We start from the raw sequence: 72,089 nt of genomic DNA on the forward strand, positions 1-72,089 counted from the left end.
GGGAAATACTAAATATAACCACAGATTTATAGACAAGATTATCTTCTATCTACACATCACTATACGAGGATCAGGACACTTTATCCCTTTGAATTAAATCACCACATTAATTATCTATATATTAAATCACTGTAATTCCTACAATACTAATTAAAATGATCGTTAATTAAGTCATTTCATGCTTCAATCAGATCCTAGGCTAAGCCCTAAACTAGAACACTTAAATTATCACGTAATAACACGTGTTGGAATTACATCATTACCTCAATGAAGCCCAGATACGGAGAAAGGAAACACCGGTTCATTACATATTATTTTTTTGTTTGGTCCAAAATAAAAGTTTATTTTGTTTAAAATTATTTTTTTAATGGTATTATATTTTTTTTAATATATTGATATTAAAAATAAATCTTAAATAATAATAATAAAATATTATTTTAATATATTTTCAAATAACAAATACTTCAAAAATAATTACATCAGTAAAAGCCGAAGGAAACAAACTGCAAGGGTGAGTACAGGGAAGAGCCCACATCCGAGGCATGCAATGGTCATATACAAGCAGGAATAATATTTTGTATGGGAGTTTAGCCACGACGTATATAATATAACTGCATGCTTCCAATCATGACCGTGCACCAACGGAGAAAATAACGGATGCCCCTTGTCCTGTATATAAAACGGCAACTGCACTGCCTATATTCTCTGCTCGTGGAAAGCTGGGAACTGAATGGAATGGGACAGCCCACGTGAGATATTCCATCTGAGTCTCTGATTCGTCCGTCTAGTATGTATACGTGACCACGATCATATATATGTATGTATATGTTGTAAACCATGCAAAATCCATTGACCCCGTGTGCCACTACATTATCACCTAAGATATTTACGAATGAATATAGACAATTTTTTGTTTTCCTTTCTTAAGCGTTTTATTTTATATTATTAGCACGGTAGTTTGGGTTAATTTTCATTGATTAATTTTATGAATTATAAAATTAATGACAATACAAACCTTTAATAATTTTAAAGTTTGTAAAATTTAAATTAGTGACCTGTAAAGAGTAAATCTAGAATTTGATCGGTTGAGCTATGTCTTTCAGAATTTGTTAAACCATTTTAATTATGAGTGTGAATAAATTCTATCTCGGATAAATTACGCTTGACCCATCTTTTTAGAAGCTTTTGATCAAGTTGAGATACTAACTAATTATTTAACTCGTGTTTTGTTGTAAATCTAGTAATTTTGTTAGAAAAAAAATATAACCTCTTTAAATGTGTTTTTTTTTATTCTTATTATAAATTAAAAGGCCTATTCATGCATTTAATTAGATACACCATGAATTATATGTGTCAATAAATATAAAAAATAAATTGTTAAGGTGTTTATTCAATTTACCTCGAACCACGTCGTTTTCTAACACAAAAGAGTTAACTTATAGGTGTTATTACTATTTTTTTAATATCGAGTAAAGAATATTACCGTAAATTAAAAAATTAGAGTTTATATATAATCAAATATAGTAAATATAATGTGCATTAATAAAAATATGTTAGGTCTCAAGTTTATTTTTACGGCAGCATAAGAATAGAATATGATAAAGATAATTTCTATAGTATCTATAGAGTATATGTATAGTGATTTTTCAAAAAAACATATAAAGAAAAAAATAAAAAATTATAAAAGAACAAAGATACAAATAAAAAAATATAAATAATTCAAGTATAGAATAATAAATATTCAAAGTATCAAAAAAATAATATAAGAAAATATTTTTTAAAAAACAAACTCAAAATTAGAATTTCTCTGCCATTACATCAAATTTTTTAGATAAAATTTACAATTATATCATTTCTACAAAAAAATCATTTACTCTAATTATTAATCTCTCCATTAACAATGTATTGACATTTTTTATTGCTTGTGAACTATATTAACTACGAGGGTGGATGCAAAACGAGACATGTATTGTCAATTTGATTTATCATTTTACACGCAAGTATTATCTATCAGTTTGATTTTACTATATTAGTATTAATTATGAAAACTTCCTCTTAAAAAAAATATTTTCTTGTGTTTTTATTCAAAAAATTTCGTGTGTCCTCATGAAAATTCAATTTATTTTAAAAAAACTTCAAATTTTTTTAAAGTACAAAATTATTTTTAATTTCTAAAAAATAAAAACTCCACAAAATATAAAAAATATAAAATAAACCAGAATTATATTAACTCGTTTAGAAGTCATAAATAAGGAAGTTATATGAATATACATGGATAATCTTAGTTTGATTCTCAAAACTTTTGCATATGTGATTCCTAAAATCAATCTATTCTTAGGTAGGTGTCATGCATTCAACCATTAAAGTATTCTAAGAATCATATGAAGACTGAGCATATAAATTTATATGATTTTTTTTAGGGTCTTCACTAAAATTCGAGATCATTCTAAATTATTTATAATTTTATTAATATTTATTTTTCTTTTTTAAAAATAAGAATGCTTCTTGACCTCAGAAGTTTTCGAAATTACTTCTTACAGTAGACTGGATTTTTACGAGCACGTATGAAGATTCTCAACTTAAAATACTGAAAAATTAATATTTCTGTAAGGGTCGTTGGTCAATGATAGCGATCAAATTAAATGAAAGTATGATACGGAAAGTACAGCTCCAATAGTTAACGGCCAAAAGATTGCCGTTAAACCGTTAGCAACCCAATTAATGAAGCGGTGGCTAGATGGTTCGTTGGTCCACTTCAATTTAAACCAAACACTCCCCATCCCCACAGATCACCTCCTTTACGTATAGTCATGATCCATGACCTTTTCTTTCTCCATGACACATGCCCTCATTGAGTGTCGGTGACGACGGTGAGTTACCGTCGTCGTCCCCTTTTGTCTGGTGCACGCTCAAATTTTTTTACTGATGGAAACATCATTTATCACTTCATACACGATGCGTGATTTCAAAAATATCCCTGTCTGCACTTGAGGTAAAAGTTTAGTAATAAAAGGAATTTGTTTTTGTTTTTTTGAATTTAAATTTGATTTTTTTTATATATATTTGTTATTATTATTGTATTTTATTTATTTATTAAATTTATAAAATATTTAATTAATTCAAAAATTAATTATAGCGCATGTAACCTAGTATGAACACCCCGAGTTATATATATATATATATATATTAAAAAATTATTGAATATTTTTTAAATACATCATATGTGAGAAATATATGATGTATTTAAATATATTAAAAAAATATTAAATATTTTTTAAATACATCATAAGAAATATTTTTTAAATACATCATATTAAAAAATTAATATTGAATAACTTGTATGTGGTTCTAAAAATACTCTAGTCAAAATGGTTAACAAAACAGACATGAACTGTTAGGATCTCAATTTACATGATATTAATTTGATTAATTAATTAAATCATCTGAAGTTTGAATCTTAACACTTCATTTATTTAATGTTTAAATTGAAAAGGCAGCATTCTCTTGAATTTAAACCCACAATCTGCAATCTTTAATGGACACAGTGAAATCAGAGATGAAAAGGATGCACGAGTCCAATCGTTGCGACAAAATTTGAAATGTACATGCAATGTTTTCTTCGTGGCACAGTTAATTTAGTCAGGAAATAATTTTGCTGTCTGTATGGAGGTGTGGTAAATGGGGAGCGGGGACAAGAAAGGGAGAGGCCATGTGCCCTCACCCCATCTTACTTCTATTTTTTTTGGGGACTGAATTAACCCTTGCTACTAATTTTATGGCTGAATCTTTGCACAACCATCAACAAAACAACACTTTTATTAAGCTATATTTGTAACGGGGTGCAAATCAATGTTTTTATATATATTAAAAATAATTTTTTAAAATAAAAATAATTTTTTAAATTAAAATAAAAATTAAAATAAAAATAATTTTTTAAAATAAAAATAATTTATTTTCATAATTTTTTAGATAAAAAATACTTTAAACTATTATTATTATTACAATCTCAAATACATCCTAAAAATAGTTGTATTTATCAGTTAATTAAATAATTTTTCATCCTGAATTTTTAATTCTGGTGATAAGAAAATCAAGCTAAAATCAATTTAATTTAACTTTATCAGTACATCAATTTATAATAAAGTTGTGTGTGTGTGTGTGTATATTAAAAAAATTAGATTCGAGTGACTCAAATTAACTAGAATTGAATCTTCAACCCATATCTTGCATTAAATCCTTGTGAGACAATACTGAAAGATATTATATTATGGATTTGAATGTATAGGTGTATGCATTTAATGAATGGGGCGGGGGTCCGATAGGATGTAGAGCTAATAGCATACCAAGTACGGGTAAAAAAAAAAAAATCCGTTGATAGAAACGTTTGTTTTTATATTTTAAAAGTATTTTTAAAAAAATTTAAATTAATTTTTTTATTTTAAGTTTTTTTTAATATGTTAATATAAAAAATAATTTAAAAATCCTAAAAAATATTATTTTAAGAAGTATTTAAATAAAAATACTTTTTAAAAGATAAACACTATTATATTTCCAATTGCAAAATAAAAGGTACAGAAGACAACAATACTTGTTGATTAGTTTAGGGGTTGCGGTAGGTGTTAGTAGGGGTGGTGTTTTTTTTTTTGTCCTCACACCGTCTTTTTGTCTGTTAGAAACTTGAAATCCCCACTCCCACGCTCTCGTACTAATCACGCCTGAGATGACCTCCTGTTCCATGTCTCTAACATGCGCCCCTTGCGTACCTCACCCCGAGAATTGTACTATTTTGCTAGCTAGTGTCCAAAAATGTTTTATTTGTTTTTCTTTTAAATCATATTCGCACTTCATTTTCTCAAATTAAAAAATAAATAAAAATCGGAGCACTATATATCCCCAGGTCAAAATAACCTAAAACCCTTCCATACCTTGAAGCACTGATGTTTTTCCCCTTGTCTGAAAACTTTGCACTGAATTTTAAAAGCATTCAAGTTTTTTTTTTTTTCATATTTCATTTATCATTTTCAAATTAATTCAAAAAATAAATATTTTCTTATCTTAATTCAATATCAAATAACTATTTTAGAAATAGTGGTATGATAAGTTCGCTAGTGGATTTTTTATAAAAAAATTATTTATTTTTAATTTCACTATTAAATCTTAATTTATCAAAAATTATATTTTAATTTGGTATTGAGTTTTTAAATTTTTATTTTTTTATCTTGTTATTTTTATAAAAATTTTATTAACTTTTAATTTCACCATTCAATTGAATTTGTAGGTATTATGTTTTTCAATTTTTCAATTTTTAATTTTTAATTTCTTTTTGGTTTTTTGTAAGAGTTATATTCTTTTAAATTTACCATTTAATTAAAAATATATGATTTTTATTTTTTAATATAATATCAACTTTGATCCTTATTTTTTTCTTTTATTGAATTGATTTTTTTTTAAATTTCACCCTTTGATTAATATATAATTTTATTTTTTATTTTTTAAATTTTATTTTAAAATCTTTTTACATAATTAAATTTTTTTAATTTTATCATTTAATATATTATTAATTAAAATTTAAACTTTATAATTTTTCTAGATTTGATGTTTTTAGGTCTCATGACTTGAAAAATTAACACAAGTGTTTTTTTTAAATGCTTTATAATTTTTTTTATATTTTTACAGAGTTATTTCAATTATATAATCTGAATCACAAGATGAGATATTCAAGATTAACTCATGATTATAAATTTATTATAAATAATTTTTTATGTTATTTTTATGACTCATTTTAAAATCTAAACATTATTTTTTATATAAAAAATAATCCAGTCCATTATGCACCACTTTGATCAAGTTCTATCTCAAGAAAAAAAAAAAACATCGCGTGCAGTGATCATGAACATATGAAAAGTAATAAGATCACAGTCGGATACAATATATGGAAACAGCATACGTGTATATAAATGTATACGTACAGATTCCATTACATGGATGCAAAATTGGTGGAGTGAAGAGCGTAGCTGGCCTAGATTTCAGATAGAAATCCAGTCTCTCTACAACCACCTAAAGTCAGCAATGGAAATGCCCAGGCAAATTCCTACCCTAGAAACGATTACCAAAAAAAAAAACATGGAGATAAATTCCTAAGTAAGCATTCCATGCAATTGCTAAGCCTTGCTTGCTAGCTATACTGATTGGTTTAATACCATGACCAACTTTAGTACCATAGCATTCCAGATATATTATTCCAGATAGTTTATGAACCCTTTTTTTCTGGGTCCAATTTAAGAGAGAGGAGCCCTGTGAGGAGATCCCTTTCGCCTGCTGCTCAAGGAGAAGAAATTCCCCTGAAGGAAGCCACTTTTTTCCTTCTTTTTCAGGACCTCGGGTTCATGTGCTGTTCCTGAACTGCCCATGATGTCACCGGAGCACGATGATCCTCTGTATTGTAACGGGTTCTCAAGAATGGAGCTCGGGGTGATTTGGCCTTCATCATCGATAATCTCGGAGCTGTCCATCCTCAATCCCTCAAATTGGGAAAATGCAAAATCAGATTCATCAATCCTGTAGAGAATAGCAGAGAGAGCCTCCCCCTGATCCACCAGGTGATTAACCTGCATTTTGTGTACCTTTTCTAAGTCGATGAGCATGAAGGTCAAAAGAGAGAAGCAAAAACAAACATAAAAATGGAAACGCGACATAAATGAACGTACGTACGTATACTATATAGGTAGTAAAATTTACTTGCTGCAACTCCCAAGAAACAAAGTGCTATAATCTGGATGATTCAACAAGAGACAGCTAAAACCCACAAACCTAACAAGGAAGCTAAAAGCACATCCACTTTGGGGGGTGGGGCGTGGGGGAGTTTAGTTAAGATCACCCCAACTACGCCCTTTTTGGCATTCCTAGTGCAACCAAATCAAAGTAGTAATTACTCCCTTTTCAAAAAAAAAAAAAAATCCTGTCATAGAAAAAAGACCTTTATAGTGTATGTACATTTACAAACTTGGGAAAACCCGCAAGATTAAAACTAACCAATCAAGGAAATTAAAATGGACCTTGCACGAGAGAGAACAGAAGTGGAATGGGTCTTGGAGTATCCTGTCACAAGTGAAGCAATTGTTGGCTGAACCCTTACAAGACCTTGACTGTGGTCTCTGATTCAGAAATATCACCTTGGCACTGTTTATTGTATAGGGCTGTCAAACAAATAAGAACAGCTGATATCATAATCTCTCTCTTCTCTTTTTCAACCTAATTAAAGATCGCTGGATTATCTTCAAAATTTATAATTACCTGAATATAAGAACAGTCAATGAGCTTCTCAAGATCCCCCAAGCGAACCACATCATGGTAAACGTATCTCCGTACCTGTTACATGCATGGTATCTAATTACGCCAATAATTAGTTCCATCTAAAGCTTATTAATAGGTAGGAATCGATTTGCCACTATATTGTCATCCAATTAAGCCATATATATTGAATTCTACGCATGGAGTCAAAGATCATTAACAACGAGTGCCTAAACGAACTATAATTGATGATGCACAGGATAATGTTGGGAAGGCAATGGGCATCTTGGGGTAGATAACTGTAAGTCTGTAATTATTTCATGGAAGTGATGTAAGCTTTTACCCCACCCACCATTACCAACTTAAATTCTAGGTGAAACCTCTTTCCTCATAAGAAAAAACGAATAGCTAAGTAAAATAGTAAATGAGTTGAGCAGAGAATAAATTATGAACTTGGATTTTTTATTCTAGAAATATATATAAATAATATAACGAACAAGAAAATGAACAGTGAAAAATATGGTCAAACTTTCGCTTTCTTGAAAGCAACAGGTGAGGAAGCTTTGCAGAGGAAATGGATAGAAAAGAAATCTTCCACATATGGGAAACAAACCAAATCAAAAAGGTGGGAATCAAGGGAGACAAGATAATCCATTTATGGAACACCATCTAAACTAAAATAAATAAGGTAAAGTTTAATTACATAATCAATCTTAGGAAAATCTTGATAGAAAGGAAATACGCTTAAGAGGATCTTGGATTCATGGACGACATCCATTGGTGGAATCATACAAAAGAAAGAAAATTTCCGAAAAGAAATTAAAATAAATGTTCAATTTGCTCAATGTGCTAAACCCACAAATAGGAAATTGACCTTGAAATATTAGCTAGCTTGTTTGTATTCTAAAACTTTTAGCTGTTGGTTTCAGAAGATTTTTATATGTACATGTATGGTGGGGGGTTGGGGGGGGGGGGGGGGGGGGGGGGGGGGGGGGGGGGGTGAGAGAGAGAGATGAACTACATACATGGGAATATGAACAATAATTAAATAATGAGAAATAGAAAATAGAAAGACATGCCAATAATATTCGAAGGAAAATCTATGAAGTTCTTTGAAAAAAAAATAGTAGATAAAGAAAAGTCCACAATTGTACGTATACAATACAAAACTTCAAACCCAGATTTCATGTAAGGGAGATGACACCTAAAAGGAATTTTAAGATTTCTGAACTGCTTTCAAAAAATTATCAAGAACCCATCAAATAATCCAGGGAGAGTATGGTTCAAAAGAAGACTCAAGTAATTCAAGGTGGCAAGTCAAGAAAAACTGTGCAAAAGTTAGAAAAAATACAACTGGTAAAAAGGATTGAAAATTGTATGTGAATCACATGGGTGTAATTGACTGTGTAAGGAAATTATAAACACAGAGAAGATTCCACTTTCACATGAGAAAAATCAGGACCAAAAAAAAAAAGTGAAGAGAAATAACAGAAGAAATTTTAAATACCCACCGAGGAATCAAGGATGTTTTTTCTCCAAAGGAAAACAAAGCCCTAAAAAAGTTCAGATTTAGAGTAAAAGGTACAATTATATGTGTAAGAAAGACATGCATATAGATATATACAAGGAATTCTGATAGCTAGCTATGGAGAAGAAGTAATAAATTGTGTACCTGGAGGAGGGGATGAGAGCGATGAGAGGGAAGGCAGTGAGGGCAGATACTAAGGCAACAGAGCAAGCAAAAGACGTTCTTCTCATTCTTTCTGCGATTCTCGTGGACCCCACAACCTCCAAAGAATGTCTCTGCCATCAATCCTTCAAGCCATGCAGGCTTCATACTATTACTCATCATCATCATTTCATCACCACCTCCATTTCTACTTCTTGATGATGTATTATGATTATGATTATTATAATAGTACTTGTTCTCCTCACCACCCCCAGCTCTACCTTTTTTGGAACTTGTAATTCAACATGGAGACTGATGATCTTGATAAAAACAAAACAACAAAAAAAATAAAAATGAGTAGAGAAATCTTAATTAAAATACATAGAGAGCTCCCTTCAAATTCTTGGAGAAAACCCTACACATGATTCTAATAACACTCTGTGAAATGAAATGTAAGTGGTATAGGTGTGTGCATATCCTCTCCGCTACTTAAATTCAGCAGCTTCCAGAATGATTGTCGTTTCTAGCTAGAGCGAGTGAGAGAAGGGAGATAAAATGAGGGGAATTCACAAAAGTTAAAAACTTTTTGAAAGATGTGTTTGGGTATTGTGCATAGGAGAGAGAGTGTGTGAGTGCTTGTGCGTTTCTGAGAGAGGGAGGATGTGTCCTTTTAGGGCTGAGTCACTAGTCAAGAGAAAATTGGCTACAGAGAGATCAGATGCCCCAATTACAGTAGAAGATTTGATGTCTTCTGAAAGCTAGAAAGAGAATCAAAATAACTAAAAAGAAAAATTGAGAAAATTGGAGGATGATGAGGTGTGTGGTGGGGAGCGGTGTAGATGGCGGGAAGACGGCCCACCAATCTGTACCTTGTCTTCCTTTCTTCTGCCTAGTGCATTAAAGGTGAGGAAAAAACTTAAAAAATAAGAAAATTAAAAAAATTAAAACATTAAAGTTAGAATATTTTAAAAAATATATGATATAATTCAGTTTTGGTTTTATAAATATAAAATAAAAAATTAAACTGAACTGAATATTTTAAAAAAACTAAATAAAAAAACTAAAATCAAACTCATTAAAAAGTTAAAATATCCTAAAAAATAATATAGTTTCTGGTTTTTCATATAAAATAACTAAGTCAAAATCAAATCAAATAGAATCAAAACAGGTTAGTTTAATTTTGATTTTTAATATAAAATAACCAAACCGAATTAAAATTGACCGGTTTGAATTGGTTTTAGTTTTATTTTTTATATTTTATAAAATTTTAGTTTGTTTGTTTTTATAATTAAAAACTAAACCGAACCGAAAATGTTCATCCTTATAATACTTACAATAAAACTTGTATTCAAATGCTCTAATCATGTGCAGAGCACCCAACCCAATGACACCATTCTTACCCACATGATCATAATTTTATAAGACTTGATTTAGTTGGGTTAATTCATAAATAGATAAATAAATTTTTTTATATTAAAATAAAATTACTTTGGGTTTTTTCAGTTAAAATAAAAAAATTATCTTAGTAAAAATGTTGTTGGGTCACCAGCCTAATAAGGTTTTATAAGTATGCACATTTAGTATGATAATTTAATCTTAATCTAACGGATATTGATCCGACTTGAATAGATAATTAATTTTTTAGAATTGTTGGATAATAAATAAGGTATATATATTATCAAACCCGATTTAAAACCTGCCCAAAACTAACTCTACACACACACACACACAATATGACATATGTATAAGACACACACACACACACACACAATATGATATATGCATATCTTGTTATCGATATAAGACACACACACACACATATAATATGAATAATATCTATCATTTAATATACATATTCAAACTTCAAATATATAAATTAACTATTAATAAACAATAATAAATAATATATATTAATTAGATACTCGAAACCCAATGGATAATTTATGAATATCTAAATTTTTTAAAAATAACAAAAAATAACACATAGATTTCTGGATATATATCTAATTATGAAATCTAATTATAAGATCACGATGACCTCATAGAAAATAAATTAAAATAACCAATAAAACTCAATTCCTAATTAATCCAATGGTGAATGATGAAATTAAAAAATAAAATAATAAAAAAAATAAAAAAAAATCATGTGTCAACCCTAGTTAACTCGTCAAACCCATAAACTATGTTATAAGATCGAGATAACCTCAAAAAAAAAAAAAAGACCTCTGTCAACTTGAGTTAAACTACCAAACTCACAACTTAAGTTAACCTGGGTTAAATTACAAAACTCATGACCAAGATCATGAGGGTAAAATAACCCTATAAAAATCAAATAAAAAAATTACAAAACATAATTTTCAATCAACTCAAAGTTAAAGAACGAGATTTAAAAATTAATTTAAAAAAACTAAAAAAATAACTTGAGTTAAATTGTCAAAACCATGTCTCGGTTCATAATATCACGATAACTTCATATACAACAAACCAAATAAATTAATAAATCTAATTTTTAATTAATAAAATATTTAAGGATGAAATTGAAAAAAATATAAATTAAAAAAAAACTGAATAAACCAGGTTAACCCACCAAACTCATGATACAGTTCATGAGGCTCGAATAATATCATTAAAACCATGTCGGAACAAATCATGTAGTCTAATTCCTAAAAAATTAAATGTTGATTTATGAAATTAAAAACACACAAAAGTTAAAAACATAAGGCACTATTAAATGAATAGTATTTTTGTGAGGTAGTGCATAGTAAAAATACCATTTCTTTTAGTGCTTTACTAGATTTGTGGACCACGCTTCACTATGGGTAGGTAAAGAATTTCTTTGGCATGAAAAAAATGACAAGAAAAAATATTTAAGACCTAAGTCATCAAACCAACCGGTAATTTAAATAATATAAAAAATATACCAAAAATAAATAAAATGACAAAAAAAATGATAACAAAAAAGGTAAAAAAATCCTTGACATGAGCTTATTTGGAGTATAAAAAACCTAATTTTTAAGGGTGAAAAAGAAAACTAGAAAAAAAACCTTGTTAAAATGGGTTAGCTCACAAATTTCTTGATAATTGACATAAGATTAAGATAATTTTGTAGAAAGAAAAACATTAAAAAAAAAGAACCACTTGAAAGGAAAGGGAAAAAAAGCATGAAAATGAATTTTCAATTTACCAAATGAAAAAAAAATATCAATTTTAAAAAGTAATAAAAAAATAAGAATTAAATTTGATAGAAAAAAACTCATGGAGGATGAAATTATAAAAGATCTGAAAAATCACCCAACACAAAAAAAATAGCAATAAAAAAAAATAGAGAGTGGATTTGAAAGATAAAAAAAAAATGAAGATGGCAAAATTGAAAAATATTTGTATTTTTATGACGCAAACATGTTTTAATTTTTTTAAAATGTGACTTGAGACATGAACATGATTGAGGAAAACAAGCTGATATATAGACAAAAAAGGAAAACAACAAAAAATACATAGTTAAAAAAATCATATGGAAGGTAAATATGCAAAAAAGAAGAAGCTTAATCAGTAATAATATAAATATTAAATGATAAAACTAAAAAAATATTAGTTTTAAAAAAGAGAAAAAACCTCAAGAAAATTTAGGTGAACTTTTTAAACCTAGACAAAGGTTTCAAATTTACAATCCAGTAAATCATAAACTTAAACTGAATTAAAAACCTCAATTCCTAACCAATTTAATTTGGATTAACTAAAGTAAATCCAACAAAGAACAATAGTTAAAAAAACCTAAGAAAACCTAGTTTATTTTCAAAATAAGTGAAAAAAACTAAAAAAAGAATTTTTTTTTAATTTCAAATAAAAAAATAGTAATAAAAAAATGAGAACTAAATTAATAAAGGGGGATGAAACAAGAATAGAATTCTAATCTTATAATTTATTTTAAAAAATTATTTTAAATAACTAAGGAAGGGATAAAAAAATAATTTTAAAGAATTAGGCAAAAAACACCCAAAAAATGACAATAAACAAAAAAAATTCAAGAAAACTGGGTCATTTTCAAGATAAATAAAAAATTTCATAAAAAGAAAGCTAAAACAAAAGGAACAATTTTTAGTTGAATAAAGATTAAAGGATGAAACATTAAAAAATAATTTAGTTAGGTAAAGGAAAAAAAATGTTGTATGCCCGGGCAAATGTCCTAAACTTAGTCAAATCCTAAAAACTCACAACTCATAAAACCTTGGATCTAGGTTCAATAAAAAATTATGAACCAATTTAAAAATATCAATTCAAAAAAATTATCAAGGCAAAAAAATTAGCAATCAAATGAATAAGAATTAAATTTGATGGAAAAAAAAATCAAAAGAGAGTGATATCATAAAACAAAATCAATTTAAAACCAAAAAATTACAATAAAAAGAATTGGGAACAAATTTAAAGATGATTTTTTTTAAGAAGGATGAAATTGGAAAGACATACAAATTTTATAAATTAATCAAGATACAAAAAATCATAATAAAAAGAAAATGGAACAAATTTGAAGAACCAATAAATCAAAGGACTGTTCTTGAATTTTTAAGATGCTAGCGCGAAAATCTTAGTGAAGAAAGAGAGAGAGAAGGGGGGAAGAAATGGTCACCAGCGCCAAACCATCATAAATTTTGAAACATGTATTTTCTCATCAGGCCAGGGGCATCGAGACCTTTTAAATGCCATCTCTAAAGGCGGTATTTGGTTGCTAAACATCCCAACACATAGTAGGGGTTCTCCACGCACTAATATGTGCCACACAGACGTTAACAATTTTTTTTAATTATATTAATATATTTTAATTAGAAAAAAAGAGCTAAATAACCTTTAAATCTACAATAAAATCAATGTAAAATGATAAAAAAAAAAACTAATTGTGAGAGAGTTAAGTTGATTTTATCTTTAAGAGCATCAAAGTAATTATATTATTTTAAAAAAATTAAAAAACAAAAACATCCATGAGTAATAGGCATTATCTTTATTATTATTATTATTATTATTATTATTATTTTAGGGTTAAATTCATATTTTTACCATGCAAAAAAGTGAAATGACCAATTTAACCTCATACAATTTGTATAAAATAATTTTATTATGGTAAAAAGACTATCTTACCCTAATATTTTGTTGAAAGTTTTTTCTTGAGCCACAATCAATTTTATCAAATTATTATTTCAATGAATAATAATATAAATCTTGGACTACAATAATACCTCCTTCACCCTTAGTTTTTTTAATTAATTAATTAATAATTATTATATTTATTGGGCTGAGTTCTATTCCTCTTGCAAGCCTATTGACTCAATTAACATAACCAAGCAAAAAATGTCAGTAGCTGACATGTGAATTATTTGTTTATTTTTAGCTTATTTAATATTGTGGTAATGATTATTTTTTAAAGTGTTTTTTATTTAAAAATATATTAAAATAATATATATTTTAAATTTTTTTTTTGATATTATCATATTAAGATGATTTGACGATATCAAAAAAATTAATTTAAAAAAAAATAAAATAATTTTTTTTTAACTATACTTTCAAAACACAAAAACAAATATATTATAAAGATTTTTTCCATTAAACTTTGGGAAACTTTCTTGAAAATTAGGAGATGATTGGTTTTTATGATAACACTAACATGTAATGATTATTTTGAAGGGACAAAACTAATAAAATAAAATTTGAAAAAGAATTTGGAACAAAACCCATATATGTTATCTCCGCAGGTAATGTCCTAAAAAAATGAAGGCTAAAACTTAAATGATTATATAATATACTAAAAGAGATTAAATTTTTTTGTTTACATTCTCACAAAACATTGTGAACTAGAGTAGTATTTTTTTTAAAATATTTAATTTGATTTTTAAATTTTTATTTTACATCATTTAGCCCTTTTGAACCCAAATTAGTCCCCGATTACATATTATTTTAAGAAAAAAGAGTTTAATTGAAAAATAAAGGATTAAATAAAAAAAGCAGGAAGAATAAGGGGTGTGTTTAAAGTTTGTTGTGGAAGTTCATTTTCATTCCTTATCTTTTTGAGATATTAGGTTATCGGTCTCTCTGCAATTTTCATACATTAAGGGTGAGATACAAAAAAGTTCTCATAGAGAGAGAGGGAGATAAAAATTTTTGATACTGAACTTTATTTTTATTATTTTTCGATCCTTCTTTGATCAGAGAAGAGAAAGGAGTCGCCAAATTATGGTGTAGATAGAGAAAATGTTGATTTCAGCCACCAAAACGATCATTCTTTATGTCAAATAGTTCTATAAGATGGAGGGGGTTACAATTATGTTTTTTTTCTTTTTATTTTTTTTTAACCATGAAAACACCTAAAAAACAAATTTAGACTTGGGAGGATTTTTAGGTTTTGGGTTGATTTTGGGTTTTGGACAGGTTTTTCGTGTTTTTAAAGGCCATATATTGGTTTAATAAGGTCCTTGGGGTGTTTCATAGGTATTTTGAGTAAAAAATAAGTTGAGAATAAGTTTGTGGATCAACAAAAGAACCCTGTTAGTCCTAACACATCAGTGGCTGAATTTTGAGCCTAGCAAATAACATGTTATTTTTTATGCAAATGGTTGGGGCGAATGACGAGGTTAAAAAAAATAAAAGACCAGTGTGTGAGCCGTAGCTTCATGGGCCAAGCACTACGACTTGTTTTTATTTTATTCATGAAATTTAAAAAGTTAACATGGATTAAAATCTTTTTTTCATTTTATTTTCTTTTTTGAATTTCATTGTTTAACATTGTTTTTTATGAATTTTTTTGTTGCCTAATATTTTTATAATATTATTAAATTAATTAAGATTTAACCCAGTTATCAAATTTTTTTTACTTCTTTAAAAACATAAGTGTTTCCTAAATTTTTTTTTTTAGTTTAAAAAAATTAGAGATTAGATATTTTATGAATAATATATAAATAAAATCATTAAGATATTTTATGAATATCGTATAAATATATTTTTACAATATTGAAAATTGTTCATCTTTTACATTGAATCGTCATTGTCTTTTTTTCTCTTTATTTTTTCTTAATTTTTAATTTTGTAATTATATTATTAAATTAACAGGGTTTATTAACATTATTCAATCCAATGACTATAATCTTAATTTTTTTTTAAATATTTATATTATTTTAATATTTTTTTACCATGAAAAAGATAAATAAACCTAAGCATAACACGAAACACCTAGCTAGCTAACAGTGTATTATTAAAAAAAAACAATGTTAGAGGGTAGATACTATAGATGCTATTACTATGAATATATTTTTCTGTGGCATCAAGGAAACATTAATTATCCACAATTTAGTTTATAAAAACTGACCTCACGTTTTTTCTTTTTCTTTTTATATTCAATTTATATCCATTGAAGAAAGATATTTGATATAATTAAACAGTTGAATTGGTTAGCATGTAACGGAATTTGATTTTCGTGATGATATTGTAAATCCATCAAATTATTATTTATTTTTAAAGTACATTTTGGAGATAGTCATTCATTTTGAGGCTACAATTCAATATCAAGAAAATAAGCCTATTATAAAAATTATAGAAATATAAAATTGTTTTAAATGCTTTCGATTATGTTTAATGTTAATTTAACTGTCACATCAAATTTTTTTGATGGGATCTTATAAAAATTCTTGATAAAAAATTTAAAAATTCTCACATTCAAATAGTAAAATAACAATAGAAAAACCCAAATAGAAAAAAAATCAAAAAGTTTATATCCGAAATATGTAATAATCTTTTTTAGAATTTAATTTTTTGTAATTCAAAAACACCATAAGAAGTTCTTTTATTTTTTGTTGGTTTAATGGCCAGTGATTTTCCCGGACTAGCGTGCATATTTAGATCATCAAAAATAAAAAAATAAAAAATAAAGCACAGTAATGCTTTTAGATTTGAATTCAGTAAACTTTTATATTAATTAATTAGTTACCAATGCATCTTGTTACTTTCGAAGCATATAAACGCCGTGGGGATAATGAATTTATTTATTTATTTTTTGAGAGTTCCAATATTCGGATGTAAAAGGCATCTGTTTTGTTCCCCATCAAATTCCAATAACTTGTATTGAATTTTTTCAAAGAACGAAGACAGCCACTAGAATATCCAAAGCAGAAGCTTGCTGGCTTCTACTGATCTATCCTAGTGAAGATCCTACTGAGAATCAGTCTTGTCTACTTTTTCCAAGACTTGTTGTGTGCTGCAACTTGCTGACAGTAACCAATAGGAATTGGGCAAAATCTCTGTGAGGGAGAGATGCCTTTTCTTTCTGGGAAAGCGCATTTACAAAAAGCAAGGAAGACAGTGGATTATCAAGTAAGCATAACCCAAGTCCACAGTTCACCAGTCAACTCAACACAGCCATCCACTGAGGCCTCTTGTTCCATTGGTGTGTTATGTACCGCATACTGGGTGCCCTTCTCCTCCCTACCTTCTCCCTTTCTTCTCCCTTTCCATCCCCCATACTTGCCTTTCAATTTCCCTATCTTCTCATTCCCTTCTTCATGGCTCAAATTTCACCATCTCCCACACTCAGTCCCACCATGAGCACCCCTCCATGTCAAGATCAATCCCAGGAACCAACCATGGATTTCAATGTAATGGTCATTGTTGCTGCAATGACATGTGCCTTGGTTTGTGCTTTGGGCCTCAATTCCATGTTACAATGTGTATTTCAGTGCACAAGACGAGCAGTAACTGAACCAGCAGAGTGGATATCTTCTCGTAGACGGAACTCTGGCTTAAAGAAGAAAGAAATGGTAGCTTTGCCAACTTCAACTTATGCCCATCAAGGTTCACCATCATCAGCTTCAGGTTGTGCCATTTGCCTAGCAGACTTCACCGACGGTGATAAAATAAGGGTCTTGCCTCAATGCAACCACAGGTTTCATGCCGATTGCATTGACAAGTGGCTGCTCTCTCACTCTTCATGCCCTACTTGTCGTCATAGGCTCAAGTCCAATGAAGCAGTGCCTTCTCTAGAGCAGATAGTCACTGCCTAATCAAATAAGAAATGAGCGCCTAATCAAATAAGAAATGAGCAAGTGTTTTTATTTGATATATATGTTTCTCCTCTTCCCTAGTCTAGTTTCTTGGATCATTCTTTTTTTGCAGCGAGTATATTAAATCAAGCAAGAAATTAGCAAGTGTTGTTGCTTTGATGTTCGCTTATCAACCTTGAGGCCTCATAACAACACTCCTTTTCAATGAAAAGAAATCTAGTCTTGATAGAGATGTGAGCCGTATAAACAAAAAAACTGAAAAAAAAATCTTGATTTTTATTTATTTATTTTTAAGAATATATAAATGATGGCCATCAAACAAGGATGGAACTAATTAAAAGGTGAATAATTTGTTTAACTTTATTAGATGTTTATCCGCTATATCCCATCCTTTCAATTTCATAACATATATATATATATATGATTATCCTTTTCTATTAGAAAACCAGGTGCATCATTTCCCAAATGAGTCAAATTTGAAACTCATTGTTTTAAGAAGGAAAATGCAATCTCGAAGTTGGGTTGGACACCTTGTTGCAGAAAGAGATACCATGAAAACTACGTCCACCTTCTATGTGTGAAGGAAGTGCAATTGCGATGCCTTTCGATATTATGATACCAACGCCAATAGAACAATATAAAGCAAGCAATAATAGCAGCAGAGGGCAAGAAGGACCAGATTGTTTTTCTTCTGTTTGTCTAGTGGAGTGTTGATGCAGTATCATTTTGTTGTTGCACATGTAAGGAATCCATCTCCACCACCTACTTTGCTCGCGTTCAGTTCCAATTGCTAATTTGAATGAAAGGATTCTGTGGAAGTGGTGGAAATGCAAATCAATTGAAACATTGAGGTAGGCTACCACTGGCACTGCCTTCCTTGGCTTCAATTGACCAACAGTGCAATTCATGTTGATGATTTCTTAATGCTTAGACATTCCAAGAAAGTAAGTCTGTTCGAGGTGTGGCTAGAGCAGCCGCGGCTGCGGCAGCTACGGTCACGGTTCCCCCATGGTCTGTTGATAGATGGGTATTCATAACATAAAAAATTAAACATCATTTTAGTTTCAAAACCATGTTTTTTATCATTTAGATGCAAAATCAAGTTCGAGATTTTGATGCTTTGGAAAAATAAAAAGGAAGACAAGGGTGTCGTGCTTAAAGAGAGAACTATAAACCACAATGATATTAAATGCACCCTTGTTTAAACACGGAGGGTCCAGCTCAAATTATGGTCTGCACGCATTTTGCAAACAATGTTCCATCTCCCAAGCTGAAATCGTCTACCTACTTCTTCTAAAACACCAAAACTCAGTATCAATGCCCAACAATAGTAATTAAATAAACAAAGAAGCTCTTTGTTTGTCCTAGTCACTGTATTCTTCTCCAGAGTCATCATCGTAGTAGTACTCATCACTATCACCATCGTATCTATCATACATAAGACCTATCAACTGCTGCTTTGTCAGTTTCTCTTGAATTCGCTCTCTGATAGCTGTTCCCTGATAGAAATGCACACCAAACGTGGCATAAGCATAGAAAGAGAGATTATACATGCACATACAGACTACCACCTAGTTCAGGCCAGGAAGGAAGACTGACCATTTTATGACAACGTTCTTCAAACATTTCAAGAAATCCAGCAACCAATCTATCAGCATTCTCCACCCACTCATTCCGATGCACACGGGCAGTTTTTGCAACTACTTGTATCTGCAGCATCAGAGCAGAATATATCAATCCAATTATAATGGGACATCTGCCAAGTGGTAGTAATGCATATAATTGATTTCGGGTTATCGTCTATTGAATAAGAAGGAGAGCACAAACTTAATGGTAGCATCTCGCTTGAATACCAATTGGCTAGGCCTACTCATCTTTAAGTTAAACCACCACTGGCAAAGCTAGGGTGTGTTTCCTCGGAGAAGCAAAACTTAAAAGAGGGACAGGGGGCAGGTGAGGGGTGAGTGAGTCTGGCTCCCAGGGACGAAGTTGCTGACCAACTGGCATCATTTACAATAATAAAATTGCATCATGTGTTTCCAAGAGGTATGCCAGCGTAATAAACAGATGGTTCAGTATGACAGGATTTTGCTTACAAAACACTTCTAATACTGATCTTAATAGCAATATGTACATGCTTAATAAAGTAACTGGCTACTACATGGTCTAATCTTAATCCAAATTACCAAACTGCTTCAACAGTTAATTTTGAACATCAGACCTCAGCGGGATGGAAAGTGAGCAAAGATTGAAGTCAGATGCTTTTGGACTAAAACATTAGTTCTATATGGTGAAGCAACTTAATGTTAGGAACCCTTGGGCACAGGTGAAGCAAAAAAAAATCTGTTTTGGAGAGAGCAATCAGACTACTTCTAATTACCCTCCATAATTAATTTGATAAAATTCATACTTATTACTTGACTACAGAAGTCCGAAAAGTCAGGAAGAAAATGAATTATAAGAATCCACAAGGCATCTTAATTCCCAAGATGCTATACTATATTCGCAACACCATTTGATTATGCAACTAATCAAAATAAAAGGAGGAGAAATTTCTGCGTTTCAATATAGGATGCATGAAAAGGAAAATTTTAAAGTTTTATGTTCACATAACCATTCTGTCTATACAGAAGCACTTAAATCAATTCTTACAACAGAATTATTGCAAATTTAATTAAGAGATGCTGCAATGTAAAACATCGTGAATTTAATGGCTGGTGTCCGGTTCTATGCTAGAGAGTCAACTGCTAAAATTCATGTTACTGTTTGTAAGCCAGACTAGATTTTGGTTTTCTTTCTAAAATTATTTTGTCTTATACTGTTTCTACTCTTCAGCACATGTGCTAAACAATATTTATATTTTCTTTCTTGTTCTGCACACATTTACATCTATCCTAAACAAGGGAAGGGAAAACAACATGGCATCGTGCATTCATGGCATGAAAAATAGTCATAGTTTATCAAGGTTGTACCTATCCTTCCAACAGAGAAGCACAAAATCTCACATGCTACAAATTGTTAACACACATGCCATGCAAGCTCACAACTTAGTATTAGCAACTTTGAAAGCAATTTACGTACCTTTTCCCCGACTATCTCTTGCTGTTTCTTCACTTTCTCACGGAACCTTTTAAGCCCCATGTTAACTCTCAGTCGCTTCTCCTAGTGGGAAGAGGATAGGGAATGAAACAGATCAATTCTTGGCAAGAACACAATGGCCATAACTCAGAAAAGAGAATTGCAAATAGAGTGAACCTTCACATAACTGACACCCAAATCTTTTCTTGTATATCCACGTGCCAAATTACGCATCACATACTCATTATAATCTTTAACAATCCTCATTATAATATCAGAAGTGGAGATCCCATCAGTCCGTTTTGTTTCCTTAAATCTCCCAACAGACTTGACCTGAACATTTTTGCAGAAATGGATTCTAGTGAAACCAGTCGTACTTTGTATGATAGTGATGAGTCTATTAAGTAATCACGATTTTCCAGATCCAAAAAAATTATGTCAATCATTAGAGTATGTCATGTTTTGTCTATTGAGTTCGCTGCACATGAAAAGTCATCAAAACCATGAGAAGCTATGGTAGCAATGAACAGAAAATTAGCAAATTATTTGGTCATGAACATTCAAGAAAAGCCCTGTAATGGTGACTTAGGAAATTGAAAGAGGATACAGGTCAAGAAGCAATGGTTTAAGTGAGATAAAAGGTACCCCCCTGTTAGCAACATTTTCACAGGTAGGGATAGATTTTGGAGAATAATGGAATTTTTTTTCCCAATGCCATGTGTGAAAAGGTTTCATATGTATGAGACAGTTAAATCAAGAAAACTAAGAAAAAACAATGGACTGGCCTTTACCGAGGCAAGTAATGCCAAAGTTTATGAAACTAATAATCATATGCCGCTCAACAATCAATCAACCAACAAATTTAGGTATATTTCCCTGTTATGTGAGAGGATATGAGAGCAAAGAGGATCATCATGGGTGTGGGAAAATACAGATAGCAGTGGTCATATGGTAGCACGAGCTTAAAAAATATTAGGTCTAGCACATAAAAGAATCAGTCATGGTGATGGAAGAGAAGATATAAGCTATAAAGTAACAGAGCGAGCCAGATAGGAATGAAAAGCCGCATAGAATAGAATTGCAGATTTTTATTCTCATCACCATTTATTGAAAGGTTTTATCAAGTCAAGGTGAGCTAGTGCTTGAGAAAAAACAAAATTCAGTTATCACCAAACTTACAAATTCATAAACATCCTTTCCGGCCCCACTTGCATCAGCATAACTACAATTTTAGGGCAAACAGAAAACAATTAACATATTAAAAAGCGTGGGGAACTTCAAAATTCAAGGAAGAGCAATAGGGAGGCAAAAACACATAGGTGATGAGATTTTAATTCATCTACACATGAAAGCTTATATTATGGCGCAGGATGCCAAATTGAAGTACTGTCAATAACAAGATGTCAAATGAGCAAAAACAAGAAAAAAATTAAGTAGCAAAGAACATAATGAAGTTAAATGGACAACAATTTGTTGTAACAGAATCAACAATATACTTATTGTAACTTAGATGGTAAATGGAAGGAAGATAAGATAGCAACCACTGCAAATATGGCCAGTAATTTAATTAGAAGCAGGTCTTGAACATGTTTTGCACCAAAAAAAAACAAGAAGAAGTAGAAAGGCATCAAACACAGCACTTGCTCATACAAAAGACAAATACAGAAGATTATTTTAGCTTCCATGCAGTTTCACAAATCATTCAACTAAAAGCAATGATTTTTTTATTCTTCAAATAGCTGAAGTGGAAGACCCAAAAAACACAAGCATGCAGTTTCCATGAATCTTTTTTAATTGTTGGAATGACAAGCAGATGGGTCCATTTGGACTGATTAACCTTACGGAAGAGAGTCATGAGCCACATAGTCGATCCTATGCTTGTCGAGAAACTCTTGGGTGATAACCCATGGTGCATCAGGGATAACTTCGTCAACCCACCTGCAAAATTTATCGTCAATCAATGCTACATGCACCGTAATCCCTAGATAGAATTTACTTGTTCAAATTTAATATCTAAGATAAAAAAAAAAAAAAACTAAGTTTTGCCAACAGACAGGCTCCCAGTATGAAACAAGTGCAGCAAATTAAAACCGTGAAAATAAAATGTGTGCAGAAGTAACCTGATCACTTAGGTTTTATTATTATTATTATTAATTATCCAATCTGCTACCAGAAACACCAAACAGATAAAACCCCGCATGCGAAGAATTTTTCGACGTGTATGTTATCTTGTGTGCAGTCTATGCAATTCGGTTTGAGGGAAAATAATTGATGCCAGCAATCCACGCTCATGGCTTAAATTTTATAGGAGGCAGTTAAAGTTCTTCACAGTTTTATCATTCTAATTCCTAGACCTCATCAGATAGGGAAAGCTTTTTTGGACATTTCATTTCTTTTGATATTTAAATAAGAGAATAGATGTTATTGGTTCTTTTTATTTAGAAAAAAGAAAGAAAAAAGATCTTAATTAAAATATTTGATTCAGTACGATTTCCTTGAAAGGAAAGGTAAGGGTTCGGATTGTTATATTGGCTCCTACCCTGTAAGGTGAAGGCCTTTGTTTAAGCTGCAGTATTTAAGAAGATAAGACTGACAATATATTGGAGGAGCAAACACAGAACAAGGTCTTATCAAAGCCATGTGTATGTGTTACGCATTTAGTAGTGGTGAAAGGCCGGGACACCCTTTCTCACTGCATTTACTTGCATGAGTTTGTGGAGTAAATCTTTTCAATGTTTGGTCAGTAAAAGATTTGTCCAAGAACCAAAAGAAAAGGGCCTCTAATTGACGCAATTCACCCATGGTTGTAGGAAGGCAAGAAGCTCTGGAAGCATGCAATGTTTGTTAGGATTTGATGGGTTTGAATGGGAAGACATTCAACAATCCTTAAAACACTGGTTTCTACCTTTCCAATCACTTGGCACTGCCTCTGGTGCATTGCAAGCATGTCTACTACAGCGAAGTGATCATCCTTGATGGTTGTTATTCAAAACCCAAAAATCAGATTCTTTAATTATAAACCTACCCTTTAAAAAAATTATGGTGATTTGTTATGCATCGGAATTTTAATCCTGTTTGAAATCAAAGAAATAGAGAATAAAAATTGAAAAGATGGATAAAAAGCTAAGGTACCTGCAATGGCGAAGAGACTCGTACCGTTCTTGATCAGTCATCACAGTTTTACCCTTATATCTGTGAGTCATCTCATCATTGCAGCATCCAACCACCAAATACGTATTTGGAAACCTATCCAATTATTTCTATTACTATTATTTTGAGGGGGGGAAACCTATATAGTTAAATTGAAACAGAAAATAATAAATGAATTCAATTAAAACAGAAGAGATAGATTGTGAGAGTGATAATAGTTAATTAATTAATTCAGATACAGTTTCTTGGCTTGCTCGAGAGAACGGGCATGGCCAAAGTGGAAGAGATCGTAGATGCCGTCTGCATATACTCGAACTGGCCTCTCCTTCTCCTCCTCTGCTGCTGCCTCTACTGTCCTCGAGCTCTTCTTTGCCTTTTCTTCCTCCATTCTTCTTCTTCTGCTTCTTCTTCTTTAAACGGGGGTTATCCTTGCCTCCTCTCTCGTAAAGGAAAGAAGGAAAGAACTTATTTTTTAGCGGTGCTTAGAACAGAAATTAAGCGCAGCGCACAAAGAATCTCGCGCTTTAACTTCTTCTTCCTTAGCACAATTATTTTATTTTTATTCGATTGGTTAACGACTTTTTGAGACGCTCGGGGGATTCGCGAAAGAATATTCCTTTCCTCAAATTAAAAAAAAAAAAAGAAGAAAAAAGAAGAAGGAGAAGCAGCATGATTTTAAAGGGTTAGCTATCACTTTTTCGGTAGGAATAAAGTTGTCTCTCGGCCACTGGTACCCGCTACCGCCCTGCTTCGCTTTCGAGGCTTTTCTATTGTTCTCTTTATCATATAGTTTAATGAGCATTTATTAGGCAAATACGACGGTCCATTTTCATGCACGGTGGAAAATAATCACGCAACCTCTTCTTCTTCATTTAATCAGATAACAACAAACCATCTAGGTGGTGGCCAAGTGGTAAAGACTTGGGATCAAGGGGTTTGCTCCTTCTGTGGTCTTAAGTTCGAATTCTTGGTTGCTCATATGATGGCCACTGGAGACTTACATGGTCGTTAACTTCAGGGCCCGTGAGATTAGTCGTGGTGCGCGCAAGCTGGCCCGGACACCCACGTTAATCTAAAAAAAATCAGAGAACAACATCAACAATATAATAAGTGTCTGATTGTTGATCGGTAAGGAATATTTCTTAAAATATTATTTATTTAAAAATATATTAAAAAATAAATTTATTTTTACCATCAGTATATTAAAATAATTTAAAAATACTAAAAAGATAATTTCAATAAACAAATTCAAAGTTTTTGAAAACATTGTTTCTTCTGCCATAAAAACAAATACGCATTACATTCCGGATTGTTCCATGTACCATGAGTATATGACTCCTCTGATTCCAGGATTATCCTCTAAACCCGTCCTTCCCAGGTTTGGAAAGATCAAGAAAAATCAACCTAGTGTATGATGACAAGGAATGACAACAGCATGAGCTTCCCAGCTTGAAGGTTCCTAAGAAGGCAAGTGCAATGTGTTGGGCCCAAACCCTCTGGTCCATGTTTTCCAGGTCAAGGAAGGCATCATCTTGAGAAGCGTATCGAATAAATGCATATGGTCCATGTTTTCCACAAAGCCGAGTCTTTCTCGTTAGCTTTAACATGAGGAACATGATCTTGAGATTTTGCAGACTTACCTCCCAAGGACACTTGCCCAAAGACTGTCCTTATCATGGATGATACCCCATGTTATTTTCATCATAAAAGCCTTATTAATCAAACTCATCTTTTTGATCACCAGACCATCTTCATCTCTTGAGTGACACAAAGTCTTCCAATTAATAAAATGAATTTTATCCCCACCCTCATTCATTCCTCAAATAAATCTCTTGCATATCCTCTCAATTTCCTGGTAAATACTACTTGGGAGCATGGTAGCCTACAGTGGATACAGAGGAATAGAAGAGAGGACTAACTTGTAGTGTTATCCCACCAGCTAATGAGAGGTTGTTTGACTTTCAGTTTGCTAACCTCTTCTGTATGGCTTCAATCAAGTAATTATGTGTTTGTTTTGTGATCCTTTGATGAAGCATACGAACCCTCAAATATTTACCCAGGTTCTCATTGACATTAAATCCATTTCTTCTGCTGATGACTCTAGCCAACGAGGGAGTTACATTCCTGCTGAAGAATATATTAGTTTTGTTCACATTCATCTTCTACCTGATACCTCACAAAACTTATTTAATCATGTTATAATTCTTTCTATCTGATCTTCACTAGCTTCTGCAAATTAAATGTCATCTGCAAAACATAAATGAGAAATACTTTAACCCTTTTGCTCACTCTGAAAGGCTTCCAAGAACCCATCTCCACCACTCCACTTATCATTTAAGAAAGCTTTTCCAGGTATAAAACAAAAATATACAGGGATAACAAATCTCCTTGTCTAGTTCTTCTTGAAGGAAGAAACTTAGACTAAGGAATATCATTCCATAAAATACTCAGTGAAGCTCTTTTAATACATTTCATGATAATCTCTACTATCATTTTAGGTAATCTTGCCTTTGTTATCGTTTCTTGAATGAAGTCCCACTTTAACCTATCATATGCCTTCTCAAGATCAACCTTAATAGTCATGACTCCTCTCCTCCCTTTTATCTTGTGCATGGAGTAATTAACCTCCAGGACAGTCATAATGTTATTCGTAATTTGCCTACCCGGCACACAACTGCTCTGAAATTTATTAATTAATTAAGGCATCAAGTGTTTGAGCCGAATCACCAGCAATTTAGTCAAAATTTTGCAATTATCATTGCATAAACAATTGGTCTAAATTGGTGAATATTCTAGAGTGAGAACTTTTGAAATCAAAACTACATAAGATTGATATCTGTTATCTATGAAGTCCCCTTGAAAATATCCTTGATAAACTTACACTTTATCGGCCCAACCATATATCATTGAGACTTATTTTTAAGGTTGATATCCATCCGAACTTGGAGCCTTAAAAGATTTCATATCAAACAAGGTCTTATTGATCTCCTTATCTGTTACTAGCTCCAATAAAATATCTAATTGAATTAAATATGCTTTAGAAAAATCACTTTATGAGTTATCTCACTAAACTACTTCATCCTTCTATATAAATAGTTCCTGGTGAAATTGCAACACTATATCTTACAAGGTGACCTCATCTCATACCCATAGATTAGTCTCATTTTTTAGAGCCCTAATCTTTTTTTTTCTCCTAATCAGAGTCTTCGTATGAGAAAAATGAAGTGTTCCTATCCTCAAAAGAAATCCATTGGCATCTTGAGTTTTGGTACTAACAAATCTCCTCTTGGTTAAGAGTTTGATTATATTCACTCCTCGTGCACACAACAATTTTAATCTTATAAACATTTCTTTTTTTATTACTAACAAAAACAACTTTATCATTTTTAAGGATTAAGCAACATATATGCTCAAACATAATTTTATAGTTATTATCATATGATTAACTAATACTTAACAAATTATATTTTAGACTATTTACAAGAAATATTTTTTTATGGAGAAAAATGACTTATCTCTAGTACCATTAACTTCAATGATCTTTCCTTTTATGTTGTCTTCAAAGATAAATTTTCCACAATTGATCTTGGTAATGCTTAAGAACATAATGAATCATCTTTGATCATGTATTTTGAGCAAGCACTATCTAAGAACCACTTTCTATATTCCTTTTATTCCTATACACAAATTCAAGATGAGATTTTTAGTACCTATACCTTTATAGGTCTTTTGTGATTAGTGGTGGTTTTTTTTTGGAGCCCAAGTCATATTACTAACCTTGTTTTTTTTTCATATGATATACATAAATCAAGTGACTTATGCTTCTACAATAATTACATGTTTCGCTTTAATAAAGTAATTTTTTAAATATTTTTTATTTTTTTTAGTTGATAGCCTAAACCTTTTTTTTATAAGAACACATCTTTAACTATCAAATATGATTTCTAAGAACTTAGAATCTTAAGTGAATTTAACTAGGTAATGTTCAACTTATTAACCTTTTCCTTCAAAGCCTTGTTTTTCTCTTCAAGTTGGTTCATCTTATTGCAACCATCAACTACAATGCATGCTTTTCATGCTCTTCACATCACTTGAGCTAGAGTACGAGGCATTGCTTTTATTGCTCATTTGTTATAGAGGTTCTTCTTTTAATTTTGAAGGAGAGGGTAATCAACCTTTATATGTCCTGTCTTGTTGCACTTATAGCATCTAAATGCTTCCTTATTATATATATATTTTTTTTATTTTCATTATTTTTAAAGTTTAAGAACTTTTTGTTCCCTTAATTCTTTCTTAGAAAATTTTAGAATTGTCTTATTATAAATGCAATGTCCTTCTCCACTTTATCATCATTATCACTATCAATATGATGCATGATTTTAAATGTTAAATTCTTCTTTGGCTTCTCTTTTAGTTCTTTTTTTTTTTATGGTGATTTCATGAGTTATAAGTGATATGATGAGTTCTTTCAATGAAAGTTTGATGAGGTCCTTAGCTTTTCAGATTGCTATTACCTTTGCTTCTTAAGTCTTTAGCAAAGACTTAGGAATTTTTCTCATGATATTAAAATCAGTATAAGTCCTACCAAGATCATCTAAATTATTAGTAATAATTGTCATTTTAGTAAACATATTAATTATGGATTCATTTGAAAGTATTTTAAATAACTTACATTGATGCACTAACATGTCAATTTTTTATTCCTTTACCGATTCGTTATTTTATTTTATGTGTTATTTTTAATGTATGTTATAAATCTCTAGTATTCATGTATGATGTGATCCTATTGAATTCACCTCTACTCAATGTATAATATAAAGTATTTATAATTTTAGCATCTTCAAATAATTTTTTTTATCACCATTGATATAATCACTTATAACTTTAGGAACTGTTATATCCTTTTTAATTTTAGTAGGTTGTGGGGTTCATTTTCAATAGATAGTTATAAATCATAATCAATAAATTGAATATATAAAATAATCCTAACTTTCCAATAGATATAGTCATTACCATTAAATAAATGTGACCTAAAAGTTGACAATCCTTCAATTTGAACATTAAAACTAGTGGTTGTCATTATATTCAAAGTCTAAGCAAACTTATATAAATGAAAACTACGCTCTAGTATCAACTGTTCTCTATGATTAAAGCAACAATAACACCTACAAGGGTGAATTAGATTTTTCACTAATAATATTAAATATTATAATTAACTCAATTAAACATAAACAATACAATTAAAGTACTTAAAATAAAAAATATAGGGATATAAATTGCAAACTTGGTTTTTAACATGATTCAATAAGCCTACACCTACACCTGAAGCATCAAATTAATCTTGAGTATTATATTTTTTACTAATCCAAACTAAATACTACAATATCTTTAATAAATTCTCACCAAACTCTTTTCACCACTTGAATAAATATTTTTTTCAAGATTTTTCACTTTGATAAAGTATATCACTACTGATAAAGAGTTTTTCACTTAAACTTTTAAAGGATTATAATTGTTTGAAATGTAACAATACTCTTTTAAAGAGTAAATAATATAATTAAAACTTATATCTCTATAGTTCACTCAATAACACTTAGAATATATAAAGATATTTAAGTATAATGAATGTGAGAATTTATACTTTTGTGCAAAACGATGAAGGTTTTAATGCATAAATATAAGTATGATTTAATATTAATTATTTGAAGTTGTTTTTGCTCTTAAAATAGCTTGTTTATAATATTCAAATTATGTTTTTAATTCTTCAAAAAGATATATTCTAGCAAAAAAAAAATAGTCATTATTAAAATGGTTAACCAGTTCAGATCGATCGGCGTGTTCTTACATATTTTCATGTGTTCATCCTTGATAAATAAGTGGTTGATCGATTCACTTGACATGACCAACCAATCGACCAGTTCAACTTAAAATCTAGTTTAAATAGTTTTAAGTATGATAAATCTTGAATTGATTATATGTATATCAATCTTATAATGCATGCAATATGAAATGTGTGAATTTATTTTAATTTATGTTATCTAGTAAGATATAAAGATTTACATAATAAGCACTAAAATGAATTCTTAAAAACTAAAGCACCATTTGGGAACGCAATGCAAACCACGTTCTCAAAAAATTCAATTTTTTTTGGCTAAAATTTAATATGTTTTTGATCATTTTGATGTGTTGATATCAAAAATAATTTTTAAAAAATAAAAAAAATATTATTGGCATGCATTTCGGCACGAAAAGTTATTTAAAAAGCTACCGCAACAACTAATGTCAAAAATAATTTTTTTTTAAAAAAAATTATTAGCGTATATTTCAGCACGAAAAAGTTATCTAAAAAACAACCGCAATCACACTGTCAAACAAGCTCTAAGTCTTTCCTTACTTTGTAATTTGAACTTATTGATTTTTTTATTTAATTCTTTATACTTGTTGATGATGTTCATATAAACCTATATAAATTTAATCTAAACTAAGCATAGTATTAGTTAATTTTTATTTAATTATTATTATAAAATATATAAATATTAATACGTGACCTAAAGTGTTAAAACTTGTATATATATGTTGTGTGTGTGTGTGTGTGTGTGTGTGTGTGTGAAATATGAGAGTTGGGTTAGTATAAAATAGACAGAAAAATAGAAAAATAAAAAAATTAATAAGAGAAATCTCTAGTAAGTTTTAGATAAAAATAAGAGGAAAAAAAATAAGCGTATTAGTTAAGAAACGAGTAAAAAAAAAAAAACTAGAAGTTGAAACAAACTACGACAACGTACTTTCTACCGTGAATGTTCATTTTATTTTAATTTCTTTGTTAATTGTGTCAAGTAAAGATATAAAAATAGATAGAATATTAATCTTATAAGCTTAGCCATTTCTCCAAATTTCTATCAAGAGATTTAATTTTGTCAAAAAAATGAAAAAAAAAAAAAAAAAAAGGAAGAAGAAGCGACTGACGCCCACTCGTGAGTCGTGACCCGGACTTGTTACTTAGACTGAGTGAAGCGCTGAGTTTATGCAGAGAGAGAGAGAGAGAGAGATGGAAAGAACAGGGAAGGTAGTGGTGGAAATGGTAGGAGGGAAATCAACAGTGACAAGATGCTTCTCTAAGTATCCTCTCAAATTCATCGTTCCCTCTAAGGTAACCTGCTAACCTCCTCTCTTCTCGTTTGCTACTCTTATTTGTCATGATCATGGCAGCAATCTAAGACTATCCTCCTGAATGTTATTGCTTTTCTTGATAGGCGGGTCCTTGTAAAACTGATTCCGTTTGGATTTACTCCCTCACTTATGGCGGTGGCATCGTCTCTGTATGCTAATGCTCCTCCATCTCTTCTTCTTCGATCTTTGCTTGATTATTGCTGTTGCCCTTATCCTGTTTTCGATATATATATATATGTTTTTTTGGCATTTTAATTTGTTAATTTATGTACTCCCTTTTGGGTGCAGGGGGACTCTATATCATGTGGATTTGAAATTGGAGATGGATGCACCACTGTCTTCACAACTCAAGCTTCCACTAAGGTTAATTGATTTTATTGATTTCCTTAGGGTTTTTTTGCTATTGATAAATGTGACTTTTCTTTTAATCCTTGATATTGTATCTCAAAATTTTGCTTAATCCAATACATTAATGTTTATTCCTTTTGAACTTTTTTGAATAATAGGTCTACAAGTCTGTGGGATCCAAATGTTCTGCACAATTCCTGGAGGTAACGATCTTTCAAAAGCTGAATTAATTATCTTGACCAAGATGCATTGTTATCTTCAAAGCTTCTGGTAATTACAACATCCAATAGAAAATCTTATGATATTCACATTATGCTCTCAGCGATGCTTTGTTGATTATACTGTGTTTTTTTCACTTGAATAATTATTTTTCTTTTGAACCTCTAGTTGTTCGTCTAATAAATTGGCCGCAAGTTAGTAATTTTTTTTTAATCTAAGCACAAGAAATGTTTGTTGAGTCAAGCGAGAAAGTTCATAAGAAACTCCACTATTTATTTATATTGATGGTCTTTTCAAGTGATAGTGGCTATTTCATGCCATGCAGTAGGTAACAGTTGGCAGCGATGCTCTTTTGGCTATCCTTCCAGATCCAGTGACCTGTTTTTCAACTGCAAGATACTCTCAAAAACAAGTTTTCAGAGTGCTTCTGGACTCCAATTTGGTAATTGTTGATTGGTTTACCAGTGGGCGTCATGAAAGCGGAGAGAAATGGGATTTTGATCTCTATAAGAGCACCAACAACATATTCTTGGATGATAATCAGCCCTTATTTCTAGATACTGTAATGTTCTTTCTGCATCACTATAGTACACATTGGGATTGTCCTTGTTCATCAATAGAAATACTGTTTTTTTAGATGCTATTGTTTTTTTCCCAATATTTATCTTTTTGCATGGTCACTTTATTTCTGTTTTACTTTAAATGTGCAAGGCTGCTCCAAATTTTTAATGTGTCATATTTTATTAGTTAGTTTATTTCTTTTAGCTTTCTTCCTTACCAATTTATTTTTTTTTTGTCAAAAAACCATCTCACCTAATAGCTTAAGTTGTTAGGTGAGCTTCAAAATATGATTTGCCCACACTACCTAGTTCTATTAATTAATTTCAATTAGGAGAGAGAATAGGGGTGATGAAATTTAAACTTGTGATCTTTTGGTCAACAAGATTCTGATATCATCTCATTTAAAAACGTAAGTTATTAGATGAAATCACAAGATATAATTTGTATTATTCTCAAACACTTTTGATGCTTGATAGTAATGCACTTCATTTCTTTTCCATAGTCTATATGATCTTTTTGTATGCATATTTTGTTGGACCTATCCTTTCACATTCATTTGAGAGAAGCCTACATTCTAACTTTGTGATTGTCTTTTCCTTCTTTTCTTTTGTTGTATGTTTTTTTGTTTTTCTACTTTTTTTCTCCAGTTCTTCCAACAAATAGCAGGAATTGTCTTGTTGTTTAGCATAATTCAAAAGATATCCTCCATTCATTAGTTTTTGGTATCATTTTTCACCTTTGTTGTGGTCACATTTCATACTCAATCATGTGAGTTATTGCTTGAAATGGTTTGCCATTCTATTACAGGTATTGTTGGAGCAACAAAGCATTTCTCCTATCACTGAACGCATGAGGGACTACCAAGTTATTGCAATGATCATACTCTTGGGGTAGATACTTCATGATGTGGTGTAACATGTCTGTAGTTTGGTGATTGATGAGCTGATGGTTTGTGACCTAGTTATTTCTTTCTTGTAGGCCAAAGCTGAAGCATATTCAAAGTGAAGTTCAAGAAAATGTGAAAAGGATGATGTCTGAGCAATTGCACGTTCCTTTCACTGGCTTAAGTGGCTGCGCACAATCAAATTCTAGGCATTTCACCAAACCATCATTTATTGCATCTTGCAGTGTCTTTGGTCCAAAGGTATGTTATTTTTTTCTTTCTGCCATGATGCAATTGATATGGTGATATAACAGTCATTCTTGTCTCATTCTCTTTGACATTGAAAGAGTGCTGCAAATTGACCTTCTGAACTAGCTTGCTGATCTTTACCGTTGCTTGTTATGCCCTGTAGATATGAATGTAACAAACTAGCCTCGGGTTTTCTGTTGCTGTAGGGAATAGGTGTTATTGTTAGAGTAGCTGCCATGACAACTGAATCTGTATACAAATTCTTACAGCATCAATTGGTTGGCATGGAGCCTCTGATTGGGGTGTTGCCCTATCATTGAAATGCCTGGCAATCCTTTGCTCCGTGCAAATTGTTATTGCAGCTTCGTCACTAATGCATGGAATCATTTCTTTCAGCCATGATGCTATCTGTAGCTTCCTTCAAAGCGATAATTCATAGATTCCTTCAAGCATAGCCTTTTCTAGGACATGTTTCCTCAGATAAGAAGTGCATACCACGTAACATGTCAGATGACTTGTGTTAATAAATGTTCAAGGCAATTTTCTTCTTAATCAAGTGATTCTTAGGTCCAATCTCTGCTTATTCTGTATACTATATAAACTCGTGGATGGACTTGCAAACCCTGGTTTTTTGCAAGCCTTCTGGCTGCTTGGAGAGAGAATCATCTTTCTTTGAAATTTTTTTTGATGTCTAACATCCATGTTGGGTTGCATGTATGGGAGAAAAAAGTCGGTCCATGGAACTGCTGTCCTAACAAGAATCTGTTGTTGAGACCGATGGTCTAATTGCACAAGGCATTCTAGTAATCTCATGTTCAGAATTTCATTTGGAGCTTGACAGAATCTAAAGAAACTATGATTGGTGTCCGCTCATGAGGTTTTCGGCAGAAGCAGTGGTAGAGCTCGAAGGTCCCTCTCTCTTTTAGAACCTGGCCTGCTCTGCTTCATATTCCAAGTCATTTTGTGATGCTAGCAGGGAGCAACTCCGGTATAAGATGCACCCTGTACTCTCTAGATCTAGGCTGCGTAAAATGCGGGTAGAATTTCTTCAATCCTGAGAGTTAGGCAGGATTGGCCCTGAGTAGATGAGTGCCTTATCAATTGCTGTTATGCATGCTTGCTCTGACCTTGATTCCAGGCTGCCGTGGCCTGCAGGCGACTCTATTCTATATTAGAATTAAAAAAAGAGGGGAATGCTTAATTTCTCTGATGTCTACGTTTTTTAATTGACGGGGAAGGGGCACAGAAGCTGCAGGCATCAAAGCATCCATTATTTTGGCCGTGAAAAACAGAACAACAGTATATAACGAAAAGCTCGATATATGCTGGCAGATACAGGTAATAACCAGTGGTCAAACTTCAAAAGGGATCATTGCTCACACAAAAAAAACCATTGCTCAGACAATGATGTGGATGATATACATAAATAAAATTGCACCATTCCAATGATGTAACAAATTAATGACATAATAATGCCCAAATGATATAACAAAACCTGGAAACTCGCACAACTTTATCTCTCACGCTAATCTATCATAACACATGCATGGGATGCATAACCTCATTCCAAAGGGAGCCGCACAAATTAAGAATACTTGGATTAAATTCAACTAGAATGTAATCTCACAAGGTGCATGAAATGTTCTTCCCCGGCATATGGCTTCTAGATTTTCTCCAGCGTAAGAGCAAAGTGGTGATACCTCCACACCTGTACACCAAGTAGGCAGAGAAATTGACAATTAATTATACTTTGGGAATGCTTCTTAGAAGCTAGAACTGTGATTTAAACCAAGTCATAACCTCTCAAACCACAGCTCTTTCCCACTTATCCCGCTGATCTTAGTTCTCAAAACTACAAAGCACAACTTACACAGGGCAGGACCAATCTTGAGCTAAATGCTACAGAGCAGACTTAATGAACCCGTACAAGGTGGACAACTTGGCATGAGTCTAAACTTTAAATTATTAAATTGAAAAGGCATACTTAAATTCACAATCCATCTTTTACTAGGCAATGATTAGGATACGTAATGGGAGAGGTCTCCCTTTCTCTTAGATAAAAGCCCCTCTGCTACTGGCAAAAAAACAGAGGAAACCCAAATGATTGAGCAGGAATCAATCTTGTCTCTAGCGCAAACAAAAGAAGATAATACCAAGCTAGTCGGAGCCTTTGTTCCTGGTTAGCCGCCATTACCACTAAAAAAATAAGTGATCTACGGGTCTTCTATGATCTATCCAGAATAACAAACAAGTTCAGTTTAAACTCCTAAAGTACCACCCCTCTCCCTTCTTTCCCTTTTCCTCTATTATATTCCTATTGGTTTATTATAGGCATTCACTTATTTTCCATGATATTACTATGATTAAGCAAGCAAAATAAAGCATAAATTACCAGTTGCATATAAAGGCACTGAATGTGTTACAAAGCCGCCTGCAGCAACTACCCAGCGAGTATGTAGTCGAAGCACAAGCAGCCGAGCACTCTCGGGGGTGTCAAAATTTGACCCATTGGCATTTTTTACAGGTGCAAACTCTTCTTCCCGTGGTACCTGCACTTTGGTTATAGCAATTTTAAAGTGTAGAGAGAAAAAGGAACAAGGGTTGATGAAGCAAGAGTTGTAAATAAAATCACCTCAAAAAGAGCAGTTGAAGGAGCATATGGGAATGCATCAAATATGAATTGCTCTAGTTTCAATCCCATTGTACCACCATGAATAGAAGGAATTTTTTTCTCAGCTAGATGGTAACTGTATTCACAATGCATGTGCACATTAAAATCCTCAAACTAATTAATAAATAGGTATTATTTCAAAATTTTAAAGCAAAGTTCAATTGGAAACCTAGACCTCAGTTCTGCAGCATCATCATCAAATGTATTATTCTAACATGAAAAATCATATACAGCATATAGATTGCATGCATTGACCAAACAGGTGTAGGTAGGATATAATATCACCGCAAAGGAGCTGAAACAATTTCCATTTTGGACAAAATATACATAGAAATTAGAAAGTACGTCAATGATACAGCAAATATGAACTGCAGATGCAAACCACGTGGACCCGCTTGCTATTATGTGGTCCCAAAATGAGCATTAATCAACAAAATCATGCTAGAGGAGTGGTGTTCAGCCCAAAACATGTAACTAAATTGCAGGAAAGAATAGATATATTAGATAGTAATAGTTAAACTTTATTTAATCAAGAGTGACTAACATGCTGTCTTTCTCGAGGCCATTTGCCACTTGATTTAGAAAATCCAAAGTAAACATGTGCAAGCACACCTGAAAACCAAAAGCCACAATAGTTCAGCTTCAGGAAGACAACATTCGGAGAATGTGATAACAAGATAGCACATAGTTTGATGCAAAAGAATGGAAGAATGTGATAACAAGAAAGCACATAGTTTGATGCACAAGAATAGAACTTCATTCCTGCTCTCTCTCCTCTCTCAGCCTTTTTGGAACTACATTCAATAGTTCACCTTAACAGAAGTCTATGACACTGCAATTTTCAAAGTAAATACACGACAAGTCTCGCCTAGTGTATCTAACTAAGACATTATGAGCTTCTAAAGCACAGGAACACCAGTTCACATAACTCCAAAAATCATTGATAGAAGTCTAATGCAACTATAATTGAAGTTTGTTAAAAATGGTGAAATTAAAACCAATTAAATAGAAAAAAACTGAAGAAAATAAAGGCTGAAATTGTAATCTCATGTCTAACATCAAAAGTTATTGAGCCCAAGAAACTAATGAATTTCTAGCAATAAATGATTTGAATTTTTCATCTGGAAGTGCAATAATAAGAATTATGCAAACATAAGAGATTAAAAGAAGAAGATACAAATAGACTATACATTACTCCAACAAAAGCGAAGTCGTCCAGTTTGTTGGTTGATTGCAGAAGCAAGTGACTGATCCAGCTCACTGTATTCAACCACAGTGAGAGGTCCACCTTTACCACGCCTTACAAAAACACCAACCTTTTCTTGGGGGTATGCCTGTAATCTAGCTTATAGTTATTAAGCTGCACTAATTTTGAGAATTTCTGTTGTACTAAAAAAAGACCAAATTCAACATTTGATCAAAAATATCCACAGAAGATTAGCTTCTAACTTTTCTAGATTAATATTTAACCACAGTTTATGTCTTTCATTCTTATGACCTATGTTGGCTTGTGGAGCCAAACTCTTGCAGTAGCAGCTTATATTTTTATTAATGATCTTAAATGAATCCAAATATAGATAAAGATTACTACCTTACGGACAACTTTTGCAGCAGCCGCTACACCTTTATCAATGAAATATCCCAGAAAAGCTGGATCAGCTACACGAACCTGCTTTCAATACCCTAATCACTATTTCTTTAATTATGAAAATTTATAAAAGTTCATAGAATTGAAGCACTGAAAAAAAAAAAATCACCAGTGCATTGTCAACTCCATAGCAGTCCACATACTTGATCCCTCTTGAGGCCATATCTTCTAATAATTTTGAATATTTCAGTGCTGCAGAGAAATTAGGATAAAACCAAAGCAATAAGCAGCAATGTCATAATGTGAAAGCGGGGGGGAGTCTCCAGCATGTTGCCCTCAATTTTGGAAGGATACCTGAATATACTCCTCCATTCCCATCAGGAGCTTTAGCTACCTGATTTTAGAAAATCAAGATCATGCAATTGAAAGTTGAAGTAAGATATAAATTTAGACCCTTCAAAGACATGGGAAGATAAAATCATTATTTTAGGGCAAATAGAAGTCATCAAAATGACAGGAAAAATCCAGGGGACCGTATAACCTATACTGGATAAACAAAATCTTTAAAGACTAATTAAGCTCATTTACAAAGAGAGACCATACTTTGAATGGAGTCTCCATGATAAATCTACCATCCTTGGAAACACAAGGTATGGTGCCTTGCTGGAAGAAGGTAACCTGCATCCACGAAATGTCTTTCAAATTAAGCAAAAAAGTATAAGAAATAACTGACGAGTACTTTTAGATAGTTGATGAGATGAAGCTTCCATACCTGATTAGCTTCAAGGCCAAAGTACTTGTGATTTTCGAAAAAAATTTGTGTGGCTTCATCAGTGAACGGGCTGGTCATTATGTACCAATGTATTGAAACTGAACTACCAGAACCTGCACGTGATAAATTTTAGGGATAGCATGTCAAATAACACTTGCCATTCAGAGCTTTAAGAATAAAACCTTACCTTCACTTGAAGCTTGAGCTGCTAGTCTTTGGACGCACAAAATTCTCTCAGCTTGAAGTTGAAAAAGGGACTTGCCAGATGGAAGTCCAATATCTGAAAAGAAAATATATTAAGTGTGATAACAAAAACAGTTACCTAAAATTTTGACATATATTTCATATTCAAATCACTAAAGCTCTCAGTTTCAGATATATCTAACTAGTATATATATCAGATAGGGATCCTAACATACTTTTTACAGTAGAGAGGAGTTAACTTTAAAGTAATCTAGGTACATATAGCAAAAAGGAGGAATTCAAGAAAATGATTATAGTTATTTCTTTAATTCAAGAAAATGATTGTAGTTATTTCTTTAATGCATTTGATTTTTTTTTTTTTTAGAAAACTTACAGACTTGCAGAGTCAGGAAAATTACAACCTAATGCTCCAGAATCAAATTTATAATTATTGAGTTGCAGAATCACCTATCCAAGCCGTTCTTTACTCATTTTTTATCTTATAACCAACTCGGACACTAAATCTTCTTCTGCTTCAACAATTGTACATAATAAATGAGTAACAATATTTAAATGCACTTCATTTTCTCTCAGACATTTACTAAGTGCATTTGCATGTGAGCATGTGTACATTTGTCCAATTGCTAGCTAACATGCTAACTAAACAAGACAGGATTAGCAAAGAAACTACAATTGCAGAAAATGGCAATTACTCACTGAAACATCCTTTTGGATCTGAACTTCCAAGCCTTGTCCCCTGGATATTTCAGTTATGAAAAACACACCAAAAAATATGTCAAGCTCACACTAGAAATGATGCAACAGGTGATAAAAAAAGTACAAAGGAGTAACAACACGGAACACAAAGATCAATGCAACCACAAGCAAGAATGTGTTATCTGCAACAATCCCAGCATAAAATACATCAATCCCGGATATTTTTTGTAATTCAACATGGTAAAGAGTTCTAGTATAAATCATGGGATGAAAGGAGGCAGTTAAAACTTCCTCTGTTGTAGTCCCCCAAAAGTTAGATGCTGCTGGTCCACAAATAAATGGCCCCAATGCAATAACAGATAATATATATATATATATATATATATATAATTGATTCACATCACTGTAATTGTTCCACTAGTTTCCGACGAAATTTTACTGGTATGGAACCGGATGATATATGTCTAAATTCGCACATTGTTCTATCTCAAGATAATTGGCATGTCAGCATGCTCCCATCCATATCTAATGATGCTCAATAATTTTCTCCTTCAATAATTGATCCCAGTACATATGATTTAAAAATAAGGCACATCTGCCTACAAATCTTCTGTAAGTATATAAAATAGATATACAATACAGTATATTCTAATGAAAAAAGTGTGCATTAAAGCATCTTTTAGATATGTAATAATTAATCCTACGGAACAAATCACAGCCCTTGCTTTACAAATTATTATCTAAACATATCCATAAGCAAACTGTCAAAAGTGGGCTTCCATCGATAAAAGCAGCATTATACCACCCAAAAGAAAGAGAGAGAGAGAAAGAAAGACAGGCAAACCTAATGTAACATTCATTCAATTAACAGTGTTTGATAAAGTAAACAGTGACTGGTTGCTCACTCATTGGTTCCTACTTTTACATCATTAATTGAACACACACTCCCCCAATCATCAAATTGTCTTCGTGTGGAAATCATCCCAAAAAGTACACATCATGCCATAATTATGCTTTTAAAGTGTGATGGATAAATTAATAAAAGAGATGTAGGTATGTATTTCATCAAGCAACAAACAACAACCACTTTTCAATATTCAAAAGTATAGAATTCACCAAAAAGAAAAGAATAAACGGAAAAGGAAAATTAACAATTCAGCGCTAATTACTAAAGGAAAAAACAAAAAAAACAAAAGACAAATAGTACCTGGCCACCAGATAACAGCAAAACAGCCAGCTTGCCATCAGAGATTGCCTTCAATCCCATCTTCCACCATCTCTCTCTTTCTTCTATTGTTCTCTCCTCTACCGTCGACACGGTATTCTCCGGCACCGGCTCAATTGCGACCACCGGTAGCCCTGTAAATTAATCAACGAAACGAGACAGTAAATCATACGTTATGAACTACACATTCATATCAATTAGTTTCAACACGATTAGAGAGGGAGACCTTGAGATCGAAGCGAACATCGAATTATCCGATCCAACCTTGGAAGATCTAAGCTCTGCAATTAACAATCCAAATTCAATTAACATTGCGAGAAAAAAGAGAGGGAAGATCTAATAGAGTGAGATAGAAGGGGTGAATTGACCTCGATGTCCTTGAAGAGAAGTTCTCGCTCTTCAGTAGAGAGCTCGTCCCAGAGGGCAAAAGCGTCTTCCTGGCCATAATCTTTAAGCCTCTCGAGCAACGCTTGTGGAGGTGGAGGAGATCCGTTGTTAGTTTCAATTGGTTCCCTCATTTCCAGTTTCTCTCTCTAAATCTGTCAGGAAATTATCTCTCTCTAGATCTCTCTCTCTCACTGTGGCTCTGTGATTCGGTTTGCTGGTTAAAACGCTTATAGAGAGAGAAACGAAGATAGTGAGTGAGTGGAACAGTAGTAGCAACTAAGTCTGTTTGTTTCTTTGCGCGTCCTCTCTAAGCAACTACCGATTCCATCCATTTTTAATTACGGTATTAACCCAGGTTATTTCTCCTAATAATAGTTATTAAATTTGGTATTACCGGCCAAAAGGCTGAGTCAGGAGTCAAACCGCTTGACCTGATTATCCTAAAAAATTAAAAAAAATATTTGAATTTCTAATACCTCACGTAAAACAATTAAAAATATTTTATATGCATATAGTTTATAATTTATATATAAAGTTATTCTATAAAATAAAATAATAATATATGTGAATGGAGGTTATATATATATATAGTCCACATACAAAAATTTAAAAAATTTTCATATAAATATAGGTTGTTAAAAAAATAAATCTGAGACGACATCTTCACAAATTAATTTTTGTATTTTTAAGGTTTATGAAAAAATATTTAAGAAAAAAGCCAGGCCTCACCTGATTTTTAACCATTTAAAACTCGATCAAGGCTTTTAAACCCAGGTCCCGAGTGAACCCTTTAGGTCAAGCCCGGTTTTATGTCTATGCTTCTAATCATCATGCTAGGTATCAAATTACTGTTTCTCTCTCAGGCAAACCTCAGATTAGTCCCTTAACTATACATATATCTCTCGTCTGAGTCGGAGTCTGAGTCCTCGAGCTACCAATTTTATCAATTAAGTCCCCGCTCAACATTTTTATTTGTCAAGTCTATAAAGTTAAAATGCGCCCTTCCTTTCCATTTATGGCATGCAATAATAGGAGCGTGGTCGGAGCATGTAATTACCTTAATTGTGTCTTAAAAACAGCGATTAGACACTCTTAAATCGATTAGAGAAAATGATTAGCGTGTGGACTGTATTTAACGTCGCCTCTAATTGTTTTACTAGAAGAATCTGGTGAGTTGATTGAAAACGGTGGTAGTGCTGGTTGAGAGTCTAAAACGAGAGATATGTTTCACTACATTCAAGGAGGCACAAGAATTACGTGACTTCACCCTAGAAAAACTGGATGTCGGTCTGCCGACATGGGATTCTTAAATGGACCGAGATCAATGCATTCAGTTTTGTTCTTCTTTGCTTCAACAACCATATTAACCAATAATGATTTGAGTTGCATGTAATATTAACGCAGAAAGTAGAGATCAAGGATTGTTCTCAAGCTGTAGCAACTTCTTGTCGCTTGCATGTAATATATAATTGAATAAATCCAAGCACTTTACATTACATGGGAGGAGGGTCCAGTGCGCATGCCTCCCACCCTCCATACCCCTAGTATCCTGACGGGCCATGATTAGTTGATTTTTTCAACTCAGCCCTCCCCTTGTATCGAAGTATAATCTAATGATTCTTCTTTTTTTGTTTTTGGATCGAAGCATAATGATGTTTTTCTCTTCCCTGTTAATATCGAATTGAGCCCTGTCGATATATCGAACTAAAGAAAAAACTAGGATAGCCCAGGCATACAAGCCACCGTGATATTATTATTATTATTATTATTATTATTACTTTTCCATTCACGAATAAAAATCATTGAATTTACGAAGGGGTGATATGATAATTTTATATTAGTATTTATTTATTATTACTAAATTAATTGAAGATAAATAGGTATTTTTCTTCCTTTTCAAACACAATAAAATGATTGAATTAACCTTTAAAAAAAATTCATTTTGCTAGCATCTAGGGGCTTTTTAGTTTTTTTTTATTTTCAAAGCACAATAAATTAAACGTGTAACTCGAAAGCAAAAATTCTTTAACTAGCATTAAAATGTGTTTTTGTTTTTTTTAATAGATTTGGCTAAAAGATAATTTTATATTTTAACAAGTATATAATATGATTAAAAAAAAATTGACTCATGAAAGTGTTTGTGTCAATCAAGAGACTTCATCAGAGATGGTGGCTAAATAGTAGCTTCCACAATAGTGATGGAAGCATCACAAAGCTCCTTTTCATTTAGAGTGGCGCGTGTATTGATTTAGGTAATGATATATCGTCGGTGATCTTTTTCTTCTTCTTCTTTTTTATCTCTTTATCCCTTAAAAATTTGTGTAGTTCATTGAAAATTTTAAAGTTGTCATTTATTGATATTTCAACTTCAATTCTCATTTTTTTTTAGTTTTTGTTCTTGGTTTTTTTATCAAATTTTAATTTGTTTTCAATTTCATCTTTAAATCCATAATTGTGGTTTGTTATTTTTTAAAATCTAGTCTTTATTCTTTTGATTTTGATTTTATATTGTGGATTCAATTATGAATTTGATTTTTATTTTTAATTTCATCATTCAATTCAAAATCTTAAGTTACTCTCTCATTTATTTTTTATTTTATATTTGGTCCTTATTCTTTCAATTGTTGTTTTTTTATTTTTGATCCTTTTGTGTATATTTTTTGTGAGTTTATTTTTTCTTTTCAATTTAAAATTCTAAGTTGGCCTCTTATTTACTTTTATTTCATATTTGATCCTCATTCTTTTAATTTTTTATTTTTTTTGTCCTTTTATATAAATAAATTTTCTTCTAAATTCATTATTTGACATTTGATTTGTTGAGAATTGGACTTTGTAGTTTTTTTGGATGGTTTGCTTTTAGTCTAATGACTTTGATCATAAGTTTAAAAGGTTAACATGAGTTAACATTATTTTTTTATATATATTTTTTTAATTTCATCCTTCAATGTTGTTTTTTTAATAGGCTTTATGCTTTTCTTCGGTTTTCTTTCAATCAGGTTATCTGATCTCATGACCTGGATAATATATTTGACAAATTAATTTGATTTTTTTTAAGGATTTATATATATATCTTTTTTTTTTGTTTTGTCCTTCAAAATCATTTTTTTTAAATTAAATTTTGTCATTTTTTCTCGTTTTGCCTTCATAGTTGAATAAACATGATGTTTTTGTCTCTTTTCTCTAAAACATGCTTGCAATGCTAAAAAATAATTTTTTTACATGATAGAAAAATTAATCTAGCTCGCAATGAAATGCGAGCCACATACCTAGTTATAATGTAAAGACACTTCTTTTTTGTTTTTAGATCGAAGCATAATGATACTTATCTCTTCCTTTCCTCTTACTATTATACTAGCTTTGGTGCATGTACTTCGTCATAGGGATGAATTATTTTTTTGTATAAAAATAATATTTAGCTGTCGTAAACGTGTTTTAAAAAAAGAAACAAAAATCCAGGATTTGGGTCATAGACTTAATTGGGTCAAATAAGCTAACTTTAATTCATTAAACCAAAAAAATAAAATAAAAAATCAGCAATAGATAGATCAAACTTTTTTAAAAAAAGTGATTAGGATAACCTAAGGAAAAACTATTGTTTTTTCAAAATAGAAAAAATAATGTATCTCAATTCATAAACTATTAAATACAAAAAAAAAACTTTTAATAAAAACCAGTCTTGGTTATCTCGAATTAACATGACAAACTTTTAATCCTGACAATTAAGGTTGAGCCAACCCAAAATATCTCGTTAAACTCATGATCTAGATCATAATTTTGAAATAACCTGATAAAAAATTAAAAAAAACTATAAAGTTCTTTTTAATAAATAAATAAATAAATAAAACCTCTTGTTAACTTTTTAAAGTCATGACTAGGATCATTAGATTTGAAACACTTTATTTGCAAAAACATAAAGTCTAATTTTTAATTAAATATTAAAGGATGAATTTTTTAAAAAAAATTGATTATGCAAAAGGATTTAAAAAATTAAAGGAATGAGCGTCAAAATTTAAATACCAAATAATTTTTATCTTTAATTGAAGGACGACATTGAAAAGAGAAAAATCAATTTAGAAAAAAATCCAAAATAATCAAAAGAATGGGGATTAAAATTGACATATAAAATAAAAACAAATTTATAATTAAAAGGTGAAATTGAAAAGAATAGTAACTTCTCAAAAAGACCCGAGAAAAAATTAAAAATCAAAATAACAAGGATTAAATTAAAAAATATAATATCATTAATTTGAATTGAAAAATAAAATTAAAAACAACAACACTTTTATAAAAAAATCAAGAAAAAGCAACTAGAAATCAAAAGAATAACATCAAATTAAAAAAATATAATTAATTAATTATTAGAAGTGTTTTATGCATCTAGTTGTTGTTGGAATAATAATATTAAGGTAGATGAAGGGTTGTGCAACAAGAGGATGTGGGAATTTATATGGACGTCCAAACATATTTAGGTTGCCTGGGATGACCTACTTAATAAATTTGGTACCTTTTTAAAGTACTTCTTTTACCTCCATTATTACTCTCTCTCTCTCTCTCTCTCTCTCTCTCTATTATATTCCCTCGCCAAAGACAACTGAAATTATTAGAAAGAAAAGGGGAAGGAGGCAATCATTAGAAAAGTATCAGTCCCTTGGACAACTTACACATTATTAGTCCTTCCAAATAAATGAATTTCATACCAATAAAGTAGTAGTTATTATTTTTTATATGGATTTGTTTGGAGCTCGGACCCATTTATGGTTGATACTGCCAAAATCCCATGACGGGGAAAGCTTCTTTTCAGTTTGGAGTTTGGACCCATTTGGCTGGCAGCGTGGCAGCAAGCTGCTGCCTCCCCCAGCAGCGCTAGAAGCTGATGGCACTGCTGTGCAGCCACACGCGAGTCTGATGCCTGACGCATGATGGTTCATGTTGGTGGCGATAGCCTTTGTTGCCGTTGCTAGACCAGCAATCGGCGGTGGGCAGTGAGCCCATTACTAGCTGCGGTAGTTGAGAAGAAGATGAGAGGCAAATATACGATTCTTCCGTGCATCTTTTATTATATTACTTTTATGGGTAGCCCCTCACTTTATAACTTATAAAGATAGAGTTTTTAGAGTCTAATTTACAAATTTACCCTTGAGTTTTATTGCTTATTACAATATAAGTATATTGGATAGAATTATCACTATGTCTCTCCTTATATAATTTTTTATTTTAAAATTGAAATATAAATTAAATTAATTATAGAATTAATTTTTTTAATAGGATTAAGATTGAATTAAAAATTTTAATTCAAAATTTTTGAGTGTTGTAATATCCTAAAGATTATGATTTAATTAAATAATGTTTAGAAAAGGAGTTTTCTAATATGAAATTTTGATTTATTAAGTGTTAGAAATGTTATTTTAAAATTACTAATTAAAATTAAAGTACGTAATATATTTAATTATGCATATTCATATGTTTTTAAGCCTAATGGATGGTTATGAATATTTAAAGATGAATATAATTATGTTTTTATAGTTGAATGCTTGTAATATTAAATAGGACATGCATGTTCTGTCTTTTCTCTAATTTTTTTATAGGTTGTTAAATTTTTTTCTCATCTAACTCTCATCGAATGTAACTCGATGTTTCTTATATATTTATATACATTTTATGTAATTTAAAAATATAAGAATTTAGATAAGAAAATGTATTTTGTAATTTAAGACCAAGAAATAACAATAAAAAGGGTCGCAAATGACTTATAAAGATTTGCAACAACTACCTAGGTTTCACTATATAATCCCTTTAATTCCTCGAGGGAATTAATTTAGATATTTTTATGATCATCCAATTAGAATGACATGTTAGGGGTGTATGTTTATATATAATTTTTATGTATGATATATTATTAATACCATGGAATGAGACTTAATTAAAATAATAGATCTTATTAATATATTAATTACATGTTGAGAACATGATTTATTATTTTCTGATTTTATATGCATGAAACTAAAGTTCTATTTATGGATAACTTGTTGAGCTACTTAAGATTATCATTAATTATCATTAATTGAATATGTTTAATGCTATAAAATCAGGTCTATTTAACTAACTTATATGATTTGGATGAGTTACATATGATCATATAAACTTATAGGCATTAGTAAAACAAAAAATATATGATATATTTAGACATAAAGTTATCACCTAACTAACTAAAAATCACATAAATATGTAATTGATAAGCTATATTATCCACTTAATTTAATCTATTTTTATTTTTTGAGTTATTTAAGGTTATATAAATTAAATGGGATCCTAACCCACTAGAAAATTTAAGTAAGATTTCTTGAATTAATATTTAGGGCTATTAATTTGCAAGAAAAAAATGGATGACCAAATTATGATTATAGACCTTATATAAATTTGTTTATAAATATTTATGCATGAAACAAATACTTGCTATCTTTACATGAATAGATTGATAGATTGAGTAAAATAAACATATTCCTATTTAGCATTTTTTTAATGCTAATAAATTGATCAAACCAAACTTCTTGAACTGATACTGAAATATGAGAATTGTTCTAAAAAAAAGAATGTTATATGTTCTTGAAAATTCAATTGTTTTTGTCTATAATGAGACACTAATAATGAAACTATGATTGAATATAACTATTATGTTGAAAAAAATGAGCAGGCTGTGTATTTGAAGTTAATCAGCATGTTACTTGAACTTTAATATTTGCAAAAGTTTCACCACGAGAACAAGGAGAGGGCGACTCTGCACCACTGCTAGCCCAAATTCAAACACCTCTAGTTCAATTCCAATTGTTCCATAAGGTCAACCTTAATCCCTAAATAAATATTTGCATATTTTAAAAAATATTTATTATGTGGTTAAAATAAATATGGATGATGATGAAGATTGGTTTGTTTGGGTGATCAACGGTGATTATTATGCTTTTCTTTTAGCATGAATAATTTTTTTTTTGATGTGATTTATGTGTACTTCCTTGTATAATGTGGATTGGTCATCGTAGAATTAGGGGTGATATAATTTTTAAAAGGGTTATTTCCTTGAAAAATAAATTTTTTCATCTAAATATTTGATTTTATTTTCAATAAAAAGATATGTAAATAAAATTTTATTTTCACCAAAGAATCAATAAGTGAACGATATAATCGTTAACAAGGTTTTGTCCCTATCAAGTTGAGTTTTGTCATAAAAAATAATAAATATAACCTTGTTTCCTATGAAAAATATATAAATAAAAGTTTTATTTTTTTTGTTATCAAAAAGTATCTTATAAGTGGTATAATCATTAAAAGAGTTATGTTACTATGAAGTTGAAAAACTTTGTGGTCCTTTTAAAAAACATAAAGTTTTGCTTTTATCAAATAATTGACTTAAGTATGCTAAAATCCTTAGAAGGGTTATATTCTTGTGAAGTCAAAACTTTACTTTAAAAAAAATAAAAATTACATAACCAAAGAAAATAGGTCATAGCCTAATTTATCATTTACAATTCTTCTACATCTAATACTCATATTCTAAAAGTAAGGATCAAACTATATTGCTAGACTTGGTTACCAAAATCAATGTCTTACATCCTGAAAATCTTTCACCTCCAACAATAAACACATGCATCTAATTTAGATAAATTTTTAGCATGGAAGCATAGTAAATGTATTTTAATAATTAAAAATAAACACAGACAACTTGCCTTAAATAAGATATTTTATGATGATTTTTTATCTTTTCTTTAGTATAATTAGCCTATTAACTTTAAATCTTTGAAGACCACTTAAGTTTTTCAGTTACTATAAAATTAGATGGTAATTTTTTTAAAAAATCTTTTACATTAATTAGATCATTAGAAATTCCAAATGACATAAAGAATTGATAATTGACATAAAGTTTAGTAAAAAAATTTGATGTTATATTTAAGTTTATATTTGAGTTGTTATTAAGAAATAGCCACAATATTCTCGATTATGAAAATGTCTAGTGATATTAGGTTTTGCCATGTAAAGTTAATGACATAAATAATTATAATTAATTATAGAAATACAATGATTCAACCCCACAGGGTAATTATTAAGGATAACAATAGGTATTTATTGGTTGAATTTCTTGATATTCAAACCCTATTCATTATTCATCAAGTAAAAAATTTAGATATCCATAAACTATTTATCAGGTTTTGGATGTTTATTATCTAACTATTATTTATTATTCAATAAGAAATAAAATAGTTAATATATATTCAAAATATGTTTGCATGTATGTATATTAAATAATAAAATTATAAATATTATACATATATGTGTGTCTATGTCAATATATATTTAAGTGGTTGATTAGGATGGGATAGAAATATTTTGTTGATAAAAAATTATTAATCTAATTGCCCATAGGCCTAGGATTTTTTCTTAAAAAAATTCAAGTCCCATCATAAAGTAATTTATATTAATCATGAGTTATAATCTAAGCCTACATGAAATATTATAAGGATATGATGATTTATTTGATTGGATTAATTTACATGGATAAATATTCCATATTTAACTTCATTGTATGTTTTAATAAACTATGTTGTTTATATGTAATTGTTCAAAATTTAATTGTTTTAATTTTTGATTCCTCTAATAGTACATCTCTGAGTGGTGATAACCATGCCAAAAGGTAGTTTTCCAAGTGAATGATCCTTCAAAACCCACAAAATTAAATACATGAGTTGAGAAAACATCATATGATTTTTAAAAACAATTCACTTGTATGAATTTGATGTTTATCAAGTTTTATATTGAGAAAAGTATATGGGGATTTATTTCTGATTGTTCTGAAATGAAAAATATCTAAAAAGCTATTTAGGATTAATTTTAAGATTTTTAACAAGGTATTAGCTATTAACAAGGACGTTATTGACAAAAATATATATGACATGTAAATAAACTATATTAATTCTTTACTTATTTGTATATCTTAAATCTTAACTGTAATCTCTAAAATGGCAAGATATAAATAAAGATATCAAAATTGTTAAAATAATTTATTTAACACAAAAATAAATATTAACATGAAAGGGAAGGGGGATAAAATTCTCCTCAATTGATTTGTATTAGCATTTTTACTTTAATCTAAATACAAAAGGTTTATATATAAGTTAAGCTGAAAATATTATTCTATTTTTAATAAATAAAACAAGATAAATATATCATTTAACATCTCTCCTCAAACTTACAATGCGACAACTACAAATATCGAGAATTTTTCAACTACAAAACAAAAACGAGAAATGAAATGAGACTTGATAAAGAAATCTACAATCTATAAGGAAGAAGAAATAAAAGCTAAAGTAATGATGTCATACTTGACATGATAACGAGTAAGATGACAATCAATCTCAATATGCTTAGTTCGTTCATAAAAAATTGAGTTGTGAGCAATCTGAATAGAACTCTGGTTGTTACAATACATAGGAGTAGGATGAGAAAGTGAAACTCTCATATCATAGCATGGTATTCTACTTCAGTCGAGGATTAAGAAACAATAGATTGTTTCTTGTTCTTTCAAGAGATGAGAGAATTACCTAAAAAAATATAGAAACCAGTAACCGATTTGTAATTTATGGGATCACTATCATAATCAACATTAGAGTATGCACGCAGCCCCGAGAAATGATGTTTACATTGTTTGCTTTCCATGTAGCTATCAAAATAACATCTCCCTTCTCTCTATTCTTAAGTATCACAGAAGTTTTACTAACACACCTCCGCATCTTCTTATCTAGAAGAAAATTTTTCATTACATAACTACAATATGAATAATTCTTTCCATCCAACCTCACACTCACAGACTTAAGTGAATCATCTCTTTCGGTAGCCATAATTAACAAACAAATAAAACCAGAATGCAAAAGCAGCGAAAGGCAAAGTACCAGATTGTAGAAACCGAACATATACCACAGATAATCAAAAATTATCTTCTCAAAATTATACAACTACTCCAAAACACAACACAAATTACAGAAGATGAAATATCAAAACAATTGCAAAGATAAAACAAAAATATCAAATTGCAGAAGCTGAAAAAAAGTCGAAATACCAGATTTTGTAAATACGTAAGATAAAATATCACTTTAAAAAAATATTTTCGGGGCTCCACCCTGAACCTCGATAGGGGTGCGCTGCCCTACAAACCCTTAACCAACTCACTTTATAATTGAGTTCGTAAAAGTTGTATTTGAGATTAATTCTCATTCCATAAAATAATTCTAATACCATATTAAAATAATTTAATAAATATAAAAATAAATACTAACATAAAAATAAAAGAGGCTAGAATTCTCCTCAATTAATTTGGATTATCATTCTTCCTTTAATCTAAATATAAAAAAACTTATATATAGATTAAGTAGCATAGCCGTAGCATAGCCATCTTTTCAGATTTGTTTCCCGTGCTATTATTAAGGTTTTAAATCCAGAAGAAGAATACAAGAAAATAATTATTTATAATATATCGTCATTTATTTGAGGTTTAAAATAGAAGGAAATTAATCTAAATATATTAAAAGCTGCGTTGAAAGTAAACTTTCGTTCAAACGCAAGAATGTGGAAGAAACGTCCTTGGGCTTGAAACTTGGAGGCTCCTGGTTGTTTTCAATTCGCTCATGATTAGACAGCTTGGTTAGGCCAGCCAAATTAATTATTAAAATCTAAGATTTTTCCCTTTCTTCTCTCAACATTTTCAAGATTGTTGACGCCAATAAATCATTTCAGAAGCTATTTCCAAATGTTGTGGTGTGATGACAGCGGGAAGCTCGTTTCAAATATTATAAGAACACATCTTTCTTGACTTTTTTTTTTTATTAGTATTAATATTGAATATTCTCCCATATACTCTTTAGAAATTCTTATTTTCATCAGTCCTTATGTTCTTTCTCGTATTCCTTTTTGCTACTTTTAGGATAAAAATGCCCATCAAACATCAAAAACATAATCATGTTCTCAAAACAAAAAAAAATTAATTTTCCAAGCCTTAACAAAAGTTGAAAAACCTAGAAAATCAAGAGAGAGAAAAAATCAAACAACCCATAAAAAATATTAATAAAAAACATCGATAGCCAATAAAAAATTTAAAAAACTAGAGTCAAACAAATTTATTTCATGTCCATAGACATAATTCTATTATTGAGGTTTTATGAATATAATTTTTCTAGTTTCTTACGTTTTACAGGTTGTTGTTTGTTGTTGGTTAGTTTAATTAGGTTTTTAAAAAAAAATTTCATTTTTTTTCAAGTTCAGTGGATTTTTTAGACCTTTTTATTTTTATGAAAAACTTTTAGAGTTAGATTCTTTTTTCTTTAGGAATTTAGATTTAAAAAAAATAATTATTGTAGGGTATAGTTGTTCAAAAATAATAAAAGAGTGCACGAAAGAAAATATGAATTTATAAAGACAAATAAAAGTGAAAAGTTCTTTGAATAATATAGGAAAAATACGCCCAAGTAGATAAATAAATTAACCCATTTTTATATATAAAAATTGATAAATCAAAACCGACCAAAACAAAATCTCCTTTTTGAAGTGGTTTCCCACTTACCTTATTGTTCATGCAAGATAGACTCTCTTTTTTTAATTCTATCTTTTTTTATTAAAGAAATTATTTAATATTTTATTAATTTTAAAGTGATTATTATAATTTATTTTAATTTATTTTTATAATTTATTGTAATTTAAAATAAATATCCTGATATTTAGTTGATGTGTCTATTTCTATTACTATATCATTAAATAAAAAATAATTTTAAAAAATAAGTTTTTTAAACATAATAGAATCTATAATCTAGATTGTAAGTTTAACAAATTATTTCATAAAAACCAGATTGATTCAATATGTTATCATTTTAATATAAAAAATATCATATTAAAAAAATCAAATTATATTTTTTATTTATTTTTTGACATATCAAGTTGATTAAATCAAGCATGGACAGTTTCCATGTAAGTTAGTTTTAAATTTAAATAAGTAAAAAATCAAGTAAAAAGATCTCAAAGTTAATATATGGGATAAAAGTTAATAAAAATATCAAATACTTACTTTGCATTTAAATTTTAAACCAAAGAGAGATAAAGAGTTGGAGCTACATGTATTGAAGTATATAATACAATAATAACAATAAGAGAGATAGGAGAAGAGAAGAAGGCATGATTGTTAGTTATTGTCAAAGAGAAAGATTGATCAAAAATCAATTTCAACTGATAGTTTTCATAATATGTATGAAGGTATTTTGTATCATTTTCTCATATTTAGTGCACAAATTTTCAACATTAATTCGGTAGTTCTTAATGTCATGTTTCACATATTGACCACAGCAATCTGTCAGAGGGAAAATCATTTTCAAAGAGTAAAAAAATATATAATGTACTGAATTCATCGTGTTCATATCAGGCAAGGGATGGTCTGATGGCAGAAGCCATGATGAGAACATATATAGTTCTTGCTTATGTCGTATTATAATTTATGAGTTGAAGTGATAGAAAATATGCAGCAGTACACTCGACTGAAACTTGCTCAGTCTATGAATAAGGGTCCAGCTTCTCTCCTCTTCACAATTGTCATTGCTGGAAACCCTAAAAACAAGTCAGCTTCAGCTTGCGCTGCCCTGCTCCACCATGACGAAAACGCTTGCCGCCACCGCGATGTCGGACTCAATCACAACTGAGTCTTCCAGGAGAGGCGTCGTTTTTCTTTACAAGTCATGCATACTTTCCAAGTCCATACTAGAAATAGATCAACCATTCAAAACAGCAAAATATCTAGAAGTAGAAAATAGATCGATAATCCTGGAAGCCTGTCCTGCCACGTGGGTTAATTTCAGATCGTCACGTCGACCCTTACGATTATTGAAGCAAAATGTACGATCACAGATTCACTCTTAGATTTTTTTTTAAATATGTATATGTTTTTTAAAAAAGAAAATACACAGAAAAATAATATTAACTGCATGAGGTAGGTTTGTTTTTGTGTTTTAAAAATATTTAAAAAAAAATAATTTTTTTTATTTTTTATTTTAAATTAATATTTTTTGGTGTTTTTAAATTATTTTAATGTATTAATATCAAAAATAATTTTTAAAAAATAAAAAAATATTATTTCAATACACTTCTAAATAAAAATATTTTAAAAAAATAACAATCATACTTTTAAACATAACTCATGCAAACTCTTTTTTGAGAAGAAAGAAGTCTTAGCATAAACCCTTGGTAAGGTATAATTTTCCAACTAAATTGCTAATTGCTTTGTATTATTGAGTGGCCATTGGAAAACCCAAATATATTATAAATAATCAAATTAAATCATAACGTAATTCTACTATCTTATCATAATTCTTTTACTAGATATACACGTACATAAAAAATAACGTTTATTGGTGTGATGCTAATTTGAATTCGCTATGTATTTATGAAACTTTTATATACAATTAATCATATATAAATGACTAGAAAAATACAATTATATTTTTTATGAAAATTTTAAAAAATTCTAGGGACCTCAAGAAGAATTTATCTCATGTGATCAAAGACATTTTTTTAAATTTCCTTCTGATATTATATGTAAATAAAAAATATTCAATATATATCTTAAATTAAAAATTATAATATGATATTTCAATTGGTTTAGATAAAAAAAAAATAACAATTATACTGGAAAAAATCTTGATTCTAAGTTTTATTTAAAACTCTCTTTTCATTTTATTAAGATATTTTTTTTTTCATTTACATACATGAAATCTTTTTCTTCACTTGGCAGCTTATTAGGATTTACACTTGCAGGGTAAGACATAATTCTGTAAATTAGAAATATAACTATTTTGAATTAAGATTTTAAAGTCATTGAAAGATAGCCCATCAGTTTTTAAAATTTAATTGAATATTATGAAAAAATACACATAAGCTAGAATTAAAACCCTAAATTTCATGGATAAGAAACAAATTTTGAATTTAAATTATAAAGTCCTTAAAGATAACATACTAATTCCAAAATTAAAACGAATGATTTGTAAATGGTTTTTTTAGATAAAATTACTCAACGTACGTACGGTATTGTGATTATTCATAAAGAAGGTGTCCGCAGCTGTGATAGAGTCAGTGCTTTTGTTGCAGAATTAATAATAGTCTAATTACTTTTCATTACATGAGACTTTCTATGCTTTTGATGAAAAATCTACGCCCTCAGCTTCTACAATTGAAAATGTTATGTTGGAACCATGATATTTAGCAATAAAAAAGGAAAGCATGATAATGACCCTAAGCTAGTGTTTAGGATTGTAATAATAGCGGTTGTTTTTAAGAATATTTTTTTATTTAGAAATATATTAAAATAATATTTTTATTTTATTTTTTAAAATTATTTTTAATATAACACATTAAAACAATTTAAAAATATAAAAAATATATTAATTTTAAATAAAGTTTTTTAAATAGAATCATTAAACATATATTGTGCTCTTTCCTTCATAGAAAGAACCAGTTATTCTTATAAACTATAGTATGAGAGATACTTAAAATTAATATGTATGTGTTTATTAGATGACATGTACACTAAAATAACTCACATAAGAATTTCATATGGAGAAATCATTTATATCTATAGAAAAGACTCATGTTAAAGTTATAGAAAAGACTCATGTGAAAGTTGTGTAAGTGATTTTTAGACTTGAGATTTTTAAGTTATCTTATATAAGAAATAATATTGGGTATAACATGAACTATATGAAAGTATTTGAGTTATTAACAGAGTGTTCATCACTCTAAATAAATTAAAAAAAAAATATTTTATTTGTTCTAAGATAATATTGATTGTAAATTATTCTGCGATGTGGAATGAGATTTGAAAAGAATTTTAAAATCTTATTCAAATAATCATGATTATGATATTGAAAATAAACATGATTTAATAAAGTAGACACACTTAATGCTATAACGTATAATTTATAACATTGTTGATGAAGAGATAATAATTACAATAAAAAAACTAGTTATTAAAATGTTAAGTCAAATTAGTTATAATTTTTATAATATTTTAAAAATAATAACAAGTGGTTAGATATTGTATTTAATTTTAAATATAAATAATTGAAAAAAAATTAAATTAATTTAAAATCGATAATTACCATTAAGTTTAGTAGATTGGAAGCTTCTTAATTTCTCCGCGCTCCAGGTAGTTTCCAGTTCAGTCATGACTAGGCTCACATTGACAGACTCTGAGGTTCAATCAATGTTCGCATTGCATAGAGTCCGTTATCAAATTGAGTAGGCTCACCAACTTTAACTAATGTCCAAAAACAAAAATAGCAACGGTCCGTGAAAACAGGCTCACGTTGACAGACTCTGAGGTTCAATCTAACTAAAACTATCAACGTTAGACAGCTTGGTTAGGCCAACCAAATCATTCAGATCTAAGATTTTTCTCTTAACATTTTCAAGATTGTTGACGCCAATAAACCATTTCACAAGCTATTTCCAAATGTTGCGGTGTGATGACAGCGCGAAGCTCGTTTCAAATATTAAAAAAACGCATTTTTCTTGACTTTTTTTTATTAGTATTAATATTGAATATTCTCCCATATACTCTTTAGAAATTCTTCTTTTCATCAGTCCTTGTATCTCGATATTCTCTCCTGCATTCCTTTTTGCTGCTTTTAGGATAAAAATGCCCCTCAAACAACAAAAACATAATCGAATTTTAAAAACAAAATAATTAATTTTTCAAACCTTAATAAAATTTGACAAACCTAGAAAATTGAAAAAGAAAATCAGTATTTCTCTTTTAGTCAATTTCTGAGAATAACAAGTTGGAGAAGAAGAAGAAGAAGAAGAAAGCATAGAATATGGATTGTATTTCTCTTTTTGTCAATTTCTGAGGATAAAAAGTTGGAAAAGAAGAAGAAGAAAGCATAGAATATGGATTGCTTGTTGTTGCCTAAGAGAGAGAGAAAGAAATCAATTTCAATCAATAATAAAATCATGTTGGTTATAATATATGCGTAGTTATTTTATTTTATTTTTTATATTTATTCATATAAATTATAATTTTTCAAAATCCAATAGATAAATATAATTTTTATCAATGCTTGGAGTAATTTTCCTCTTTTTGTAAAAAAAAGAAAATCAACCGATTGAAGCTTGGAGCTTGTGTTTTTAGTACACGTGTTTTAGAGGCCCACTGGACGCAAGTTCGCTTAACTTTCTGACTATCTGTATTTTTTATTAGCTCTTTAATGGCACGTCATCGAATCATTTTCTTGGTGCCCAAATTTTCAACATTAATTCGGTAGTTCTTGATGTCCTGTTTCACATATTGACCACAGCAATCTGTCAGAGGGAAAATCATTTTCGAAGAGGGAAAAAAAAATAATGTACATACCACAGCAATTCATCGTGATCATATATCAGGCAAGGGATGGTCTCATTGCAGAAGCCAGGATGAGAACATGTATAATTCTTGCTTATGTCGTATTATAATTTATGAGTTGAAGTAATCGAAAATATCCAGCAGGAAACTCGACTGAAACTTGTTCAGTCTATGAATAAGGGTCAAGCTTCTCTCCTATTCACAATTGTCCTTTCGGATTGCTGTAAACCCTTGAAACAAGTGAGCTTCAACTTGTGCTGCCCTGCTCCACCATGACGAAAACTCTTGCCGCCACCGCGATATCGGACTCAATCACAACACGGTTTTGAGAAACATTCCTTAAAGCATGGCTGGGAAACTTCGTGCCTCTTGAACTTAATGAGTATTGTACATGATTGATAAGGTTAGGAAACAATAAAACTGGACTGAAGTCTACAGTCCATGAAGTGCCATTCCCTTGCGCAGAACCTCTTGCAACCGTGGCCTTCAGATTCATCCCCTCTACATTATTCCTATCCACCACCACTTGATCAATCTTCTTAAAAGGGCCTTTTGATTGGTCCAACTGAACAATCTCAATCCCCTTGTCAGATCCAGCAAACATGTTGTCAACAATGTTGATTCCCTTTGCCAAACCGTTAACTGATTTGAGGAGGATGAATGCATCACCAAGGAAAAAACTGCTAGAGATTGTAAGCTGCACTGGGTCTTCAGCAACAATGCCAGTGTAATCCAAGTAACAATTCACAATCCGGGTCTGTGTCAGACTTGGCAGCTTCAAATAAATTCCAGTGCCACCAAAACCTGTTGCCTTATTGTAACAATGTACACCAGAAAGTGTGTTAGCCTGACCTGAAACCATTACTCCTATAGCAGCTGAAAAGATAACCACATCTGTAACAGCATTATCGTTTCCCATTAGGTTAATTGCAGTGCCTGAAAAGTTCCTTTCGCCCCGATCGCCACCTGCAGTAATATGCTGTCCAAGGAAGGAGTTGCGGATGTAGGTCTCGTGGCCATTTTGGACCGAAATTCCTTCAGTGTTGAAATGTGTAATGTAACAATTATCTATGCTAGTCCGAAGTGAGTTTATAACTGAAATGCCTCCTCCCCTAAACTTGCAGTCCAGCATGAGGTCTTTAATAGTTATATACTCGTAGTTATAGGACGATGAAGACGAAGATGAGGCTGACAGATCAATAAGGTATCCGTCTGTTGGGAAATCATCCGATGCTGTTAATGTCCCTCCGCTAATCTGGTCACCAAAAAATGATAATAAACTGGTCGTAAGTCTTCCAAAAAATCAAAATTGATACATGTAGTTGACGTAGTCTACAATCTTGATATCAGAAATTGCACCCACAAGAAAGAAAAGAAACTAACAGAGTCATAAAAATCAACGTTCAAGCTTCCAGGACAGGTGTCTTTTTTCACTCCAAGTTACGCATATTTTCCAAGTCCATGTTAGAAATAGAATAACCATTCAAAACAGCAAAATATCTAGAAGTAGAAAATAGATCGATCACTAGCTGGAGTCGTGCAAAATGTTGACTCACTTGTACCAATCTTAGAAGCCTGTCCTGCCACCTGGGTTACCCTTATGATTATTTTAGCAAAATGTATGATGACAGATTCACAAAAGTAAAACAAACAAGCCAGGAGTGGCATAGACTGTATTTCTATGAGAAATTCAGAAATCTTTGTTGGGGTGGGCGTACCATAAGGTTCCCAGCTCCAGCAGCCGGCAGTCGCAGAGGTTTGCTGATCAAGTAATTTCCACCTTGAAGATTAATGTGTGCGCCACCGAGATTAGTGATTCCATTCATCAAGAACCCTTCACTGGGACCATTAAACGCATCTGCTATAGCTTTTAAGAGTGCCTCCGTGCTGTCTGATTTCCCTGTCGGATCTGCACCGTATGATGTCACCTGGTATTCACGTGGACGAGACCCAGGTGGCTGGAGCGTAGCCTGCATCATCACAACAATTATCAACAATAAGTACTTACCACACTCTATGCAGACAATTATTTTCTTTACCAAGAAAGAACCAACCAATTAGATTAATTAATCAAGCACTATACGTAGTTTTACCTGTGGTGCCGGAGCTGGAGAGGAAGAGATTGGGGGAGTGGCCAATTGTCGACGAGTTAACAAAGAGTGCTTGAAAGCTTGCATTTTTTGCATTTGATCATGATAACGGCCATCACCGACGAGTTTTTGATGATCAAGCGGAAGAGAAGTGTCTCCATTGACATGAACAATGAACAAACTAGCCAACCCCATAAGAATCGTGAACATTTTTCCTTGCATTGTTGGCTCCATCTCGTTGATTCTCTTTGCTATGTTAAAGAGAAGTTGTTGAGAAATAGCTAAGCACTCGTGTACATATTTATATACAAAGAGTTAGGGAGAGGGAGGAGGAAAAAGGAGGGGGAGAGAGACAAGTCAGAACATGGAAAGAGAAGGGCGTAACTAGGATTTTATAAGAAAAATGCAAGAATGTCTTTTCATCCAGGCATCATACATGTAACATGTGGGCACCTACGTTTGGTTTTTCCTCCTCCTTGTGCTGGCTGGCTGGCTGGCTGGCTTGTTTTTAATACATGAGATGAGAATTAGGCAATGGAAATGAATTCTTTTGAAATAATTCTTCTTCTCTCTGACAGAAAAGACTAGCGGGCAAGTTACCACCTTCTTACTTCATGATCCTTGCAAGTTTGACATTCTGTTATAAAACAATTGGAGTATTTTTACAAACCAAGGCAATTCGGTGATGCCAGGGGAATATCTTCAGGCTCAAGATTACTTGATACAAGACAGTCATCGGGTGGCATCTTTTATCCCTTGCTTTCTGTTTCTCTATTGATATTGCCAATGAACAAGTTTACTCCTTGAGTAGGGTTTGTTTTCTGGTTTTAAAAATGTTTTTGAAAAAGTTTAATTTTTTTCATTTTTAATTAATTCGTTTTATGTGTTTTAATATTGTTTTGATCGGTTGATATTATAAATTATTAAAAAAAAAGCAATATTATTTTAATATATTTTTAAACAAAAACATATTAAAAAAATTAGTAAATAGTAATGTTTATATGTTTGTCCTCCTGTTCAGTTTTATTACATTGAGTGACGCATGTTAATTATCTTTGCATCAACAAAATAAAACTACGCGTGGGGATTTAAAGTATAATCAAAATAGAAAACCCAGGAACAAGAACCCAAATTTGAATATTAAGATGTTCAATTAAAATTATAGAAAAACTTTGGTTTCTCAAATTAGAAATTATCAAAATATTAAATAAATCAAATTACAACTATTGGAAAAGTGTCTTTCTTCCTCTAATTGAAAAAAAAAAGTTGATTTTTGTTTGTTAAATTAGAACTTAAATTGATATTAAAGAAACATTATCTCAATTAGTTAAAAGAATATTTTAGAAGTTAAATTAATTTTTTTGGTTAAAGCATACACTATTTGTTCCTATAATATTATTTCAATTTCTTTAATTTTTAAACTTGGAATTTTTTTTTATTTTTTTAAAAGTGATTAGATCTATTGTCTTAATTCAATAACTTAAGTCGATAAGTGAGGTTTTAAAATATAATTTATATTATTTTTTAATATATTCTTTTAAGTAAAAGTTATTTAGACTTAAAACTTGTATAGATTCATATTATGTTATACTTAATATTTTTATCAAATAAATAGGAATAGTGAGATATAGATCCATATTATCTTATACTTAATTTTTTTATCAAATAAATAGAGATAGTGAGATTCAAACTCGTGACCACTTGTTCATCAAAATTCTAATATTATATTAAAAAATCATCTCAATTTAATTACTTATTCATCAAAATTATGATATTATGTCAAAAAATCATCTTAATTCAATAATTTAAACTGTTAATTAAAATCTCAATATATAATTTATCTAAGATATACTAAATACTAATAGTAAGCTAAACTCTAATTATAATGATACCTAGAAGAATTAACGAATTATCTTTATCTAATTTTGATCACATGTGACAGTCTTGTCATTCAGCCATCTAATTAACTAGTAGCATGACCCCCAAACTTCCCTCGCGAAATATTCCACTCGTTGAATTACTATCCTTGCTCGACAAGAGAGACTTCGGATCTATTTATTAATAGAAAAACATTTTTTTTCTTTTTTTTTTCTCTTTTAGTCCAATTATTAATTAATCGGACTTGGGTTTGAACGCTACTCTCTTCATTTGACTAGTAAGCATACTGTACGAATTAAAATGAAAATGAAAAAAAAAAAATCTTGTCAAGATCCAATTAAAATATTTTCCTTTTTTTGATGAATCCATTTAAAAATCTTTGACGTAAAAAACCACACGCATGTATCATCTTAAAATTTACACAATATATTCCTATAGTCTACTTAATTAAGAAATCTTTATTATAGAACGAATGATTTGTAATTAAATGTTTTTTTTTAGATAAAATTACTCAACGTACGTACGGTATTGTGGTCATTAATGTACACACGGCTGTGATAGAGTAAGTGCTTTTGTTGTGGATTTCTGTAATATATGATCATCAGAATTAATAATAGTCTAATTACTTTTCATTACATGAGACTTTCTATGCTTTTGATGAAAAATCTACGCCCTCAACTTCTACAATTAAAAATGTTATGTTGGAACCATGATCTTTAGTAATAAAAAAGGAAAGCATGATAATGACACTAAACCTAACTTAGATCACCTTAAAAAGTCTCGCGAGGTGTAATTTCAGACAATCTTGTTCATGATATTTTCTTGCGTAAAAAACTACCAAAAATATTTTAAAGAAACTTTTTAAAAATAAATTGCTCCCCAGCTAAAAGGCTTAGCATAGTATATTTGTATTGTGAAATTAGATCATTCTAAAGAATTTCTTTTTATGGACCTTTTTAAAGTTTGAGGATACAAACATGTCATGCGAAGATTCGTACAGAAAAAAACAGAGAATACATTACTTAATTGTTGTCAAAAATAAAAGAGTTGTGTAGTTATAAAGTTAAAGGTTAAGGTTAAGGTTAACCGTGGATTAGTGGGTGGATCTAAATTCTGTTTTAAAAAAAAACATAATTAATATCATTTTAATAATAAAAAAAAACTTTTCTTGTGCTAACCTAAACCAAGTCTCGATTAGCAAATATTTATCCAATCAAGTAGAATCTTATTATTAGAGTATATATCTTGTAATCAATCAATAGGTTAAATATAATATTAATTTTATTTATATAAATATATTTAATTTTTAATAAAAATTTATTTATTTTTAATATTAATCAAATATTTAATAAATGAACCTATAGCAAAGATAAAATTTTGGAACAAAAATACTTTGCAAAAAAATTTATAAAGTTATTATAATTATGAAATTATTGGTATTAAAACATTGTTCCTAAATATTCATAATCAATACTCTATTAAAACTGAATATTAATTAGAGTCATTGAAAAAGAACATACACACACAGTTGTTTTTATAAGTTAAGATATAAGGGATATTTAAAACTAATATGTAGATATTTTTCAGATGACATATATACTGAAATAACCTATATGATAATTTAACATGGTGGGGTCACTTGTGTCTATAAAAATACTTACGTGATGATTGTATAAATGACTTTTAGATTTGAATCATTAAGTTATATTATATAAAGAATATTATATTTTAATCTTGTTATATGTTGTTCTAATTAAGGGTAACAAACGGCCAAGTAATGAATATAACATAAATTATATAAAGGTATTTGAGTAATCAAGAAAGTTTTCATCTCATTAGGTGAATTAAAAAAATTTATTTATTTTCAAATAATATTGATTGTGAATCCTTGTGTAAGGTGAAATAAAATTTGAAAAGAGTTTCATATTTTATTTAAATAATCAATGACTATAATATTGAAAAAAAATATAATTTAACATAATAGACATCCTCGATGCTATAATATTTAAATTAAAATATTATTGATAAGGAGATAATAATTTCATTAAAAAATTAATAATTGAAAAGTTAAGTCAAATCATTTATAACTTTTCTAATATTTAGAAGATCAAGGCACATTGCTAAAAATATATTGTACTTAATATTTAAATATAAATTATTAAATTAATAATAAATTAACTTATTTAATTCTATTTTATTAAAGAATGTCATTTTTATTTGGGCTAATTTATTATGAGATTTAATACGTCACATACATAAAAATATTTGGTTATTAATTAATATGAAATAATTAATTAAGTTTAATTTTATTATAAATAAAATTTAAAAACTGAGAGATAAAATATAATTAATACAATGAATTATAATTCTATACCTAAAAACAAAATTAACTAGGGTCTTAATTCAATAAATTTTTAAAAATATCTTAAAATAATATATGTGATATTATTTAGAAAGCAGAAGATTTATCTATAAATATAATATTATACCTTTTATTTTATAGGAGTACAAAATATTGACAGAGGAAAAACAACACACATTATAGTACATGCTAAAAACATAAAAAAAAATATTACTATTAAAAAATATAATAATCTCTCTCTTCTTATAAATACAAAAAAAAAAATTTATTGATCGTTTATTTGAATTATTGTTTGAAATTGAATACTTAAATAATTTGTAATTAATAACAACTTAATTTTAAAATTAATATTTAAAACTATAAAAACAAAACATTTATTTTTTAAATATTTTTTATATTAATCTTAAATAATTTTATATTTATCTAACAAATTCTCACTGCATGTATGTTTTGTGGGAAACTCCATGCTTGTAACTAAAGTTGCATCCCCCGGATAAAGAACTTGCAATGGATCGCAACTTGACTCGCAATTATAGCCAAAATAAATAAATACACAAATTTTAAGAGGGGACCGACCCTGTACCCTACACCGGGACCTCCCACCACCTCCATCAGGACCACCCCTGCACCTTCCACTATGTCCACCTATGCCTATGGTGGCGCTTCTTTACGTTACCTTCGCTGGGATAAGACACATCTGCTATAGCTTTCAAGTGTCTCCGTGCTGTCTGATTTCCCCGTTGGATCTGCACCGTCTGATGTCTCCGGATGTACACGTGGACGAGACCCAGGTGGCTGTTGCGTAGCCTGCATCATCACAACAATTATCATGACGAGACCCAGGTGGCTGTTGCGTAACCTGCATCATCACAACAATTATCAACAACAAGTACTTACCACACTCTATGCAAACAATTATTTTCTTTACCAAGAAATAACCAACCAATTAGATTACTTAATCAAGCACCATACGTAGTTTTAGCTGTGGTGCCGGAGCTGGAGTGGAAGAGATTGGGGGAGCGGCCAATTGTCGACGAGTTAACAAAGAGTGCTTGAAAGCTTGCATTTTTTGCTTTTGATCATGATCACGACCATCACTGATGAGTTTTTGATAATCAAGCGGAAGAGAAGTGTCTCCATTGACATGAACAATGAACAAACTAGCCAACCTCGTAATAATCATGAATATTTTTAGAAAATATTTTTTTGAACATTAAAACAAATATACATGCTTGCAGGGTTAGGAATAAAATTTTAAATTAAAAATATGAATTATTTTGAATTAAGATTTTAAAGTCATTAGAAGATAACCCATTGGTTTTTAAGATTTAAATGAATATTATGAAAATATACACAAAAGCTAAAATTAAAACCACAATTTTTTAATTTCAATTATAAATCCCTTAAAAATAACCTCCTAATTCCAAAATTAAGATTCTAAAAATCTAACTGGATATTATAAAAAAAAAATCTATAATTAAAATTTCCAATTTTATTAATAAGAGATAATATTTTGAATTAAAAATATAAACTATTTTGAACTAAAATCGTATAGTTCTTAAGAAACAACCTGCCAATTTTAAAAGTTTAATTGGATATTATAAAAATACACACGCACACACACACATGAATTGTAATAATATCAATTATGTATATAGATTGTACGGATGAGAGCTCTGAAAGGACATGCTTCTGTTCTACTATCGGTGTTTAAATGTTCTTACATGCACCAAAATTAAGTTTCTTCCTGTCAGATCGCGGGCTTGTATCTTGATAACGGAACATATTTATAACATGGTTGTTTTTGCTCTTTTTTTTCAATTTATGTTTTTGTTTTCAATTAATTTGTTATAATCTTATTTCATTTCCTTTAATCCTTGAACTTGGGATTTTTCTTCTTGCTGGTGAAATATTAAACATAACGTGACGAAAGGACAAAAACCCTAATGAAATCTATGGTAAAAAAAAAAAGGGGGATCCATAAAAAATCAAAAGCACAGGGATGAAATATGCCATCAAATAAAATGACCAAAAGACTGCGATCAGTTCATTTCCAACCACGCATTGAAATTAAGAAAAGTCATAAATAATTTTTAAATTTAATATCATTAACTTATTTTATATAAAAAATATTACATTTTGATTTTATTATAAGTTGTTTTTTATAAAAAAAAATATTAAATTTAAGATAAATTATTTTATTTGATCATATTTTATTTAAAATTATTATTTATAGTTAAGCTAACTTATTAAAAAATCTAATGAATTACACATATAAGAGATATTTATCAAAAGTTAAAATGAGATAACTAATCAATTGTAACTTGATTATAAATACATTTTAGAAATTAAGCATCACAATGTAATCAATACAAGAAATTACAACAATAAAGCTAGATAGGATCTTGATTGATAAATTTCTAAATTTATCATAAAATAATATACGTAATATTATTTAGAGGATAAATTAATATTTTTTTTATTTATAGATTTTTCAAGTTTCATTATAAATATAATATTATACCTTTTATTTTTTTATACAGTACAATATACAAATAGAGAGAAAAACAACATATATTACCGCACACCTTAAAAATATAAAAAAAAAAGAAAAAAAATAACATATAAAGATATAGTAATTTCTCTATTCTAAAAAGATTTTAAATTTTTTTATTGGTGGTTGATTTGGATTATAAAATTGAACAATTAGATAAGTTGTAGTTTATAATAATATAGTTTTAAAATAATTATTTAAAATTAAAAAAATATTTAATCTAAAGTGAAACTTTAAATCACTTTATATTTATCGAACAAGTTAAATTTATTGTTTTCATTCATGCCTGTATTGCAAGCAATAAGTCACAATTATAACCAAAATAAATAAATACACACAAATATTAAGAGGGAAGGTGTGGTTTATGGAAGTAGAACTTTTTTTTACGAAGGCAGAGGAATCTATCGCCAATATTAAGTTACATAATTGATCTCAAACTGCAAACCAAAGATTGCTGTATCTGTCCCCGAACGTTAATTTTTCAAGTGTACGGTTTAGTTTTAACTTCTAAGTTCTTCGTTTGAGGAAAGAGAGAAGCGTAGTTATACCCTGGCAGACCATGAACGAGGTCAACTCGTGAGTTGTCAACGAAATTAAAAGCTTATATTAACCCATTGAAATTCAAGCGGTCCATTTTAGTGTGCTTACCCCTACCAAATCAACCAACTGCATCATAAATCAAATATTTTAAAGATTAGGTAATTGTAGATATGCTAACCCTCAAAAGTAACATCTTTTTTCTTCTTTTTTTTTGTATTTTTCACCTGCCTTGTGAACTATCCCACATAGAGGTGCAGAAGCCCTGATGATTCCCCACGGGGTTGTTCCTTCAATGGGCAATCTGATGAATGGGGAACAATAAATATGAGAAGAACTAACTTTTGGATAATATAACCAGCATGGGGCGATTGAGTGGGAAAAGTTTCTTCAATTGTTGCTTCATCTTGAAGAAATTATAAAGCAAATTACAACAAACCCGAAAACGTAATGGCCATCTTTGCTGGAATGGGCAGCAAATCACACTTGCGTTTTTTATTGAACAAAAAAACAAAAAAGGAAAGGGGCTGCGGCCACCTAATTTACTTTCTTTTTTACTGGGCAGAAGAAAGAGGGTGAACAACACTTTGAGCCAACTCCAAATTATAAAAATGCTTTGGGTGGAAGAAAGAGGGTGAGCAAGAAATCTTAATTTTTTTAATATATTTTTAAAACACAAAAATAAATATGTTCTTGAGGGCTTGAACCAGAAATCACAAAAATACACATTTTTAAAACACAAAAATAAATATTTTCTTCAGGGCTTGAACCAGAAATCACAAAAATACAAGCCAACTCCATCTTTATCTATATATAAAAAGAATTGAATATTTTGTTGCTAGCAGGTGTTGCCATTATGGGATTCTTGTTTCAAGTGGATGGAGTTCGAAATGTTAGCTTCACTAGCTAATATAGTTTACACGCAACAATTATTATTGTAACAAAAGCCATGCAAGTACATTTTGATTTCCTGGTTAGTTGGAATATTGGTGGTTCTTGATTTGCAGACCAATACCCTAACTTACTTATCATTGCCTTTGACAGGAGTTTAGCTAGGCTGGGCGTCGTGGATAATAATTTTCTACGCATCAACTTGCTCTGTGTGCGTGTGTGTATCAGCTATTTAGTGTTTTAAAAGACGAAACTACTCAATTTTATTTGCATGTACGTATGTGGTGTTTTATCAGTGCACATCTTGTTGTTCTTCGATCCTCTTTCTTTTTTTTCAATGCCCCACCCAGTTGTGGAATCTTAAATTAATATATACTACGTGATGTTAGATTCGTGAGTCTGATAAAAAAAATTGATCATAATAAAAAATATTTAGATTATACATAATTATTTAATATTTTTCTTAAACTCAATCCATAAATCAACTTTAAAATCTTTTAATTTAACTTTTTATTTGATATAAATTTAAAATTAAAATTACAGAGGAGTTGAATTAACGTCATCTAATTGACTTAGCCAAATATATAAATAACTCAATTTTCTAATAAAAAAAAATTTGAGAATAAAATTGATTGGAAAAAAAAAACATTTCAGCTCAACTTTTTACTTAACCAGAATTTATAAACAAAATATGTGAAAGTTTTCTTGGTATTATTCAATTAATTTAACCAATCCAAATATAATAGGATGAATGTGAAAAAATATTTAAAAATAAAATTATATAAACAAAAGAAGTCAGTTTCCAAGTCTTTTAGTAAATTAATCTATATAATATATATAAACTGTAATTAACTTAGTATAAAAATTTTCATTCATGAAATACTAAAACAAAAACTTTATCCATAAGAAATATTGCATCAAGTTAGTTTAGATGCACAGGATTAGCATATGCACAAATAATTAAATATTAAATCCATCGTTTTGTCCTGACATTGTTACCAAATACACAGACTAAACGTAAAGGATATGAAGTTCATAGAGGGCGGGAGTAGAGAGAAGCTTATAGAGCAGTCAGAATTGCATGCGAAAAGAAGGGAAGGGAATTCACACAAATTGCATTTATATGGAATTTAGTAACTTGCTAGGCAGTCAAGTGCTCTTCGCGTGATCCGTAATGAGGCCCCGGGAAGGCTCGAGCTCTTCTCTGTGTTCAACTCCTTGCTAACCTCCATATTTTTTCACAGCACTACTTTCCCAAACACTCTATAACTTGATCTTTGATCGCAGAGAACAATAAGTGTTACTTTTTTAATTAAAGGGACTAATTTATTACTTTTCATGGTAATTCAAGGGTTAATACGAGGCCCAGATGTGTAGGAAAGAAGAATAGGGCCCCTTATAGGCCCATCTGATGAGCAAAATGAGAGGAGAAAGAAGTCCCAGATTGAAGCGGTGACAAACAAGGCCCATCCAAGCCCAGTCCATGAGGAGAATAAAAGGGGCAAAACCGAGTCCATCAAGCCTAACACCAATCAAAAACATGGCTGCAAACCCTAGATTCATTTAAAGAATCTTCGACTGCATAACATATACGACAACCTAATTTTTATATTTTAATATGTAATGATTTGTTTTTTTTTTTATATTTTGTTTGAATTATCCTCGAAAACCGAGAATCATCCCACCACATGCATAATTCATGGTAATTGTATGGATGACAGCTCATGTACTTCATAAATATCTTTAAAGAGATAGACTAGAAATTATAATTAGCCCCTCAAAAAAATAAAAAATTGAGGATAAACTATAAAAAATAATCACAAATCTCACCGTATATATATATATATATATATAAAAAAAAAACTTCTCATGTCTTGATTTTAATTCAAGACCTGAGAAATCACTGTTCTTTTCAATGATCAACGAGACTAAGGCTCCGAAATTATTTATAAGAAAATGCCAGCAACGTCAGCAGTCACGAGCGGGTTACAAGATTCCAGGTCCGCATTAATTATTCGGCAAAATTCCAAGAGGACCTTAAAAGTTAACATGAATATAAGTAGGGTTTTTGCTATTAAGTGTTGTTAAGAAGCATTGAAATGCTTTCACCTCACTCCACTGCCACATTCTCACGTGCATTCAACTATTTTTTTTTTTAATTAATTTGCACAATATTGTAAAATTGTGCTCTTCTTTTTTTCCCCACCGACAACCATACGCAGACACCTCTTTGCAAAACTTATCATAAAAAGTTGAATGTTTTCTTAGTTCGTATGATATTAATTAAATCACAATTAATATGCTTATATAGAGTAATTAACGGATTGAGTGGTAGCTATTTTATGTTACAGCTTCGTTTGGAAATGTGGATTGCACCCTTTTTTTATTTTTTTATTAAAAATATTATTTTTATTTTTAAAAAAATATTATTTTAATATATTTCTAAATAAAAAATATTTTAAATTAATACCACTGTTATAATTTCAAATAACCGGTATAGGTAGAGAGATAATGAGTGTATTTAGTATTCTGGTAGATTTTGTGGTTATGGTCTGAAAAACATTATTTTATAAAAAATATTTTTAGTTGAGGTTGATTTGATATTTATATATATTTGGTTAAAATTGAGATTGAATAAAAAATAATTTAATGTAGTTAGTTAATAATGCTTTTTAAATTGAGGTTGTAAAATAAGTAAAATATATATATAGTTTTAAATTTAAATATTGTAGAATTAATTACTATTATTATATTATGAAATAAATAATACTTTATATAAAATATTTTTTATTATTCTATTAAACCATCTACAATTCCATTACGTACAAAATTCATCCAATAAGAACTACAGTTTCCATAATTTTTTAAACGTATAATAAAATTAGATAAAATATTATCATGTATAAAATTTATTATAGTGATTGAATTTAATTCACTCTACACTAGTTTTTCAAGAAAAAAATGTTGTTCATATCATAAATACAAGTGAATTTAATTCATTCTAAACTAGTGTTTTAAAAACAAACTATTAAAAAAATAAACACACTGAAAAAAATATACACATGAACAATATGAATGAATTAAATTTCTTTTCATTATTTATTATTTTAAATAAATAGTACAATTCATTTATACTAAACACGGAATAAAAAAGAAAACAAGTTAGAATTGTTTTGCAAAACTGTATTTTAAATATGTATTGAAATGAATCTTATAAAAAATAAATTATATTTTTAATATAATTAAATATTTATTTTATTGTGATTGCTCCAAATATAAAAACACGAATAAAAATAATAGAGTGGTGATGGATGACCAAGATGCGCAATTACATTGAAATCAAGATCCAGCGCATCTTCCTCCTCAGTAATTGGTCGCGTGTATCATTATGGTTTATGACTAATCGTCTTTTGAGTACTTGTTAGGTTTCATCTATTATTTATTTATTTATTTATTTTGTATGGTTTTATGACAAGGAGTGTTTTTGAATTATTTCCATGGTGATTCATTTTTATAAAATATCCTTTATACCCACCCGTACGTAAGTATATTGAAAAGAATAATTATTTTCTTAATATTGATCATATTAATGCTCTAAGACGAACCCCTTTTCCAACCAACAGATTATTAAGATTTCACCGCCTAGATTAAAGGACGAGAAGAATCGTATGTTTCATCACCTAGATTAAGATTGGATTTGGGTACTTCCATATTTTATCTAGAACATGATCGATCATGTTTTAAATCTCAAATTTCATTATTAATTTTAATTTGATGTGGATTAGGTGAGAAAAATATGTAATACACAGTCATCATTTATATTATGCACTAAGTTTTATTCATTATATCTAAATTTAATAACAGAACAAAACAAAACAAACATAATATAATATAATATAATATAAAACAAAATGACAGAATCTTATCTTACCCCAAGAAAGCAATCTCGATCCGCTAAAACCAAGGAAATATCAACGAATCTACCAAATTTAGACGGAACTAAATATTTTACTAGTAATAGTAATTTATCGCGGATCAAATTTATTTTTTTAATTATATATATAGACTTTTTATATATGTTTTTATTATTAAAAAAATTAAAAATTTTATAGATGGATATAATCAAATAAATTTAGAATTACATATCATAATAAATAAACAAAAGTTA

At 30.0% G+C, this 72,089-nt stretch overlaps 6 protein-coding genes across 9 annotated transcripts; 2 read left to right on the plus strand and 4 right to left on the minus strand.

Moving 5' to 3' along the window:
- Window positions 1-5,884: 5,884 nt before the first annotated feature.
- LOC105133261 (uncharacterized) lies at window positions 5,885-9,847 on the minus strand. 2 transcript variants are annotated; one of them, XM_011037175.1, is made up of 5 exons: window positions 9,379-9,847; window positions 8,963-9,279; window positions 7,294-7,368; window positions 7,056-7,196; window positions 5,885-6,608 (listed from the first exon to the last, which is right to left on the minus strand). In XM_011037175.1, the coding sequence occupies exons 2-5, from the start codon at window positions 9,146-9,148 to the stop codon at window positions 6,279-6,281; spliced, it is 732 nt and encodes a 243-aa protein (XP_011035477.1). In that variant the 5' UTR covers window positions 9,149-9,279; window positions 9,379-9,847; the 3' UTR covers window positions 5,885-6,278. The 2 variants fall into 2 exon arrangements, with proteins under 2 accessions (XP_011035477.1, XP_011035476.1); XM_011037174.1 differs by having other exon boundaries at window positions 8,963-9,847.
- Window positions 9,848-17,116: 7,269 nt separating this feature from the next.
- Window positions 17,117-18,007, plus strand: LOC105133263 (RING-H2 finger protein ATL74-like). Its single transcript, XM_011037179.1, has one exon. It carries the CDS (start codon window positions 17,389-17,391, stop codon window positions 17,992-17,994), a length of 606 nt encoding a protein of 201 aa, XP_011035481.1. The 5' UTR covers window positions 17,117-17,388; the 3' UTR covers window positions 17,995-18,007.
- A 1,172-nt stretch (window positions 18,008-19,179) lies between these two features.
- On the minus strand, window positions 19,180-24,879 carry LOC105133262 (choline-phosphate cytidylyltransferase 1-like). Of its 2 annotated transcripts, XM_011037176.1 has the most exons (8): window positions 24,462-24,877; window positions 24,205-24,318; window positions 22,915-23,010; window positions 22,252-22,294; window positions 21,250-21,405; window positions 21,076-21,156; window positions 19,594-19,704; window positions 19,180-19,493 (listed from the first exon to the last, which is right to left on the minus strand). In XM_011037176.1, exons 1-8 carry the CDS (start codon window positions 24,608-24,610, stop codon window positions 19,359-19,361), a joined length of 885 nt encoding a protein of 294 aa, XP_011035478.1. In that variant the 5' UTR covers window positions 24,611-24,877; the 3' UTR covers window positions 19,180-19,358. The 2 variants fall into 2 exon arrangements, with proteins under 2 accessions (XP_011035478.1, XP_011035480.1); XM_011037178.1 differs by lacking the exon at window positions 21,250-21,405 and having other exon boundaries at window positions 24,462-24,879.
- Window positions 24,880-31,091: 6,212 nt separating this feature from the next.
- Window positions 31,092-34,314, plus strand: URED (urease accessory protein D). The gene is made up of 8 exons (XM_011037180.1): window positions 31,092-31,372; window positions 31,476-31,541; window positions 31,681-31,755; window positions 31,899-31,943; window positions 32,288-32,521; window positions 33,328-33,410; window positions 33,499-33,664; window positions 33,859-34,314. The coding sequence occupies exons 1-8, from the start codon at window positions 31,247-31,249 to the stop codon at window positions 33,970-33,972; spliced, it is 909 nt and encodes a 302-aa protein (XP_011035482.1). The 5' UTR covers window positions 31,092-31,246; the 3' UTR covers window positions 33,973-34,314.
- A 731-nt stretch (window positions 34,315-35,045) lies between these two features.
- Window positions 35,046-41,488, minus strand: LOC105133265 (UDP-N-acetylglucosamine diphosphorylase 1-like). The gene is made up of 15 exons (XM_011037181.1): window positions 41,177-41,488; window positions 41,035-41,089; window positions 40,791-40,942; window positions 39,584-39,623; window positions 38,871-38,963; window positions 38,684-38,796; window positions 38,515-38,589; window positions 38,266-38,305; window positions 38,081-38,163; window positions 37,915-37,992; window positions 37,514-37,657; window positions 36,868-36,935; window positions 36,285-36,399; window positions 36,045-36,201; window positions 35,046-35,360 (listed from the first exon to the last, which is right to left on the minus strand). Exons 1-15 carry the CDS (start codon window positions 41,324-41,326, stop codon window positions 35,263-35,265), a joined length of 1,461 nt encoding a protein of 486 aa, XP_011035483.1. The 5' UTR covers window positions 41,327-41,488; the 3' UTR covers window positions 35,046-35,262.
- A 12,249-nt stretch (window positions 41,489-53,737) lies between these two features.
- Window positions 53,738-60,161, minus strand: LOC105133266 (polygalacturonase QRT3-like). 2 transcript variants are annotated; one of them, XM_011037182.1, is made up of 4 exons: window positions 59,703-60,161; window positions 59,328-59,579; window positions 57,868-58,864; window positions 53,738-53,857 (listed from the first exon to the last, which is right to left on the minus strand). In XM_011037182.1, exons 1-4 carry the CDS (start codon window positions 59,931-59,933, stop codon window positions 53,826-53,828), a joined length of 1,512 nt encoding a protein of 503 aa, XP_011035484.1. In that variant the 5' UTR covers window positions 59,934-60,161; the 3' UTR covers window positions 53,738-53,825. The 2 variants fall into 2 exon arrangements, with proteins under 2 accessions (XP_011035484.1, XP_011035485.1); XM_011037183.1 differs by lacking the exon at window positions 53,738-53,857 and having other exon boundaries at window positions 57,682-58,864; window positions 59,703-60,159.
- Window positions 60,162-72,089: the final 11,928 nt, after the last annotated feature.

The sequence above is a fragment of the Populus euphratica genome, unplaced genomic scaffold, assembly GCF_000495115.2.
Source record: "Populus euphratica unplaced genomic scaffold, PopEup_1.0 scaffold110.1, whole genome shotgun sequence".
In the NCBI taxonomy this organism is placed as follows: Eukaryota; Viridiplantae; Streptophyta; class Magnoliopsida; order Malpighiales; family Salicaceae; genus Populus; species Populus euphratica.

Excerpts from the sequence above, each read along its gene's own strand:
- LOC105133261 (XM_011037175.1), bottom strand. The coding sequence starts at position 9,148 with ATGATGATGATGAGTAATAGTATGAAGCCTGCATGGCTTGAAGGATTG. Across the intron at positions 7,369-8,962 it reads GCTCTCATCCCCTCCTCCAG|GTACGGAGATACGTTTACCA; the intron begins GTACACAATTTA and ends TGCATGTAACAG. Across the intron at positions 6,609-7,055 it reads TCTGTTCTCTCTCGTGCAAG|GTTAATCACCTGGTGGATCA; the intron begins GTCCATTTTAAT and ends CACAAAATGCAG.
- LOC105133263 (XM_011037179.1), top strand. The coding sequence starts at position 17,389 with ATGTACCGCATACTGGGTGCCCTTCTCCTCCCTACCTTCTCCCTTTCT.
- LOC105133262 (XM_011037176.1), bottom strand. The coding sequence starts at position 24,610 with ATGGAGGAAGAAAAGGCAAAGAAGAGCTCGAGGACAGTAGAGGCAGCA. Across the intron at positions 23,011-24,204 it reads GAGTCTCTTCGCCATTGCAG|GTGGGTTGACGAAGTTATCC; the intron begins GTACCTTAGCTT and ends TAAATTTTGCAG. Across the intron at positions 19,705-21,075 it reads AAGAGATAGTCGGGGAAAAG|ATACAAGTAGTTGCAAAAAC; the intron begins GTACGTAAATTG and ends CTGATGCTGCAG.
- URED (XM_011037180.1), top strand. The coding sequence starts at position 31,247 with ATGCAGAGAGAGAGAGAGAGAGAGATGGAAAGAACAGGGAAGGTAGTG. Across the intron at positions 31,756-31,898 it reads CAACTCAAGCTTCCACTAAG|GTCTACAAGTCTGTGGGATC; the intron begins GTTAATTGATTT and ends TTTGAATAATAG. Across the intron at positions 33,665-33,858 it reads GCAGTGTCTTTGGTCCAAAG|GGAATAGGTGTTATTGTTAG; the intron begins GTATGTTATTTT and ends CTGTTGCTGTAG.
- LOC105133265 (XM_011037181.1), bottom strand. The coding sequence starts at position 41,326 with ATGAGGGAACCAATTGAAACTAACAACGGATCTCCTCCACCTCCACAA. Across the intron at positions 40,943-41,034 it reads ATGTTCGCTTCGATCTCAAG|GGCTACCGGTGGTCGCAATT; the intron begins GTCTCCCTCTCT and ends ATTAATTTACAG. Across the intron at positions 36,936-37,513 it reads TTCGCTTTTGTTGGAGTAAT|GTGTGCTTGCACATGTTTAC; the intron begins GTATAGTCTATT and ends TTTGGTTTTCAG.
- LOC105133266 (XM_011037182.1), bottom strand. The coding sequence starts at position 59,933 with ATGGAGCCAACAATGCAAGGAAAAATGTTCACGATTCTTATGGGGTTG. Across the intron at positions 59,580-59,702 it reads CTCCAGCTCCGGCACCACAG|GCTACGCTCCAGCCACCTGG; the intron begins GTAAAACTACGT and ends GTGATGATGCAG. Across the intron at positions 53,858-57,867 it reads CGTCATGGTGGAGCAGGGCA|GGCAGCGCAAGCTGAAGCTG; the intron begins GCACAAGTTGAA and ends ATGGTGGAGCAG.